Genomic DNA, 72,089 nt, shown 5'->3' with positions numbered 1-72,089 from the left:
AATGCGAACCCTGACAACAGAAGGCGGGTCGAGGGAGATGAACTGTACCCAACGGTCATTTTAGCCAAATTCACAGAGGGAGGAAGTGGAAGGGAAAGGAGACGTGTAGGTTTGGAAATCAAGGAAATTGGGTTCAAATTCAAGATCATTTAAGAAATACATGCTTATCAGGTTGAGCGATTCATTAAGCAATTGTAGAAAATAAACTTCATCTGGCAATCTGAAACCAACTGACAAAATACGGAATGACTCATTAGATTTATTCCATCTCCAAGACAAATTGGCCTCTAGATAGATGCAATGAAGGCCAACTCTGATGGGAGAAGAAAGCAGCAAAATATGTTAGATTATTGGCCTCTTTTTCCTCCAGAGACTCGGATTAAATCCAACAGTTGATACCTCTCTCAGATCTGTTAGATATAGAGCAAAGCTCCCTCTACACTGTCCCATCAAATACTCCCAGGGCAGGTACAGCACGGATTAGATACAGAGTAAAGCTCCCTCAACGCTGTCCCATCAAATACTCCCAGGGCAGGTACAGCACGGATTAGATACAGAGTAAAGCTCCCTCTACACTGTCCCATCAAACACTCCCAGGGCAAGTACAGCATGGGTTAGATACAGGGTAAAGCTCTTCACTGTCCCATCAAACACTCCCAGGGCAGGTACAGCGTGGGTTAGATACAGAGTAAAACTCCCTCTACACTGTCCCATCAAACACTCCCAGGGCAGGTACAGCGTGGGTTAGATACAGAGTAAAGCTCCCTCTACACTGTCCCATCAAACACTCCCAAGGCAGGTACAGCACGGGTTAGATACAGAGTAAAGCTCCCTCTACACTGTCCCAAACAGTGTACCCTAAAAGACCGCCCCCTACTGCACCAGCGTGACATTTTCCTATTCTCATACTTGCTAATTTGTGGTCTCCCTGAGTGAGTCAGATTGCCAATCTAATGCCAGTGGGCCAATATTGTAGTCCTTTATTGTCATGTTATAGCCTAGAAATGGCTGTTGGTGATATTGGTACTCAAACGCTGAACGTGTTGCTTGGACTTCTGTCATTATTTGACGGTGAAGTGGACCTTTTTATTTTACGGAAACCAATGTCTCTGCTCCAAAATCAGACAGTTGAATGTCGACCGAGCACATTCACCATCAACTACGATTATTACCAACAGCTACTTCTTTTAATAGGTCTAAATTGATTAAAGCTTAAAGATTTACCATTTATAACGATCGTGAAGTTACTTAGTACAAGTGCAGGACTTTTCTGGCTCTAAGCTTCTTTATTAGCTGCCGGGAACTGCCCCTAGTGTTTGGTTGGTTTTCACAGAACCTTAGATGAACTGAGTGACCAATTTGCCTGCTGGAATGAACCCATTGCACTGTGTATCCTGTTTCCTGTTTGGAACATAGTCAACATTCTGTTGTCCAGTAACTCTGAGCAGCTGCACACATAGCCCCTGTCTACCTCAAATAGCGACATGTAATGCTTAGTGTAGCCCGGCTGGAAGATAGCTCTTAAGAGCCCTCCACTAAAGAAAGAAAAACTTTCATTTATATAGCGCCTTTAACAACCTCAGGACATCCCAAAGTGCTATACTGCCAATTAAATACATTTTTTGACGTGTAGTCACTGTTGTAATGTAGGAAATGTGGCAGCCAGTTTGCACAGCAAGATCACACAAACAGTAAGGTGATAATGACCAGATCATCTGTTTTTAGGTGCTGGTTGAGGGATAACTTTTGGCCAAGACACGGGGAGAACTCACCTGCTCTTATTTTACGTCCACCTGAGAGAGTAGATGGGGCCTCGATTTAATGTCTCATCCGAAAGACGGCACCTCTGACAGTGCAGCGCTCCCTCAGTGCTGCACTGGAGGGTCAGTCTGGATTATGTGCTCAGTCCCTAGAGTGGCACTTGAGCCCGCAACCTTCTGACTCAGAGGCGAGAGTGCTACCATCTGAACCACGGCTGACAAGTTTAAACCCTTATGTGTCTCTCTTTTTGTGACTAATAGTATGCCAACAAAAGCTCTATCCCAGAAATCACCTTGCTAAGTCACGCGTTCTCATGGTTTTGTGGTTAATCATGAAGAAAAGCATTCTCTCAGTTTTCATTGAAAGAGGAATTTCAGGCTCTGATGGCTGGGACAACGCCAAGGCATTTTTCCCAATGGGGCGGGTTCCTGTAACAGGTCGGCACCTGTGCTCAAATAGTTACTTGCGATCGCACCAAGTCCTGTTCACCCATCACTCCTGTGCTCGCTGAACTACGTTGGCTCCTGGTCTGGCAACACCTCGCTTTTAAAATTCTCATCCTTGTTTTCAAATCCCTCTATGGCCTCACCCCCTCCCTATCTCTGTAACCTCCTCTAGCCCTACCACCCTCCAAGATCTCTGCCCTCCTCCAATTCTGGCCTCTTGCACATCCCCGATTTCCATCGCTCCACTATTGGCGGCCATGCCTTCAGCTGCCTCGGCCCTAAGCTATGGAATTCCATCCCCAAAACTCTTCACCTCTCCACCTCTTTCTCCTCCTTTGAGATGTTCCTTAAAACCTACGTCTTTGACCAAGCTTTTGGCCACCTGTCCTAATATCTCCTTATGTGGCTCGGTGACAAATTTTGTTTGATAACGCTCTTGTGAAGTGCCTTAGGATGTTTTACTACGTTGAAGGTGTTATATAAATGTTGTTGTTGTGTTTAAAAAAACGTGCTGAGAATTTTAGTACGAGTGCGTTAAATGCTCATAAGGCAAAGCGCACCAGTGAAAAACCAACCAGGTTATTTCCCAAGGTTAATGAATTGAAAGAAAGCCAAGTGTTGAAGTGTGAACCTTGATGTGGAGCTGTATCATATCAGGTGGTTCACCAAATATAATTAATCCTTGAGGTACAGGCCTGTTGGTGCTGAATCTCAGATAAGGAATGAGCTTATGGTCCCCACAGAGCTAAGAGTAAGCGTCTATCATCCAGATGCCCATTTTCTGCTTGGTGCCTACAGTGCTCTGGTGGGCGTTTTATTTAGATAAGGAGCGGGTTTCAGAAGCTGCCACCTGCCATCTGTGCTCTGCTTTAAGTCACATCGTGGTCACAAAGCAGCTCAAAGTGTGTTTCGGAGCCCCATGACAACCTACAGTTCTGGAGTGCTCCTCGCACACACACAGAAAGACATCCCACAGCACTTTCCAGGATTGACCTGGATTCTCCAGGAATTAAAGATTCATCTCCTGGGCACTACTGCGAGCAACACCCAGGAGTAATGTCAAAGGAGCATTAAACAAAATTTGTGTGTTCTTTTCATTTTCATTGAACATTTTTGTTGATTAGTTATAAAAATATTGGAGATGGGAAAAAACGGCTGTTTGACTGGGCGGGGCAGTTGGAGGCAGGAAGCAATGTGATGAAACCTCTGGGAATAAGAGGAATGAATGGAGACCCTATTTCAACAACAAAAGCAACAGCTTGCATTTATGTACCGCCTTTAACGTAATAAAAACATCCCAACTAGCTTCACTGAAGCGTTATCAGTCAAAATTTGACACCGAGCCATATAAAGAGATATTAGGACAAGTGACCTAAAGTTTGGTTGTTAAGAAGCGCCTTAAAGGAGGAGAGAGAGGTAGAGAGGTTTAGGGAGGGAATTCCAGAGTTTAGAGCCCAGGCAGCTGAAGGCACGGCCGCCAATGGAGGGGTGATGAAAATCGAGGATGTGCAAGAGGCCAGAATTGGAGGAGCGCAGAGATCTCGGAGGATTGTTGGGCTGTAGGAGATTACAGAGATAGGGAAGGATGAGGCCATGGATGGATTTGAACACAAGGATGAAAATGTTAAAATCTTCTAAAAAATAATATTTCCGATTTGAGGGAAAGACAGCGACGGTTTGGGAAGAAAACAGAAATGCTAGGGGGCTGGGCAGAGAGCGCAGATAAAGAGAAGGGTTTTGAGGAGGCTTCTCAAAAACAGGAGAGGTGCTGGTGAGGTGGAAGATGTTGTGGGGGAGGGGCAGTGAAGGCTGAAACAGGGCATGGTGGCAGAATGGGGAATGAGGAGGAAATCAGAGTCAGAGAGCAGAGGGTGCGTGTGGAGGCAAGGACCACTGAGGAGCGGTAAAGGACAAGGATCTTAAAGTCTACTTATTGCCCCACGGGGACTTGGCGAGGATGCGGGCAATGGGAGAACATGACGTTGTGTGCGCGTGAGGACACGGCCTGCAGCGTTCTGAATGAGCTGAAATCTGTGAAGGGTTTTGGGGGTGGGATTTATCCTCAAGGTAATAAAGTTGTGGATTAGGGTTTTGGCAGCAGTGGTGGGCGAGGTGGGGAGGCTGGTGTTCTCAGGCTGAAAGAAGGTGGTCTTGGCAATGGAAAAGACATGGGGAGGAAGCAGAGCTCGGGGTCGGGCAGTGCGCCCGGGCTCCGCACCATTGGGCATGCTGAAGTTTCAGATGACCGAGTTCTTTGTGTCGATCAGGCAGTTGGAGAGTGTAGCAACAGTCATGATGGAGATGCAAAGCTGGCTCCACGTAAATTGACCCTGTACCTCCAGATGGCATTGCCTGAAGTGCATATAAATGAGGAAGGAGCCCAGGGGTAAACCAGAGCTAACCACATGCGCACAGGAGGATATACCAGTGTAAGAATAATATGAGCTGTTTCCTGCATCGAACGGTCCCAGTGAGGAACGACACATGTAGGGAGCTCTGGGCGAGAGTCACAGGCTCACATCAGTCGAACTAATGGACAGCAAAATCAGGGGCTCTGGGCCAGCAACATCCCACCTCGTGCTTCCTGTGGCTTGTTCCCCTACCTGCGGCCTGTGTCCTTCTTGTGTGGACCTCCTACGGGGAGCACCAGTGAATCTGCCCAATGGAATTAAATGCATTACAGGGAAAATGAAACTATATCTAAAATGCTGACCAAAGTATCTAATAGTCCCTAAATCTGCACAATGGATGTCTTGATGAAAGCTGATTTTTCAGAAATGTTTCAGGTCCTCTTGGGTTGACATGAATTGTTGAGTGACTCAGTCAGGCTGTGCGATAAAGAGTCGTAGATTAGCCACTTTTATCTCCAGTTAATAGAGCTCCTGATCCAAGTGAAACAGCTCTTGGCAGAGTCCTGTTAGTTTATCCAGGTCCAGCTGTCAGCCACATCACAAAAATATTTTTAGAAGCAATAGTAATCAGTGCTAATTCAGCATCGGCACTTAGGGCAGTGAAAGTGTCACACTAGTGCACTAGGTTGGTTTCAGAGGCAACCAGTTCCAATTTTTGTTACTGTTTAACCTTGAAGTGACCATGTTTTGCACTGCTGAGGATTGGCTAGGAAGTGAGTTAGACCCCAGCCTTTCATCCATGGGACCTGGGTTTCAATCCAACCAAGACTGAAGGGATGCAAGTTTGCTCTTCTGTTACTCCCATGTGAAATGGGTTTTTGGCATCCAGTTCCATTTGAGCATTGGTCCTCAGCAAAAAACTACCCTGATTCAGTACTAATTGGTAATCTTATTTAAAAAGGCCAAGGGGTGATTAGTGTAGAAAATGGAAAATTGGCTCATTGCTATACTGGGGGAAGCTAAAACTAAGTCGTGGGGAGAAACTTACTGGATTTAATATAAGTAAATAAAATGGTAATGGAGAAAGTAATGGGACTTAAGATAGACAAATCTCCAGGACCTGATGGTTTCCACACCAGGGTATTAAACGAAATAGGTGAGGAAATTGCAGATGCATTAGTCATAATTTTCTAAAGCTCCCTTGATTCGGGAATTGTGCCGTTGGATTGGATAATTGCAAATGTCACTCCATTATTTAAGGAAGGTGGGAAAGAGGAACCAGGTAAGTACAGAGCTGTCAGTTTAATTCAAGTTGTCAGGCAGTTACTGGAATCTGTCATTAGGTACAGAGTAACTGAGCATTTGGATTGTATGAGCTGATCAGAGAGTGTCAGCATGGATTAGTGGAGGGTAGGTCATGTCTGACGAATTTATTGAATTTTTTGAGGAGGTCCCTAACATGGTGGACAGGGGAGTGTCTATGGATGTTGTCTGTACGGACTTCCAAAAGATATTTGATTAGGTTCCGCACAAGAGACTATTAGCAAAAATTAAAGTGCATGGAATTGGAGGCAACCTTGTGACACGTACAATAGGCTTACACTGTGTGAGGAACCACTTAGACCCTGTCAGATTTGTTTAATTTACCTACTTCCCCTGACTTAGCTTATTTCCCCAATTTCTCTGTTTCGCAGTCACAGTCTTTCAATTGCTACACGTTTGACTCACGGAACTCTCCTCAAACCCCCAGCCCCACACTCTCTACCTCACTCCTACCTCCCCTTGAAAAGCCTGCTTCAAAACAGCTGTCTGTTGCTCCTTGCCCCTCCCTCTTGTTTCTCCTTTTCCTCCTTGTCAGGTGCTCTGTGATGTTTTGTTACATGAGATTGTTAAACATGTGTAACCTGTTGAAACTCAAAGCCAACTCTGAAAACCCTAAGGTAGGTGGCCATCTAGTAATTACTCATGTGTACAAGCATCTTGACAAGGAAGTTGCTGCTTTTAGTCACATGTACAAATAGTTACACTCAGGCAACCTTATCAGTGTGTTAAGGAAATAACTCGCCACTTTTTTGCAGCTGAACGTTTCCTTCAACTGCAGTAAACAATCCACAAAACAAAGCTGCTGTCAGCCCCTCCCCCTCTTTCCCCTTCCCCCTCCTTCTCCCCTCCTCCGCTTCTCCCTCTTTCTTCGCCTCCACCTCTTTTTCCGCTCCCCCTCTTCCCCTCTTTCCTCTTCCCCTCTCTTTCTCCCCCTCCCCATCTTCTCCTCCTCCTCTTTCTCCCCCTCTTTCTCCCCCTCCCCCTCTTCCCTCTCTCCCCCTCTGGCCAAGTCGAGGACTGTCCAATGGAGAAGGAGGATGCAGGGGCGTGAGCTGATGTGTCGAGTTGGAGTGTTGGGAGGCTGGATGAAAGAAAAAACGGGCATTTCTATAGCACCTTTCATGACCTCAGGACGTCCCAAGGTGCATTACAGCCAATAAAGTACTTTTGAAGTGTAGTCACTGTTGTAATGTAAGATACATGGCAGCCAATTTGCACACAGCAAGGTCCCACAAACAGCAATGAGATAATGACCAGATAATCTTTTTTTTTGGTTGAGTGGTAAATAGTGGCCCAGGACACTGGGGAGAACTCTCCTGCTCATCTTCGAAATTGTGCCATGGGAGCTTTTACATCCACCTGAGAGGGCAGACGGGGCCTTGGTTTAACGTCTCATCCGAAAGAGGAGAGTGATTTGGTGTTGTTTTATCAAAAGGCTTAGCTCATGTTGGAATTGGCAATAACCTGTCATCAAGCAGGTGAAACCATAAGTTGAACAAACTGTACCTGGGCCATTACTCTGACACAACACACAGGGGGCTCATGATATACAGCATAATGTATTGTGAGATTCTCAGTTCCAGTCTCTGTTCCGTAGGTTATACAGTGACACTGTCCTTTCAAGACATCCCTGCATTGTGTCATTGTACTATTATATCCTCCCCCACCCCCCCATAGGTTACAGTGAAAAGTTATTTGAATGATTGCAGGCTCCACCTCAAGTAGGTTCTCCAGGAAGGAATAATTCTTCCTGTGATCATTGTACATGTGACTGACTGAACATGGAGCCAGCTGGGCATTCCAGTAAAGCAATCTGACTCAGCAACCATTGCAATGACATAAACAGATCTCTCATTCAGCCGGTGGATGTGATGGAGGATGTAACTGGACCAAGGCCAGACCTAGATATTATGAAACTCCTATTAACTGCTTCACTGGCCCATTGTGTCTTCTAGAAAGCTCTAATGTATTTCCTGTTTTATTCTTACTCCTTGCCAATCTGGGAATTATGGGCTGGAAAGTATCCCTAATACCTCCCCTTCCCAAATTACAACTAACGGAGACTAACCACAGGGTACTTACGAACGAGGAAGGCCATTCAGCTCTTCTTATTTCATCCATCCAGACCAAACCTCATTGTTGTACCTGATTGTTTCGTAAACGTTCCAGGGGTTTTATCCCCACCGCTCTGCGTGGAGTCTATTCCAAGTGTTGATCACTCTCTGCATGAAGAAGAAACCCTCCAGGTCAGCCCCGAAGACTGCAGTGTTTCTCGCAAGACGTGAGGCCAAGTGAATTCTGTTACATTTCACCAAACAGTTGAGGCAAATAAGATCTAAAACTACTCGGTCTTTCCCTGTAAAATGTAGAGCTCTCTCAGCCTCTCTACTTCTCTCTCCTCCTTTGAAGATGCTGCTTCTAACCAAGCTCTGACCAAGCATTTGGTCACCTGTCTTAATATCTCCTTCTTCGGCTCAGTGTCAATTTCTGTCTGATAATTGCTCCTGTGAAGCGCCTTGGGATGTTTTACCTCGTTAAAGGCGCTATATAAATGCAAGTTGTTGTCATTGTTTGATGTCAAATGGCCTTAAATCCACTCAATGTATTCATAAAAACACATAAGAGATTAAAAAGCTGCTTTAATTCACCAGCATGTCGCAGGCACACAACCTTCTGACTTTTCAGTACAAGACAATAATAGGCTAGAAATGACTGATGGTGATAATAGTGGATTGACACTTATCACACTTGCATCAAATTCCACTGCCTGCTATGTTAGTGTCAGCCATGGCTCAGTGGTAGCAGTCTTGCCTCTGAGTTAGATGATTATGGGCTCAAACCATGATTATGGGGGGGAGGAGATTCTGATTACTACCCAGTGACCTGCTGCTTGAGTGGATTTTGGAGGAGGTTGAGGCCAGACTTGTGATGCCCTTCATGGTTGATTAGCCTGCAGGCACTCACTATCTAGGCTCATACTCGAAAAATGGCTGGTTTGGTGAGGTACTGGAAGAGATGCTGGCCCGTGGAACAGTACATCGGTATGAGTCGGCACCATCAGGAGGGGAGGGACAAGAACTGAGGGTGAAAAAAGAATGAATGAGGTGACATTTGTGCACAGCAGCCTGGTGTTTATTAAGGCAGCTCAGCTGACTAGAACCTTGTTTCTGTTCCTCCCTCATTGAATGACCTATCTCGCCCTCAGATCATTTTTAAAAGGACCTTGTCGCGGAACTAATAGACGTTTCCTTAATTTGAAGCATTTTACAAGTGATTCACTCACCTCTAATGCGCTTGAGTAATTTGCAAGCTGTTACAATCATCTGCATTCCCACAGGAAGTACGTGGGCAGCAACCTTAAAGGGTCAGATTTGCAGCCAAACAATACAACCCTGTTCCAGACCACAGACGAGCCACAAGCAACAAGTAAGAACTCGCATTTATATTGTGCTTTTCATGACCTCAGGACGTCCCAAAGTGTTTCACATCCAATAAAGTACATCTGAAGTGTAATCACTATCGTAAATGTAGGAAACGTGGCAGCCAATTTGCGCACAGCGCAGTCCCACTAACAGCAACGAGATAATTGGCCAGATAATCTGTTTTAATGATGTTGGTTGAAGGATAAGTATTGGCTAGGATACAGGGAAGATCCACACAAAAAGACAAACGCACAACAAAGGAACTGTAAATCTGACCTAGTGTCATTGAGTCTTAAAGTTTCAACCAGTGTTTCTGATCCCAGGGCTTCCTTTGACTCAGTTGCACCACATATTCATTCCAGATTCCAGACGCCCACCAACGATGAGACAATTCTTCAAAGGAAAGTGGGTGGAAATTAAATATTGTTCAGCTTGTCCCACTTGACCCTGGCTGCCCAATCATGGTGTAGTGCATAACTGTCTAAGGTGGCCCTTACCAGATAAGGAACAAAGGCTAAAGAGTTTGGTTCTGCTTCACCAGTTGTGGCACCTGGTGATGGTGAGTGCACCTGGAAATCAGATTGCTTCCAAATGATCCGTCCAATAAAGTGACTTACCTGCAGTTATCTAACAAATTGCAAAGTAATGCAGCTTTGCATGAAACTATCACCTTCTCACTGGCTAGAACTAGTCTAAGAACCGGGCCCAATCACACCATGCTCTGAAATTAAACAAATATTTGCCGATTCGGAAGGAGTTAAGGACGCCCTGTCCAGGGAAATGAGCAACATTCAAATTGGAGGGAGTTAAACCTTTTATTGACAGGCAATAAAAACACACACGTAAAGTGCCAATCAGAGATATAAGATTTTAAGAGGGAATAAGGAAAGCAGGTAGTGATGTGAGCTTTAGAAAGACGGAAATACTTGCATTTGTATAGCGCCTTTCACGATCTCAATATGTCCCAAAGTGCTTAACAGCCTTTTGAACAGTACTTTTGAAATATCGATATTGAAACGCAGCAGCCAATTTGCACACAGCAAGGTCCCACAAACAGCAATGTGATAATGACCAGATAATCTGTTTTAGTGATGTTGGTTGAGGAATAAATATTGGACACCGGAGTGAATTCCCCTGCTCTTCTTTGAAATTGTGCATTGGAATCTTTTGCACCCACCTGAGAGTGCAGACGGGCCTTGGTTTAACGTCTCATCCAAAAGACGGCACCTCCGACAGTGCAGCACGCCCTCAGTACTGCACTGGAGTCGTGCCTACAGCAGGTCTCGAGTTCTGGGTCTGCTGAGAATACAAACTCTGGGTCCGGGTGTCAGATGGTGGGTTCTTTTCAGCGTCGCTATAAATGGCATCTTTATAGATACTGTTTTATCTTTAGGAACTTCTAGCAGTGATGCAGCCTCCGACCTAGTATAAGTCAATGGGGAGCTCATTACTACAGCCTGACTTCTGAGTGAAGGCCCTCACTTCTTCCCCTTGGGGTTGTCTCCAACTGACTGATTCAAACCGCCTGAACACCTCAAGTGGAGGTCACTGCACAGCCCAGGGCCTGGGGAGATCCCAGTGTAAACCCAATGGTTTCTGGTCAGAAATGACTGCTTACTTTCAGTATCAATCTCGGTGTATAGAATCATAGAATCATAGAAGTTACAACATGGAAACAGGCCCTTCGGCCCAACATGTCCATGTCGCCCAGTTTATACCACTAAGCTAGTCCCAATTGCCTGCACTTGGCCCATATCCCTCGATACCCATCTTCCCCATGTAACTGTCCAAATGCTTTTTAAAAGACAAAATTGTACCCGCCTCTACTACTGCCTCTGGCAGCTCGTTCCAGACACTCACCACCCTTTGAGTGAAAAAATTGCCCCTCTGGATCCTTTTGTATCTCTCCCCTCTCACCTTAAATCTGTGCCCCCTCGTTATAGACTCCCCTACCTTTGGGAAAAGATTTTGACTATCGACCTTATCTATGCCCCTCATTATTTTATAGACTTCTATAAGATCACCCCTTAACCTCCTACTCTCCAGGGAATAAAGTCCCAGTCTGTCTAACCTCTCCCTGTAAGTCAAACCATCAAGTCCCGGTAGCATCCTAGTAAATCTTTTCTGCACTCTTTCTAGTTTAATAATATCCTTTCTATAATAGGGTGACCAGAACTGTACACAGTACTCCAAGTGTGGCCTCACCAATGCCCTGTACAACTTCAACAAGACATCCCAACTCCTGCATTCAATGTTCTGACCAATGAAACCAAGCATGCTGAATGCCTTCTTCACCACCCTATCCACCTGTGACTCCACTTTCAAGGAGCTATGAATCTGTACTCCTAGATCTCTTTGTTCGATAACTCTCCCCAACGCCCTACCATTAACGGAGTAGGTCCTGGCCCGATTCGATCTACCAAAATGCATCACCTCACATTTATCTAAATTAAACTCCATCTGCCATTCATCGGCCCACTGGCCCAATTTATCAAGATCCCGTTGCAATCCTAGATAACCTTCTTCACTGTCCACAATGCCACCAATCTTGGTGTCATCTGCAAACTTACTAACCATGCCTCCTAAATTCTCATCCAAATCATTAATATAAATAACAAATAACAGCGGACCCAGCACCGATCCCTGAGGCACACCGCTGGACACAGGCATCCAGTTTGAAAAACAACCCTCGACAACCACCCTCTGTCTTCTGTCGTCAAGCCAATTTTGTATCCAATTGGCTACCTCACCTTGGATCCCATGAGATTTAACCTTATGTAACAACCTACCATGCGGTACCTTGTCAAATGCTTTGCTGAAGTCCATGTAGACCACGTCTACTGCACAGCCCTCATCTATCTTCTTGGTTACCCCTTCAAAAAACTCAATCAAATTCGTGAGACATGATTTTCCTCTCACAAAACCATGCTGACTGTTCCTAATGAGTCCCTGCCTCTCCAAATGCCTGTAGATCCTGTCCCTCAGAATACCCTCTAACAACTTACCCACTACAGATGTCAGGCTCACTGGTCTGTAGTTCCCAGGCTTTTCCCTGCCGCCCTTCTTAAACAAAGGCACAACATTTGCTACCCTCCAATCTTCAGGCACCTCACCTGTAGCGGTGGATGATTCAAATATCTCTGCTAGGGGACCCGCAATTTCCTCCCTAACCTCCCATAACGTCCTGGGATACATTTCATCAGGTCCCGGAGATTTATCTACCTTGATGCGCGTTAAGACTTCCAGCACCTCCCTCTCTGTAATATGTACACTCCTCAAGACATCACTATTTATTTCCCCAAGTTCCCTAACATCCATGCCTTTCTCAACCGTAAATACCGATGTGAAATATTCATTCAGGATCTCACCCATCTCTTGTGGTTCCGCACATAGATGACTATAGGAGATTCTGAATGGACACCTAGCTTCCAAATCCTGCCTTTACCATGTACCATGCGCCATATGCTTCCTGTAATAAGACTTGATGTTGCCTTGAGGTTCTTAGTCTTTGGTGTTTAAGCTGGGAGCTGCCCAAGTCATGAACATTCAGGGCGGTGAAATTCTGATGAGTGTATCTTTAATGCCCTGGTTAACATACTCATGTGAAATTCCTCTGGGTTCATCCAATGTAGTCAAAGGTTAATTATTTTGTTAAATGGTGCACTTATGAATTTTACACGAGTGTGCTAACCAATGCATTAAAAATAGGTTCTTCTTTTCCCAGAGAGTAGTGAGCCTCTGGAATGTGTTGCCGGCTGTTGTGGTGGGTGCCGACTCTCTGCCTTCAAGAGGGAGCTGGACCAGTTCCTGACTGGGGCAGAAGGTAATTGGATTAACAGATAATGAGTGCTTGGTCCATGTGATATCCTGGACTAGTTTTGGTTGCCGGAGGGTAAAGCTCCCTCTACACTGTCCCATCAAACACTCCCATGGAAGGTACAGCACGGGTTAGATATAGAGTAAAGCTCCTTCTATACTGTCCCATCAAACATCCCCAGGGAAGGTACAGCACAGGTTAGATACAGTGTAAAGCTCCCTCTACACTGTCCCATCAAACACTCCAGGGGAAGGTACAGCACGGGTTAGATACAGAGTAAAGCTCCCTCTACACTGTCCCATCAAACACTCCAGGGGAAGGTACAGCACGGGTTAGATACAGAGTAAAGCTCCCTCTACACTGTCCCATCAAACACTCCCGGGGAAGGTACAGCACGGGTTAGATACAGTGTAAAGCTCCCTCTACACTGTCCCATCAAACACTCCCGGGGAAGGTACAGCACGGGTTAGATACAGAGTAAAGCTCCCTCTACACTGTCCCATCAAACACTCCCGGGGAAGGTACAGCAGGGGTTAGATTCAGAGTAAAGTTCCATCGACACTGTCCCAGCGCAACCAAAATTAGCTAGCTAGGTAGAAAATTTTCTCGGCAATAGAAGGCAGAATGTGACAATTCATAAGTTTCTGCCTGGGGAATAGACACTGATGTTCTGGTCAAACTTGGGTCCTTTACTGTTTACACTATTCAGGTGGGCAATACTGTACTTTATTTCTCATCCCTAATTGCCCTAAACCAAGTAGCTTGCTAGACTACCAGAAGGCATTAAGAGCAAACCAGTACTTTTTTTCGGAGGGGGGGGGCGGTTTAATCAGCTTTGTGACCCCACGTCCACTATAAACTGGGCTAAGAATGTCCAATCTCATCTCACATAGAACCCTGCAAACCAATTGGGAGAGGAGCCTTTCATGTTAATCAGCTGGGGCTAGATTTGAACCCATGTCTCCGAGGTGAGAAGCCTAACTGACTGTGCCACCCTTCATTCCTTTTTTAGACCGAGCCAAGTCAAGTTTTGGCTCCGGGCGAGGAGCCAAGTCTAGCTGGGTTGGTTTTGATGGAGCAAAGATCGTCTCAGTCAATGCGTTCCAGCGAGTAGACAAATGCCTATTGTACTGTTTTCAGGCATTCCTGTCTGATTATCTAATTTTAAAAAAGAACGGGAAAGAAAACCATTAATTGCTCGATGTCTGAGTAAGGAGCTGTTCTTAACTGAAGTCGTACAATTATTATGAAACTTTCTGGGAAGGGTGTGTTTGATCACAGCTGCGCGGAAGATTTTGCAACACAAGATATGTCAAATTACCCATCAGACCTTCGGACTTCCTCTTCAGCTCAGCCCATATGTTCACTGTTACATAATAATTAGAGTTCTTTTTTTAAAGAGTTCACAAGGTCGTGACGTTCTGACATCTCTCCAATGAAAACACCAGCCAAAGGCACAGCTTCATTCTATTGGTTTAAGGTGGTGACGCAAAGATCAATTTATAGAGCGTTTCCAGCTGCTGATGTTAAATTCTCGTTCTCTTCTTTTAAGTGTCCACAGACGATCTCATTTTTAAGCAGTGTCTCCAGTTGGCCCCACAGCCCAGCAAAATCAGACATTGAGGTACTTTACCTTTTTGGAATTGCCTCTCTCCCCTCTCCCCTCTCCCTCCTCTCCCCTCTCCCCACTCCCTTCTCCCTCCACTCCCCACTTCCCTCTCTCCCCTTTCTCCTCCTCTCCTACCTCTCCTCTCTCTCTCCCCTTCCCCCTTCTCCGCTCCCACTCCCCTCTCTCCCCACTCCCCTCTCTTCCCCCACTCTCCTCTCTTCCCCCTCTCCCCCACACCTCTCCCCTCTCTCTACCCTGACCCCACTCTCCTCTCTCCTTCCTCTCCCCTCTCCCCTCACCCTCCACTCCCCACTCCCTTCTCCCTCCACTCCCCACTTCCCTCTCTCCCCTTTCTCCTCCCTCTCGTTTCTCTCCCCTTTCTCCTCCCTCTCGTTTCTCTCCCCTTCCCCCTTCTCTGCTTCCACTCTGCTCTCTCCCCACTCCCCTCTCTACTCCCACTCTCATCTCTTCCCCCTCTCCCCTCCCCCTCTCCCCTCTCTCTACCCTGTCCCCACTACCCTCTCCCCTCTCCCTCCTCCCCCTCTCCCATCTTGCTCCTCTCCTTACTCCCTTCTCCCTCCAATCCCCACTTCCTTCTCTCCCCTTTCTCCTCCCTCTCCTCTCTCTCCCCTTCCCCCTTCTCCCCCCCATTCTCCTCTCTCCCCTCTCCCTCCTCTCCCCACTCCCTTCTCCTTCCACTCCCCAATTCCCTCTCTCTCCCCTTTCTCCTCCTCTCCTCCCTCTCCTCTCTCCCCTTCCCCCTTCTCCGCTCCCACTCTCCTCTCTCCCCACTCCCCTCTCTACCCCCACTCCCCTCTCATCCCACTCTCCCCCCCACCTCTCCCCTCTCTCTACCCTGACTCCACTCCCCTCTCCCCTCTCCCTCCTCCCCCCTCTCCCCTCTCTCTCCTTCCCCCTCTCCCATCTCCCTCCTCTCCCATCTCCCTCCTCTCCCCACTCCCTTCTCCCTCCAATCCCCACTTCCTTCTCTCCCCTTTCTCCTCCTCTCCTCCCTCTCCTCTCTCTCTCCCCTTCCCCCTCCTCTCTCCCCTCTCCCTCCTCTCCCCACTCCCTTCTCCCTTCACTCCCCACTTCCCTCTCTCCCCTTTCTCCTCGTCTCATCCCTCTCCTCTCTCTTCCCATCCCCTTTTCCCCCTTTCCCCCCCAATCTCCTCTCTTCCCCCTCCCACTCCCCTCTCTTCCCCCTCCCATTCCCCTCCCTTCCCCCCTGCCCCCCATCTCTCCCCTCTCTCTACCCTGACCCCACTCCCCTCTCCCCTCACCCCCTCTCCCCACCACCAAGACTCGAATGACCTGGGAGAAAAAGTCAGGCTGAACGAGCCCAGTGATCTGAGAAACCCAACGCATTAACACAGCCGAAGTGATGCATTTGCATCTTTGCGCTGGGGTACAGATGTTCTGAAACTGTTCCAGGTGTTTAGCCATGGTCAGGGGGAGGAGGAGTTAAGTCCCCGTTCTGATGGTACGTGGGGAGAGACAAAAAAAACTCCATATCACACACCACACACTATAAAAATAAGAAGGTTTTGAGCTAGGTGGGATGCTAGTCTATTAGTGACTCACTTGGAATATATTCCTTCTATCTCTTGTAAACATGCCTCTGTGGGGTTAGATAGTGAATTTGACTCCTTAAGGTTTGCTCCCTTGGAATCTGATTCCAGTTGAACCCCTGTGATAAGAATATTCCCAGGTGGGAGTAACACTCAATGCAACAATTATTGAGGCCTGGGGTTGTTTGCAAGCCCCTGAAGATTTGACGCTCCCTGTGCCCCTGGGCCCCCTCCACTCCTGGCCTGACTTACTACAGGATGTTGATTGAACTGGGATTCAATGCCATTCCCTTTCTTTCTTTTGCTCTCCGGAGAATGTTCCAAGGATTATCCCAGATGCCACACAGCAGGTGAGAGATTCCGATTAAAATAGAACTAACGGGCCGGGGTTTTTTCTGTTCCTTCCGGGGATCTGGCTGCCCTCCAATTGGCGACCGCCAGTGTCCTGAAAACTCACCACAGGACAAGTCCCATCACTTTCTAGTGCAGCTCGGGTTGCCAACTCTGAATGGACTTATTCCTGGAGGTTTCATCACATGACCTCCTGCTCCCACCCCGCCCCCCACACTCCCACCATTGGTCACTTGACATGTCCATCCTCGGGGTGCCCCGCCTCCCAGTGCCAACTGGAAAATGAACAGTCTCCTCATTACCCAATTGGATGATTCTTGACTGTCAGTTAAACAGCCTTTCTCCCCCCCTGTCCCCCCGTCTCCAATATTTTTATAACTAATAAATGAAAGTGTTCAATGATAATGGAGCACTGAGCTGAAGATTAATCTTCAATTCCTGGAGACTCCAGGACAATCCTGGAGGATTGGCAACCCTAAGTGCAACTAGGATTGTAACATTCCCAAGAGTGGCCCTTGACAAAAGGTTAGCGAGTGAAAATGAGCTAAAGAATTCACTGACAAGGATTAGAGGTTTTATTACAGGGGTGTCTAATCTTTTTGCCTTTGTGACTTGCCTAGATGTAGAGACTGGAGCCTTATGGGCCCATTGAAAGTTTAAATAAAAGTTCACATGAACTTGCATACATAAGAACATAGGAACATAAGAAATAGGAGCAGGAGTAGGCCAATCGGCCCCTCGAGCCTGCTCCGCCATTCAATAAGATCATGGCTGATTTGATCCTAACCTCAAATCTAAATTCATGTCCAATTTCCTGCCTGCTCCCCGTAACCCCTAATTCCCTTTACTTCTAGGAAACTGTCTATTTCTGTTTTAAATTTATTTAATGATGTAGCTTCCACAGCTTCCTGGGGCAGCAAATTCCACAGACCTACTACCCTCTGAGCGAAGAAGTTTCTCCTCATCTCAGTTTTGAAAGAGCAGCCCCTTATTCTAAGATTATGTGCCTAGTTCTAGTTTCACCCATCCTTGGGAACATCCTTACCGCATCCACCCGATCAAGCCCCTTCACAATCTTATATGTTTCAATACATCGCATGATGTGAACACTAAGATCTTGGTGTTCTGAATTAGGATTTTTTTTAATGTTCATTTTCGGGATGTGGGCATCACTGGTAAGGCCGTCATTTATCGCCCATCCCTAGTTGCCCTTGAGGAGCTGGTGGGTGAGCTGCGATCTTGAACCGCTGCAGTCCCGTGTGGTGAAGGGGCTCCCACAGTGTTGTTAGGTAGGGAGTTCCAGGATTGTAACCCAGTGACGGTGAAGAACGGCGATACATGTCCAAGTCGGGATGAGGTGTGTCAGTTGGAGGGGAACTTGGAGGTGATGGTATTCCTATGTGCCTTCTGACCTTGACCTTCTAGCTGGTGTAGGTCGCGGGTTTGGGAGGTGCCGTCAAAGAAGCCTTGGCGAGTTTCTGCAGTGCTTCCTGTAGATGGTACACATTGCAGCCACCAGTGAGGCTACACTGCTACAAGCAACTCTTTCCAAACCTCCAGATCCACCAAATTCAAACCAGGTAACCCAGCGAGTAAGAAACCTGAGCGCAAATTGGGCTGAGGTTCCTCTGGTCCATGGGCTGGGTTGGCAGGTTACGTGACCTGTGCATGGTCCAGGGGCTGTACTTTGGATACCCCCCGCCCCCAACTAAGCTTCAGGAGAAAGAGAACGAGGGAGGGGGTGTTGACACGCAGCTGAATTTCCTGCTTCGCTCTGTCCTGCCGTATCTTGAAGAAATTTCCACCAGCTTTTCCTCCCTTGTGAAATTCCTGCCAAAGATGGGGCTGAGACCAAGTTTTGTTTTCCAGATCTGCTCATTGACAGGCAGCCTGCAGCTGCAGGTTTGATTTCTACACAAATTAGAAGCTAACCACATTGCAGTCTTTTGCAATCAAATTAATTTGCATCAGCATTTCTAATAAAGCACACTGTATGACCCATCTAATACCACACTAAACCACACCCTGCATTTTACTGGAACTACTCTGTATGAGAGAGTTATTCCAACAGAGTGTTTTTTGTTCCCTGATGGCCTAGTGGGTATGAATCAGAAGCTGCCTGATTTGATTCCTAGTCTGTTCTGAGTTAACGAGTGGGTCAGTACATTGGCCCTCAGTACCTCCTTAGCTAGAAAGGAGGGTGGTGGAAATATTTATCCAGGGGTCTTGCTCCTGAAAGAAAAAGAAAGACTTGCATTTATATAGCGCCTTTCATGACCTCAGGACGTCCCAAAGTGCTTCACAGCCAATGAAGTACTTTTTGAAGATACAAGATTATGAGGGGGCTTGACAGGATAGATGCTGAGAGGTTGTTTCCCTTGGCTGGAGAGTCTAGAATTAGGGGGCAGAATCTCAGGATAGGGGGTCGGACATTTAACACAGATGAGGAGGAATTTCTTCACTCAGAGGGTTGTGAATCTTTGGAATTCTCTGCCCCAGAGGGCTGCGGATGTTGAGTCATTGAAAAATTCAAGGCTGAGATGGATAGATTTTTGGACTCTAGGGAAGTTAAGGGATATGAGGATTGGGCGGGAAAGTGGAGTTGAGGTCAAAGATCAGCCATGATCTTATTGAATGGCGGAACAGGCTCGAGGGGCCGTATGGCGTACTCCTGCTCCTATTTCTTATGTTCTTATGTTTCTTATGTTCTTATTTAAATGTAATCACTGTTGTAATGTAAGAAACGTGGCAGCCAATTTGCACACAGCAAGGTCCCACAAACAGCAATGTGGTATTGACTGCAATATTTTAAATTGGTCTGTTAAGTTTCATTGTCGTTGCTGTTTCCACTTACAAAATTTATCAAGATCATTCTTTCTGGTCCCTGCTTGGCCACATTCAACAGTTGCCCCCTCCTCCTCTATCTCTCTCCCCCTCCCCCCACTCCCCCTCTTCCCTTGCCCCCATCTCCCTCACCCATCACCTCCCTTCTACCTCTCCCCTCACCCCTCTCCCCCTCCCCTTGTCCCCCTGTCCCACCCCTACCCCCTTCCCTCTCTCCCCCTCCCCTTCCCTTCTCCCCATCCCCCCTCTCCACCCCTCCCCTCTCCCTCTCTATCCAACCCCCTTTCCCTCCCCCCTCGCCCCCATTTGATATCTGTGAATTTAACCACTTTGTTTTGAGTTTCTCAATCCAAGTTACTGTCAATTAGATACTGCAGGGGTCCCAACACTAACCCCCGGGACCCTGCACTCAGCAATACTTCCCCACCCCGCGATCACGCTCCCAACTCTACTTTCTACCCTGCAGCCAATTTGTGGTCCATTCCCAGGTTCACCTTGAATTGGCAGCATTTTAAACTTTGGAGGTCCAGGTACACCATGTTAGGGGGCTCCATGGGCCCATTGCAACTCCAGAGAAAGTCAAGGAGTTGCAGACGTCTCTTCATCAGAGAGCTATTTTCTGCAGACAAGCAAAAGGGACTAAAATGCGCCTTCATCAAAGAACTGAAACGGCCGGGGCTCTTTTCTCTAGAAAAGAGAAGGCTGAGGGGTGACCTGATAGAGCTCTTTAAAATTATGAAGGAGCTCAATAGGGCAGACATCGAGAAGATGTTTCCACTTGTAAGGGGAGTCCAAAACCAGGGTCCATAAATATACGAGTCACCGATAAATCCAATAAGGAATTCAGGAGAAACTTCTTTACCCAGAGAGTGGTTAGAATGTGGAACTCGCTACCACAAGGAGTAGTTGAGGCGAATAACATAGATACATTTAAGGGGAAGCTAGATAAGTACATGAAAGAGAAAGTAAAAGAATGATATGTTGTTCGGGTGAGAGGAAACTCATGTGGAGCATAAATACTGGCATAGACTTGTTGGGCCAAATGGCCTGTTTCTGTGCTGTAAGTACTATGTAATACTCTTAATAGTGAGAGCTGTGCATCTCATGATGCCTCAATAAAAGCTCTTACTGATGTGTCATGGCTCCATCTAGTGTTGTCCTATTGAACTCTGGGATCTAACGATTGCTGTGGAGGCCCCTTAATATTGACCCTCACTTCAAATTATAACATTTCACTTAATTTCACCAGTGCAAACACTTTAGCACACTTTAACACACAAAGCAAGAGAAAGGAATAAGGAAGGAACTGAGGGAGGAAGAAAAATTATGAAAAACGCCTTTCATGAAAAAAGGAAGTCTTGCATTTATTCAAAAGGAAGCCTCACCTTTCATGGCCTCAGGACATCCTCAAGCACTTTACAGCCAATGAATTAATTTTGAAGTGTAGTCACTGTTGTAATGTAGGAAACATAGAAACCAATTTGTGAACAGTAAGGTCCCACAAACAGCAACGCGATAATGACCAAATAATCTGCTACGGGATCTTTTACATCTACCTGATAGGGTACACACTGCCTTGGTTTAACATCTCATGGTATCTCTAACACTCCCTCAGTACTGCACTGATAGTGCCAGCCTTCTGTACTTAATCTCTGAGACTGGGGCTTGAACCCACAACCTTCTGACTCAGAAGGCAAGCATGCTACCCACTGAGCCAAGGCTGTAGGTCTGTCACTAGGGTTGCTAACCCTCCAGGATTGTCCTGGAGCCTTCAGGAATTAAGGGTCAATCTCCTGGGCACTGCTGCGAGCAACCCAGGAGAAAAATCCTAAGGCATTAAAAAAAATGTTTAAAAAAAATTTTCTTTGAACGCTTTTCTTTAGTCGTTATAAAAATATTGGAGATGGATTTGACTGGGCGAGGCGGTGGGAGGTCATGTGATGAAATCTCTACGAATACATCCAAGCAGAGTTGGCGACCCTATCTGTCACTCATATTAAATTGAAACAAAAAAGAAGTACAATATTCAAATAGGTGTTTTTAGAATGAGGAATGGGATATCTTTTGATCCTTTTAAAGTCAGGGTATGAAGGAATTGGTTTAAAAGCACATCATTGACTATATCATTCAACATGGCTTCAGGCCCTTCACTAGGCCCCAGTGCACATGAATAGTAGAATGTTTGACATCATCAGTTCTTTGATAAACCTAAGTTAATGGTAAAAGCCCAAAGGCCCACCAAGATTTACAAGAAGAGATGAGATGAATCAGGAAGTAGTGGTTAGGTGAGACCAAGCTTGGATTTCAAGGGAGTGATATGAGAATGATACATAAAGGGGAAAAGTGAGAGTAAAGAAGTTATATTTGCAGCCACTTTGGGAAGTGGGGATGTTTGTAAGTAGGCGAGGTGGCAGTGGGATTAACAATCCACTTGTTTAACTCACAATGACGGGTGGGGTGTGAGAGATCTCCCCTCCCCACCAATATTTCTGCTAAATGGGTTCAGCTCCAAATACAAGAGGAGCTTGGCCTTGGCGACTGGTCATTTGAACAATGGATGGATGTTGGTGAGAAAGGCTTGGGTTGCGTCCAATACTCTGCTGATACTCATTGTCTAGACTCACATCAGGTTCTGGGGCCAATGAAAGTCCTAGGCAAAGACAAAATAAACTGTACGGCCTAGGGTCTCTGAGCATTACTCTAAAACCGCCAGTAACAATCAAATGAGGCCCACACCAGCATTAAAATAGCACCAGTCAGAATAGCTGGGCTCACACCCCAGACTGCACTCACGGTCCACGCCTATCCTTCAGTCACAGTTACACACAGTGTGAAAGTTCACGGAGAGCCCTGTAGTTACTGAGCCATTAACTGATAGCAGGGGTAAAAGATCCCATGGCACTATTCGAAGAAGAGCAGAGGAGTCCTGGACAATATTTATCCCTCAACCAACACAACTAAAACGGATTATCTGGTCATTATCACATTGCTGTTTGTGGGATCTTGCTGTGCGCAAATTGGCTGCTGCGTTTCCTACATCACAACAGTGACTGCACTTCAAAAGTAGTTAATTGGCTGTAAAACACTTTGGGGCATCCTGAGGCTGTGAGAGGCGCTATATAAATGCAAGTCTTTTGTCTTTTTTTTGGAGGCCAACTGTAGCACTCCAACTGGTGCCCCCAGCTAATTTAGCACAGGCTGAAGATCTAATCTGGGGCCTAGTTTGTGTTGGGTTCAGAACCACACCAGCAATCCCAGGTTTATTGAAAATCACCTACAGCGAGGGAGGATTAGTGGGAAAACTGGGCCTAGTTACATCCTTCAAAGCAACAACCGTCCCTGCAACTTTGACTTCTGGTTCTCTTATTACATGGCACTCATTTACAGCTCCATAATTAGCAAGGATTAAAAATGAATAATTTATTAATGAAAATGTAAATGGATCTGTAGTGACCCAGCTGTCCTTGCAGATTTAAATGAATTAATTGTGTGTCGTGGGAAATATTAATGAACGTGTTGGTTGTTTCTTCAGATAAAGAATGTTATGTGCTAGAAGGTTCTAGAGAGTTCTGAGAATGTTAAGAAATTAAAAGAAAATCCATGAATGGTTAAATAGGAGTGATTGGTCTGTGTCACATGACAAGTTGACTTGCTTGGTGCTTTTTTCATCTCTGGGCCAGAAGTTCCTGGGTTCAAGGCCCACTCCAGGACTTGAGCCCATAATCTAGACTGACACTTCAGCGCAGTACTGAGGGAGTGCTGTACTGTCGGAGGTGCTGTCCTTTCAGATGAGACGTTAAACTGAGGCCCCGTCTGTCTGTTCAGATGGATATTAAAGATCCCATGACACTAATCGAAGAAGAGCTGGTGAGTTCTCCCCCAGTGTCGTAAGAAATAGGAGCAGGAGTATGTCATACGGCCTGTTCAATAAGATCATGTCTGATCTTCTACCTCAAATCCATTTTCCCGCCCTATCTCCATATCCCTTGATTCCCTTAGTGTCCAAAAATCTATCGATTTCAGTGTTGAATATACTCAATGACTGAGCATCCACAGCCCTCGGGGAGAGAACTCCAAAGATTCACAACCCTCTGAGTGAAGATATTTTTCCTCATCTTGCTCCTAAATGGCCGACCCCTTATCTTGAGACTATGCCCCTTAGTTCTAGACTCTCCAGCCAGGGGAAACAGCCTCTCAGTATCTACCCTGTCAAGCCCTCTAAGAATTTTATACATTTCAATGAGATCACCTCTCATTCTTCTAAACTCCAGAGACTATAGGCCCATTCTACTCAATCTCTCCTGGCCAATTTCCTCCTTCAATCACAGGCAGATGAATTGGTCATTTACAGGTTTTCTACATCCACCTAGTGAGGGAACATCTGTGCCGCTCTTTTGGAGTTATTGTGACCTTGTGCGATAGCGTAAGACGGGCGATAGTGAGCCGACAGCCTGTTTCACATCTCTCCCTGTGTTTATTTCCATTGAAGTCAAGAGGGCGAGCTGTAATACAGGCTGCCGATTCACTATCACCTGTTTTACACTATCGCTCAGTCAAAACTACCCCTAGTAACTTTAATATAGAGTAATTGCTGCTACTTTACACCATCGTAGCAAGAATCTGACAAAGATACTGGAAAGTTGGACAGGCTGAAAACCAGAATTAACTCAGAGTCGTGGGGGGGGGGTTTGTTTTGAAAGGAAATTTAGTTTCATATGAGAAGAGCCATCAATTGACATTTAGTTACATAACGAACAGCAGTGTGTGTTATGTAAGGCATGATTCATGAAGCTGAACTCTGACTGAGGACACACTCGCACATTAACACTCACTGGGCTTGTTTTATACAGAAATACAAGCTCAATCCAGCTATAGGCTTCACACTGAAGGGACAGTCAGCCAGGGGTCCTTGTCTCTGGTCACTAATTGCCCATGGATGGATGTTGGTGAGAAAGGCTTGGGTTGTGTCCAATACTCTGCTGATACTCATTGTCTAGACTCACATCAGGAATGGTCAGGTACCAGCAGAGTCACACACTGTACATTGGCTCTGAGCTTATACACACACACTCACACTCACACTCTCACACCCACAAACTCAACCTGCTTGAACACACTCATTCTCACACACTCATATACACACTCACACACACGCTCACACTCTCACACTCATACACACTCTCACACACTCACACCCACATACTCACGCCCACATGCACACACTCATTCTCTCACACTCACTCTCACACTCAAACACACTCACACTCTCACTCTCACACACTCATATTCACATTCTCACGCTCACATACACACACTCACACCCACATACTCACGCCCACATGCACACACTCATTCTCTCACACTCATACACACACTCACACTCTCACACTCATTCACACTCTCACACTCTGTCACACTCACATACTCACACTCACACCCACATACTCACGCCCACATGCACACACTCATTCTCTCACACTCATACACACATTCACACTCTCACACTTATACCCTCACACTCACACTCACGCACTACCCTCCCCGAACACTAGTAAAGCTAACTCCTGCGAGGCAAATGGCCAGGTTAAAAAGCCCGTGCCTGATTTCATGGAGAATTCTGGGAAACTGGTGCTCAAACGAGCTGCAGGAAACCACGGTTACCTGTCACGCATCACTGGACTCGCTAAAACTAAGCCCCACATACTCCAATATACTGCAGTGTGCTCCTCCCCCCCCCCCGCCCCCCGGGACTTGTCTTTTCTGTAGTGTCCCCACACGCCCCCAAACCCCTCAGTAACCCTTGACTGCAGGATGTTTAATGCAGTCACACTCAAACTCTAGACAATGATACCTAACCCACGCTGTCCTTGATTTGTGAGCCTGGACTGTGAGATATTCAACCATGGGGGCATTGCAGTCAAGTTCGATCACCTGGCGTCCAGCTGAAGTGACCAATTAATGACCAAGAGCGGGAACCCCGGTGGATTTTATTGCTCCTCTCTAAACAAGGGGCACTAAAGTATATATTAGCTCCCCCGTAAAGCTCCCTAATTCAGGGGCCTTGCCTGTAAACGAGTCGTTTACCCACTGAGAGCATAAAAGCCAGTAAACCAGCATTCCTCTGCCCTGTAAACAAAATAAATATTCACCGTCACACCCAAAGTAAAGGCTTGGAATTTATCACTCCTTCCCTTTGTTTAATTGTGTCAGTTGTGATTCTAATTCTGACTCTCTCTGGGTGTCAGCAGGAGAGCACTGCCTGCTTATCTTTTCAGGAATATCTCTTGTGAATTTTCTCTTAGCTCTCTCATCTATGACAGCCCTGCCCACCCGCCAGGCCTATGCCCTCAATTAGATGAGTCCTTGTCGTCGAGGGGCTTAATCCCAACACCCATCCCCTCTCCGAGAGCATCTTCACCTTCTCACCATCACTCGCTCGTTGCTAGTTTCCTGCTTTGCCATTTTGAAGGAGCTGGGGTTACAATAAGAACAACAGCTTGCTTTTATATAGTGTATTTAACGTAGTAAAACGCCCCAAGGCTCTTCATAGGGGCGATTATCGAACAAAATTTGACACCGAGCCACATAAGGTGATATTAGGACAGGTGGTCAAAGAGGTAGGTTTTAAGGAGCGTCTTAAAGGAGAGGGAGGTAGAGAGGCAGAGAGGTTTAGGGAGGGAATTCCAGAGCTTAGGGCCGAGGCAGCTGAAGGTCCCCTCTGCTCCCTCACCCAAGTGGCCATTCTTTGTGTGAGCCTAGGCACTGAGTATTGGTAGGTTATTTGACTGTGGAGGGCTTCACAGCCAAGCCCTTGCCCGACTTGCATTTTTCCAGCAGGAGCCACCGGATCAGGAGTGAGGAATCTGATTTTCGATCTTCCCTCCCAGCCCCCCTCTTCCTAGTCCAGGTCACTGAGTCCAGTTGTAACCCCTCACCACTGAGAGTGTGGCTCAGGGGGTAGCACTCTTACCTCTGTGTCAGAAGGTCATGGGTTCAAGTCCCACTCGAAGGACTTGGGCATGTTCTCCAGGCTGATCACTCCTAGCGCAGTACTGAGGGAGTGCTGCACTGTCAGATGTACTGTCTTTGGAATGAGATGTTAAACTGAGGCCCCCTCTACCCTCTCAGGTGAACGTAAAAAATCCCATGGCACTATTTCAAAGAAGAACAGGGGAGTTCTCCCTGGTGTCCTGGCCAATATTTATCCCTCAACCAACATCACTAAACAGATGATTTGGACATTATCACATTGCTGTTTGTGGGATCTTGCTGTGCGCAAATTGGCTGCCGTGTTTCGTACATTACGACAGTGACTACACTTCGAAAGTACTTCATTGGCTGTGAAGCTCTTTGGGACATCCTGAGGTTGTGAAAGGTGCTATATAAATGCAAGGCTTTCTTTCTTTCACCGCTGCCTTGGCCGAGATCGGATAACTCAGCACAGGACTGAGTTTGAACCTAGAGCTTTCTAGTCTATTTTTACAGCTAAGCAGCATTCTGATCCCAGTTGCCCTGCTGGCAAACTGAACGCAGTGACCAATGAGGTTGTAATTCAGCCGCCCAGCACTTCAAGAGCCAGCCCCATATGTTAGGAGTTAAAGAAAAATAACTAAAGAAAGAATTAAACACGCAAGGTTGGTGAATGTTGAAAGCTATTCTGTTCCGCCCGGCCAGGTTCATTATTTTATCGGGTATTTGCTTACACTGACCAGCCCTAACTGCACCCGGACTGTGCAAACACAAACACACCCTGACACTGCTCCGACAGGTCTGATGGGAAATGAGTGCGAGAACTGATTGACCTGCCTTGTCACCGTGCCAAATGGGAACATGCAGTAACGCACACACACACACACCAAACAAAACCTGCTCTCACAGCCTCTCACTCGCAGGCTCTCCTTAGACCAAAGCCGGTCTGTATCAGCAAAGAGGTTACTGTAGAACCAGGGAACCCCTCGATACATCAGCCAGAATATTCTTCCTGATCCCCACCCTTCACCAAACAGGGTCCCACGGCAGGAGGGAGGGGGAGGGGAGCAATCTGAATCCTTATCCCCCCCCCTCTCCCATTTCTTCTTTTCTCCCTTCCTCTCTTGCACTTGCTGGGCGGTCCTCTGATACCTCACTCAAGTGTCCCGTCCTTCACCCCTGAACTTAATGAGTGCTGGCAGGCTATTCCACCATGGGAGGCATTGCAGCCCAATTCTCCTCACCTGGTGTCCACACACATGCATTTTCCAGTGGTGGTCACTGGTTAGTGACCAGGAGGGAGGACCCATGTTCTCTCCTCACACCTCCTGGCCAGACACTGTCCACATTCAATCCTCACACCCCATGCCCAGAACCGATGATACATGAAAACTGCAGGATTTTTATATTTGTAAAACCCTATGAAGACGGGCTGTGGTGATATCTGGTCTTTGTAAATTGTAAATATTAAAACCTCTGTGTTTTGAGCCCTGGATACGATCTAATGATGTTTGGATTGAAACGAGCAGCCTCCTGATTGGACCAAGTGATTCCTGGGAGTATGCTCCTCCTTAACAACATTGCAATCAAAATATTTGTATATTAAGAATACTTTTTGTTCCATCACAGTTTCTATAAATGTCTTATCTCTACAGCCAGTACGCTGGTTTTAGATTACTGCATAACTCCCACACTGGGTGTGATGTTTTAAAACTAAACTAAGAGACGCAGTAAAGGAAACAAAGAAGCCACAGACAAAATATCCGCACAGCACTGGGCAATCAAAATAAATGGGTTCAAATCGTGGACAAGGGAACCATTTGCGCACAGCAAGATCCCACAAACAGCAATGTGACAATGACCAGATAATCTGTTTTTAGTGATGTTGGTTGAGGGATAAATATTGGCCAGGACACCAGGGAGAACTCCCCCTGCTCTTCTTCGAATAGTGCCATGGGATCTGAGAGGGCAAATGGGGCCTCGGTTTAATGTCTCACCCAAGAGGCGGACTGAAGAGTTGAGTTTGCAGGTCCTGGTGTAGGCCAAAAGCCGTGCTTCACGTCTCGCGGTCAGTGCAGGACTCCTGGTTACAACGGTCAAAAGGGCAGCGACATCAGAGTCAGACTAGTGGACGTGAGGAGGAGAGGTGAAGGACTCGTTCATTGATAAACCATATGCGGCAACTTTATCCTATGGGCCAAATTACAGCTCATTCCCTCGCTCGTCTCTTCCCCCCCTCCCACCTTCCCTCCCGGGGAGAAGCTGACAAGGGAGGACCAGCTGCCAGAACACTGCTCCAATCTGCGTTTCTGACACTGTATTGAGCTGTTGGGTTATTTTGATCCCATGTAGGAACTGCTTGAACGTACTGACTGCACTTCTGCTAATGAAAAGCTGCCGGATATACAGATCTGACCTGGCTACGTGACAGTTGCTGCTCTTATCTGACAGGGCTGGTTATTTTTTGTTTCTTTGCCACTCAAGCAGGACGTGAGGAATGGCATAACTTTACAAAGTAAACCATTCCACTGAGTTCAATCAACGTCGCCCTGAACCCAGTGACTTTGGGATGGGGACATACCTGAGTAATGAATGCATATCAGTACCTGTGCACAGCTGACAAACCAAGGCTAGGCCTGGAAACAAGGTCAAACTTATTTAAAGCGCACTCGATTCCTTTCTGCAAATGCACACACAGATTTTATTGCCACAGGCCTTTCTTGCTCAAAACCAATTACAAACGTTGTATTTGACCTGGGAGTGTTTGATGGGACAGTGTAGAGGGAGCTTTACTCTGTATCTAACCCATGTTGTACCTGTCCTGGGAGTGTTTGATGGGACAGTGTAGAGGGAGCTTTACTCAGTATCTAACCCATGCTGTACCTGTCCTGGGAGTGTTTGATGGGACAGTGTAGAGGGAGCTTTACTCAGTATCTAACCCATGCTGTACCTGTCCTGGGAGTGTTTGATGGGACAGTGTAGATGGAGCTTTACTCTGTATCTAACCCATGCTGTACCTGTCCTGGGAGTGTTTGATGGGACAGTGTAGAGGGAGCTTTACTCAGTATCTAACCCATGCTGTACCTGTCCTGGGAGTGTTTGATGGGACAGTGTAGAGGGAGCTTTACTCTGTATCTAACCTGTGCTGTACTTGCTCTGGGAGTGTTTGATGGGACAATGTAGAGGGAGCTTTACTCTGTATCTAACCTGTGCTGTACTTGCTCTGGGAGTGTTTGATGGGACATTGTAGATGGAGCTTTACTCTGTATCTAACCCGTGCTGTAGCTGCCCTGGGAGTGTTTGATGGGACAGTGTAGCGGGAGCTTTAATGTGGACCTAGCTGGGAGCTGCCTGTCGTCACTGAGGGATAGAGAGGATCGCTCATTCACCACACACACCAGCCCTCAAATTAATGAAGGAAATATTCTCCATGGCAGATGATTAAGAGGATTAACAGGATTCCCTGGCAGGAGGCCAGAAAATAGCATGGATACAGACTTGTAATTTTTCATAATACACTGGCCAATTAATATTATATTATATAGGGCTCCCAGATAGAACATAGTTAATGTTTGGAGGTTTGAATATTAACTCTGATCTGATGAGTTCATTTGCATTTTTATAATTATCCATTTTCTTTTCTCCTTCAGCCTGCACCAAACTCCTTCATCATAAAGGTCAGGGCATTTCGACCAGAGACAAAAGCTGCTGACCAGCAGTAGTACAGGTAACCAGCAGAGGGAGCTCATTAAGAGTCTGAGGAACGAGGGACTGAACAGGACCCAATGGGTCCATCCGATGGGTTCCAGCGTAGAATATAAATCGTCCGCCTTCCTCCTCCTGTCCCACTCTGATTTCTTGGCCTCGATATTAACGGGGAGGGGGGGGAGGGTGAGGAGGGGGTGCCCGGTAGCGGGCGATGAACCTGGCAACGCCGGGGCTGTTAAGATCGGTCGGGCCTCATTTAAATAAAAGTATGTGCAAAGTCCCACACAAACACCCGGACACATTGACTATCTGGCCTGGGGGCAGCAGTGTGATTGGAGGGGGTAACTGACTCTCGTTATTTTAACTACCTCACCACCCCCACACCTGGCTTCCGCCAGGCGGGGACAGTTGATATTGGGGGCTAGGTGTCTCTCAATCGTTTTGTTTAGCAGTCACCTCCTGAATCGGCTGGCACAGTCTGCCCCTACTGAATGGCCACCCTCCTCCCTCTCCCGAGATAAAGTACGTTGCCCGGGCTAATGGAACTCACCCGACTGTGGTACGAGCTGCAGTAACAGGCAGCAGTGCCTGTTATATTTACTGTTTGTTGCTTGTGACTTGAGCGAGCAAATGTGAACCTAGTCCGCTGTGCTGAGCTGGGGCCGCAGTCGTGACCTCAAAGTCCTGGGGCTACTGGAGGGGGAAAGAAACCCGACAGGAATTCTGCTCCTGATGGTTGTCCTGTGACCACCCTTAATACTCAATCGAGAAAGACTTGGATTCATTAAGGATTAGTAAAAGGCAAGTCGAGTGTGACAATTGTTAATAGAATTCTTTAGGGAGATAACAGTGTTTTGATAAAAGAAATGCAGCGGATGGTGTGTATATGGATTTTCAAAAGGCCTTTGATAAGATGCTACATGGAAAGCTCGTTGATAAAATGATGGCACGCTATGTTAAAGGGAATGTGGCAGCACGGACAGGAACAACAACAACTTGCATTTATATAGCACCTTTAACATAGTAAAACTAAGGCACTTCACAGGAGCGATTATCAAACAAAATTTGACACCGAGCCAATGAAGGAGATATTAGGACAGGTTGGTCAAAGACGTAGGTTTTAAGGAGCATCTTAAAATTGGAGAGAGAGGTGAAGCGGTTTAGGGAGGGAATTCCAGAGCTTAGGGCCTAGGCGGCTGAAGGCACGGCTGCCAATGGTGGAGCAATGAAAATCGGGGATGGACAAGAGGCCAGAATTGGAGGAACACAAAGTTCTCAGACGGTTTGTGGGGCTGGAGGAGGTCACAGAGATAGGGAAGGACGAGGCCATGGAGGGATTTGAATACGAGGATGTGAATTTTAAAATCGAGACATTGCCGGAGCCAATGTAGATCAGCGAGCACAGCGGTGATGGGTGAACGGGATTTGGTGCAAGTTAGGATACGAAGTTAGAAAGTTGGAAAAAGGACAGAAAACAGAGCAGGGATTAATGGATGTTCTGACTGGAGGGCTATAAGTTGGCACTGGAGGTTGGCTCAGACATTCTTAACAGTGGGCCCTGTTGCCACAGGGACGGCCGTGCTCACAGGTCCTGGGCCTCTGCTTAGGCCTCGTTCTCTCATTTGCCTGACAGCAACATTCAAACGGCATCAGCTACATCTCCCATTCATGGTCCCAGACTGCACCAACCCCTGGAATTCTCTCCCTGTACAATGCTGCCCCCTGGTGTTAGACATGGTTTCTCCACTACCTCGGCCTCATGTGGTAGACAGGCATGATGAAAACGAGATTCTCTCTGTTTTTTTTCCAGTTTTCTCCTTTCTTCTCCTTGACCAAAGGTGACCCAGGAAATGACTCCATCATAGTCGACCTCAATCCCACATCCCCTCCTGTTCCCAGCAGGAGGCCACTGGATAGCAATTGGGAGCAGGGACCATGAGATGAATTTCTTCTCTCTAGTCCAGGGCACTGAGGCTAATTGTAGCAGCTCCACCTGCAATCAGCACAGAGAAGGACTCAAACCTGGGACAGTCCAGACCTGTTTAGCTCAGAGCTCCCACCCACTGAGCCATGGGGGCAGGGGAGGGGATGTTGCACTCCCTTTCTGAAGAAATCTATATCTTCTCTCCTCCTTTCTTGATCTTTCTACATAATTACAACAACAACTTGCATTTATAACGTAGTAAAACGTCCCAAGACACTTCACAGGGGCGATTGTCAGACAAGAGAATTGACACCGACCCACCTAAGGAGTTATTAGGACAGGCGATCAAAAGCTTGGTCAAAGAGATAGGTTTGAAGGCATCTCTTAAAGGAGGAGAGAGAAGTGGAGAGGTTTAGTGAGGGAATTCCAGAGCTTAGGGCCTAGACGGCTGAAGGCACGGCCGCCACTGGTGGAAAGAAGGAAATCCAGTAGGCTAAGGTTTGAAGAGGATCAGTAAAACATCGCTCAATCCATTCGGTCCAAACAGTAGCATTCCTTCACACATGACCCCCCAAGCCGCCATTTTGACTATGGGATTCTCAGTGTTGAACAATGACCCCAAAGTATCTTTAAATCACTACTTCTGGTCCCCGGCTGTTACGTTTTAACCGCCAGTGAGATCCTGTGGTTTTGTGGGAGAGGCGAAGCTGACAGGATTGACGAGCTTGTGGTTACGATTAAGTCCAGACAATAAATTATTACTTCCACTTAAAAGCAAAACCAGGCCTTCGAGCAACTTTGACCTGATTTTCCCCACCCTCCTGCTGACTCTCACTGGGTACAGTTCCCAGTACCTCAGCCCTCTGGTCACTGTGTGCCAGGTCAGGAGACTGTTACAAGCAATGAGGTTGAGTCCCATCCTGTCCAGGGCTGACAGCCACTTTCCAGCAGGGGGACACTGTTTAGCCAACAGGAATGTGCCCGATGTCTTCCCCTCCTAACCCAGCAGTGCTGAGGCCAGGTCTTACCCAGACTGCTGCCCTCCCCGCCCTCTGCTCCCTTACCCGGCGTTCCATCCCAGTCGGCCTCTGAAGCAGGTTAATGTTCCTGAACGGTGCCCCTTTGTCAGGTCTCAGGCAACCTCTCTCTGTGGGAGGCTGACCGACTTGGCAGTCAGTTCCTTGCCAGTGTTGCTCGTTTGTGGTTTGGCTGCAGTACCGCTACCTGCCTGCCGAGGGTGCCAAGGAGAACAGGAATGGGCACTGACTCAGCAGCACCACCAGCTGGGAATTATTGTTACTGCAACTACCGGGAAAGTGGAAAATTACAGACCAGGAAGATATGTGTTGAATTACATAGAAATTACAGCACAGAAACAGGCCATTCAGCCCAACTGATCGATACCGGTGTTTATGCTCCACTTGAACCTCCTCCCACCACTCTTCATCTAACCCTATCAGCATAACATTCCATTTTCTCCCTCATACTTATCTAGCTTCCCCTTAAATGCATCTATGCTATTCACCTCGACTACTCCTTGTGGTTTTGAGTTCCACTGGGTAAAGAGGTTTCTCCTGAATTCCCTATTGGATTTATTAGTGACTATATTATATTTACGACCCCTAGTTTTGGCTTCCCCACAAGTGGAAACATCTTCTCTACGTCCACCCTATCAAACCCTCAGCCTTTTCTTTTCTAGTGAAAAGACCCCCAGCCTGTTCAGTCTTTCCGGATAGGTATAACCTCTCAGTTCTGCTATCATCCTCTTGGATCTTCTCTGCACTTTCTCCAGTGAGGAGCAACACACTGGGGTCATGCAGCCGGTTACTACAGCTTGAAACAAATCTGCCTCAATCACCGGTAGCTCAGAGAGCTTCGAAGATTGCTGGCAGGGGCAATGCAGCTCAGTGCTTTGGATGTGGTTTAGGAGATGTTTGAGCTTGATGGGGACAGATATTAATCGTCACTGCCTGAATTTCAGTCCATTAATCTCAATGGAATGTACATCAGGCAGCTTCTATAAAAAGCGGACAGTCCGCCTGACACATGGCTGCCCAGTTGGTGAAGATAGTGCCACAAGCACTATCCTTTGGTTGGGTTACTGTTCGTGTGTCGTTAGCCTCAGTGTAACAGATGAGGATGTGTGTTTGCGAAGGGTTTTAGTACAAACACAGTTTCAACACTGGGCTCATCCAAAACTCCACTGCCCGTATCCTAACTCACACCAAGTCCTGTTCACCCATCACCCCTATGCTCACTCACCTTCACTGGTTCCCGGTCCGGCAATGCCTCGATTGTAAAATTCTCATCCTTGTTTTCAAATCTCTCCATGGCCTCGCCCCTCCCTATCTCTGTAACCTCCTCCAGCCCTACAACCCTCCGAGATCTCTGCGTTCCTTCAACTCTTGCTTCTTGCCCATCCCTCACTTCCTTCGCTCCACCATTGGCGGCCGTGCCTTCAGCTGTCTAGGCCCTAAGCTCTGGAATTCCCTCCCTAAACCTCCCCGCCTCTCTATCTCTCTCTCCTCCTTTAAGATGCTCCTACCTCTTTGACCAAGATTTTGGTCAGATTTCTTAATATCTCCTTCTTTGGCTTGGTGTCAACTTCTGTCTCTTTACGCTCCCATAAAGCACCGTGGATCATTTTCCTACGTTAAAGGCACGATATAAATGCAAGTTGTTGTTGTTGCCTTGACGTTAGGTTGGAGTCTGGGCAGAGCTGTGTGTTTTTGCTCTTCCCTTAACCCCTACCTCAGCTTCCTTCCCCAGTCTGTGCTGAGCTGGCTGATCCCAGCTGGAATAGGGAGGTGGGGTGGGGGGGGAAGAGTCAGCGAGAGTTCTGGCTCCTGATCACTGTCCGGGATCCATGCGAGATGAGGACAGGATAGGCCCCTTGCCCCGGCTGGTACATGAAGGATGGGCAGTGGGAGGAGTCACCTCGGGAGTGACTCCGGGGCTGTAGGTCCCTGTGGAACTGAACCCCAGCAAGAGAGAGCGCCTTCAGGGGAGGAGGGGGAAGAAAGCTCCATGTCACCACGGAGATTATAGGAACAGAAAGAGGCCATTCAGCCCCTCGAGCCTGTTAGAATCATGGAAAGGTTACAGCACGGAGGGAGGCCATTAGGCCCATTGAGTCCATGCCGGCTCTATGCAAGAGCAATCTAGCTAGTCCCGCTCCCCCGCCCTATCCCCGTAGCCCTGCAAATCTTTTCCTTTCATTTACTTATCCAGTTCCCTTTTGAAGGCCATGATTGAATCTGCCTCCACCACCCCCTCGGGCAGTGAATTCCAGATCATAACCACTCGCTGCGTAAAAAAGTTTTTCCCCATTTCACCTTTGGTTCTTTTGCCAATCACCATAATTCCGCCATTCAATTAGATCATGGCTGATCTGTACCTCAACTCCAATTACCTGCCTTTGCTCCATATCCCTTGATATCCTTACCCAACAAAAATCTATCGATCTCACTCTTGAAAGTCTTTTCATTGCAGTCGCGATTCAGCCCATTCCATATTGGGCCACAAGAGGGCAGCAGTGTCCAAAGGACCACAAACAATCCCAGCAATCACCATTTCTGCATCCCCTTCCCTGCTGGGACCCAGTTACCGATTTAACCAGCATTCACTTCCTAATTTGTTCCATTAAAGCATTTGATAAATGTGAGCTCTGGCTCAGCCGTGTCTGAGTCGGGGATTCGTGGGTTCGAGCCCCACTGCCGTGTCTAAGATCACAACCCAATGACAACAACAACTTGCATTTATATAGCGCCTTTAACATGGTAAAACGTCCCAAGGCGCTTCACAGGAGCGATTATCAAACAAAATTTGACACCAAGCCACATAATGAGGTATTAGACAGATGACCAAAAGCTTGGTCAAAGAGGTAGGTTTTAAGGAGCATCTTAAAGGAGGAAAGATAGAGAGACGTCCCCCTGGTCAGCCCACCCCCCTCCACACCCCACCCAGAATCAGCGAACTTAGCTGATATTTCATTTCAGCGTTCATCCTGTCATCTGAAATCGGCAGAAAGGAGCCAGTGCAATTGATGGCTTGAGAAGTAAGATTAGAAACCAGGTTTCAAACAGACCAGTTCCACGAGTCAGACTGACACAGCTGGTATTGTACAAGCATTAACATCTGGACCATCAAAGCATCACTTCAGTGAAAACAAGACACGAGGAAATTTCTTTTTACTGAATTGGATACTGAAGGGAAAACATTTGCAGGGCTAAGGGGAATGAACAGGGGAGTTGGACTAATTGGATAGCTCTAGCAAAGAGCCAACATGGGCACGATGGGCCGAATGGCCTCCTTCTGTGCTGTATGATTCTATGATTCTAAGGCGACTCCCGCACTCCCAACATCTGGAACCGACAAAAAAATTTTTTTCTTTAAGTGTGTCTCTTTATCCATAATTAAAAGGAGTCTCATACTTTATTTATTTTATTTTACAAATATCTATACAGATTATCATTCCAGGTAGTAAACTATTCCTCCTTCTGCATTTCCCCCTTTCCTCCCTTGAAGGTGTGGACTCTCGCTGGGGCATGGGTTCCACATTCTGTTCCTTCACTCCCAGACTGTGAGTGTCGGCAAGCTAATCCATCATGGGGGGCATCACAGCCAAGTCTGCCTCACCCAATGGCTGCACAGGTCACCAAGGCTCCTGCTCCTGAACCCTATCAAGTGATCTCCATTGGAAAGTGCGTAAGGTCAGGGCAGGACAAGATGGGGCTCTAATGTGAGGTCTCCCCTTATGTAGAATGTGTGTCAACTCTCAGTGTCAAGCTTTGCGTCAGTACTTGTGGGGCCATGCACCAGCCTGAGTCAGCAGCTCTAGAAGGGGGAGGAAACATAGGGACAGGAGGAGGCCATTCAGCCCCTCGGGCCTGCTCCGCCATTCAATGAGATCAAGGCTGATCTGTACCTCAACTCCATTTACCCATCTTAGCCCCATATCCCTTGATACCCTTACCTGACAAACTTCTATTGTTCATCGTCTTGAAAGCTCCAGCGTCCACAGCCTTCTGGGGGAGAGAGTTCCACATTTCCATTACTCATTGTGTGAAAAAGGGTTTCCTGGTTTCACTCCTAAACGGCCTGGCTCTAATTGTAAGATTATGTCCCATCATTCTTGATTCCTTCACCAAAGGAAATAATTTTTACCCTAGCGAATCCTTTTAACATTTTAAACACTTAAAGTAAATGACAGTTTGGACTGTACATGGACATCCTGATATGGGCAGTAGTGTTGGGGTTGAGATGCATAAATATCGAGATGAAAATCCACTGCAAACATTAGCAATCTCATCCAGCAACAGAATAGTAACCCCACCCCCGTACCCCACCCCCACCCCGGGCTGGCCAGCATTATTTGCGACACTGCAATTCCTCAGCCAAGTTTGCTTCTCCTTCCTGCAGTGCCTGCTGACTCAGAAGTGAGCAGGTCTCTCTGTAACCTAGTACTGTGTGAGATTACTGTTACAAAGTATAGACATGACACGAAAGCCACCAACTCGAATAGGATATTCTCCCCGGACAAAATCAGGCCACCAGACGAAATATAATTTTCTCACCATGCACTGCAGGAAGAAGTGTCGGAATTCTTTAGAGGGAGGGGGAAATACTACAACTGTGTTTCTCTATATGAAAACATGATTTGTTGAAAGACTTGTGTCACAGAAGAGTCAGCGAGGAAAAATGAAGTTCACTTTCTTCAAGAACAGTGCAAAAGGATTAAATCCGTACATTTTATTTCAGCTTAACCACCAGGGCCGAAATACAAAATAATCACCCTGAACTCCCATCTTAATAGGGACAAGAATTCATTGCTCCTTTTTAATCTATTTACATCGTACTCTCTTTGAATTGGAGCTATAAGCTGGCGCTATTTACAATGAGCTGCAAACTGATTCGGGCAAATTTTTCACGATGGCAAAAGGTTGAAATCCCAAGGGAACATAGGAACAGGAGTAGGCCATTCAGCCCCTCAAGCCTGTTCCGCCATTCAATGAGGTCATGGCTGATCTGTATCCTAACTCCATCCTCCAGCTTTGGCTCACTAACATTGAATTTCAATATCGATAAGTGTGAGGCGGTGTATTTTGGTAGGAAGAATAAGGAGGCCACATACTGCTTGGATAATAAGAGTCTAAATGGGGTAGAGGTGCAGAGGAATCTAGGGGTACAGATACAGAAATCACTAAAAATAGCAACGCAGGTTAATAGGACCATAAAAAAGGCAAATTAAGCACAAGGGTTCATTTCTAGAGGGATAGAATTGAATAGTATGAAGTTATGTTAAACTTGTATAGAACATTGGTTAGTCACACTTGGAGTATTGTGCACAGTTCTGGTCTCCATGTTATAGAAAGGATATAGAGGCATTGGAGAGGGTTCAAAAAAGATTCACAAGGATGATACCAGAATTGAGAGGATATACTTATCAGGAAAGGCTGAACAGGATGGGGCTCTTTTCTCTAGAAAAGAGAAGGCTGAGGGGTGACCTGATAGAGGTCTTTAAGATTATGATAGGGTAGACGTAGGGAAAATGTTTCCATTTGTGGGGGGGGGGAGTCCAAAACCAGAGGTCATAAATATAAAATAATCGCTAATAAATCCAATAGAGAATTCAGGAGAAACTTCTTTACCCAAAGAGTTGTAAGAATGTGGAATGCTCTACCATAAGGTGCAGTTGAGGTGAATAGCATAGATTCATTTTAGGGGAAGCTGGATAAGCACGACGGGTATTCTGATGGGGTTAGATAAGTAGGGAGGGAAAATGTTCGTGTAGAGCATAAACGCTGGCATAGGCCAGTTGGGCTGAATGGCCTGTTTCTGGGTTGTAGTTTCAATGTGACTCGATGTAATCAAGAGCAAGAAAGGAAATCAGGCCCAACTATTTCACTGAAGGAGTCACTGAGATGTGGAGTAAATCACCAGGGAAGGCAGTGATGTGGATAACATACATGGGATCAAGCGGGAATTGGATGTGTTTCCGGTGAAAGGGCAGAGGGATATGGTGAGAAGGCAAGTAAATGGAGGATATGAGAAGGAGGGTAGGGGAGGTTGGGGGGATATGGGGAGAAGGTGGGTAGATGGGTTGAAGGAAATAGTTAGAGGGTAGGTAAAAGTGGTTGGGGATTATGGTTAAAAGGCTTGTTGGCCTAACGACCTTTTCCTTAAGAAAATATATTCTAAGCTTTCTAATATATCCGGAGGGGACATCGGGGAGCTTGGGTAAAGATTAACTACGTGGCCTCATCTCAAACCCTTCCCCTCCTTTATCCCCGAGCTCCACTTTCCCAGTGTTCCTGTCCCTGGTAGATGTGACACCAATGGTTTGGCCGCAGGGGACCATCTGTCGGCCAAAGAACACGGAGATGACAAGGTCAATGACGGTGATGTAAGTCTAGGGATGGCACAGCAAAGTAAATCCTTCGGCTAATGGCGTTACTCTCTCTGCTCCGACAACAAACGGCTCACTCATTCACTGAAACCTAATAATCAAAAGATCAACATCTGCTCCTCTTCAATGGGTGGCCCGTTCCTTCCATCTGCCTGGAAGGCGCTCCCCTCGCTCTGGTACGAGTTCCGAGGCAGCTCTCCAGAATCTTGGCCAAGTGGCCATGTGTGACCCTAGACAATGAGTCAACATGTGGGCCAGTATGGTCAGGCTGACCCAGCCCTTGATATATATAATACACATAGACACACTTTCCGGCAGGGTTCATCGCCCAGCGAGCAGATGCATGACCCCCTGCCCCATTGATTTCCCCCTCCCCTTCGCCCAGGAGTACAGAGGCCAGCTGAAGCCCCCAATTGTCAGTCAGCCAAGTCTGGCCTGCTTAGCACAGACCAGCTCCTGAGATTTGTGATCTGTGCTGGGGGTTTCACTGGTAATGGAAGCCCTCTGGTACTTCACGGTAGGAGGGTGGGGGGTGGGGGGGCATAGCGAGCATTGCCAGGCTGCTTAGTCATGGGTATCGCCACTGCCGGGCTCCAGCGGAGCCTTTGCCCGGCTGCCATGCCGCACACTTCCAGCAAGGGACGCTGGTTACAGTGGCTGGTTTCTCCAACGAGACCAGTACAGAGGTCGACCTGTCCCCCACAATTAATGGCACAGCCGAGATTCAACACGGGCCGGGGATCAATCACCAATCCTCCCTTGTGTGTGTGGGTGTGCGGTTGGAACGCTGCCATGATCCCAGTTTATTTACAGAGCTATTGTTTGTAGGTTTAAGGGTGTAGATGTTCAGTGTTTTGATAAGCGACCCGTCACTTGTCAGAGGTAAGTGAACACTGCTGTTTACCATTAAAAATACACAAAACACCCCAGCTCTGGCACCGAATCACGGACGATTGCTAACGATGGGTAGAATGAGTTCTGTCAAACACTGAAGAGATGGAGAAGTCCGATAGCTTCTAGGAGGAGGTCACCACGCTTTAGTCACTGAAAGGTGAGGACCCCTCGCTTTCCCCATCACACAACGTAAACACAACAGGCCCTCAGGCCCGCTAATGGCCAACACCGGGGCCCAGGTGGTCATTTGCTGGAAGAGGCCCTGTTTTGGAAGCGGCTGCAGTCTGTGGCCTTCCACCACTGGGCAGTGATCCGTCCTCCATCGATGGTGGCGGGCAACGGGATGGTTCGAACGCCACACCGGGCAGAGTCAACGCAAAGTCTATGAGAAGATGTCGAGATAACAGCCAGGGATGAGGAGCTGCAGACATCGCACCCTGGACACCTGTGCTGGTGCCCTGGGCTCCGTGTCAGATAACTAAAAAGCACAGCTGAATTTGTTTTAATATAAAAGGAATATCTTGCTTACACCGAGTTTTCCACACAACCTCCTCCCTGTTTGCTTCCTCTTTTCTCCCCCCTCCTTCGGTCAGTCCCTCGTACACAACCAGGCACCAACGATCCCCTCCTCTCAGCGGGAGGTGGGTCCAACTGCTGTCTCGGTCATGCGGTCGTTCAGGGGGTTATTCGTAGGCAGTGCGTCCAGGCCTGGGGAGGGGGGAGGGTTTACATGTGCCTCTTCATGTGAAGAGCCAGGTGGTCAGATCTGGAGAAAGCCCGTTCGCAGAGGTGGCACTGGAACGGGCGGTGACCCGTGTGTTTGCGATAATGGCGGGTGAGTTCGTCAGAACGGGCAAACTTCCAGCCACAGCCTTCCCAGGTACAATGATACGGCTTCTCACCTGCAACGGAAAACGTACAGGTTGTGGTAACGGAAATTAGACGATTTATATGCGACCCTGTCCCCTTATCCCTCCCCTCCTATGAGTAACTACAGTGTTGGGGGGGGGGTGGGGGGGGGGGGGGAAGTGGGCCTGGGTTATGCAGTCCCCGAGAGGGTCCCCAGTTTGATCCCCGTCTGTGCGGAATGGGCTGCTCGTAGCCTGGGCTGCCAGCTGCTTGCTACAAGCTGGCCCTCACTGTCCCCGAGAAATCAGCCAGGGTTCCCCGGTCCTGATCAATGAGTCTGCCCGAAAAGGGACCATGTGTGAATGTCAGGTGAAAACAGGATCAGCTGATGACTTGCGCAGTTGAATAGCCTGCCGCCACTCTGAGTACGGTCACACATGAAGAGCGACCCCCTCGAGTGAGGTAGCAGAGGACGGCCAGTGCCCACTGAACCACAAGCTGCGTTTAGGCGAGTTCAAACCAGTGAGGAGATTCGAAGATCGATTCGTGGGCAGGAGCATTGCCTAAAAACATTAGGAATAAACCCAGTGGCCACATGGAGTATCTGCTCCCATCTCCCATCATATTCAGTGTACACACCGAGTATCTGCTCCCATCTCCCATCATAGTCAGTGTACACATCGAGTATCTGCTCCCATCTCCCATCATATTCAGTGAGCACACGGAGTATCTGCTCCCATCATATTTAGTGTACACATCGAGTATCTGCTCCCATCTCCCATCATATTTAGTGTACACATCGAGTATCTACCCCCATCTCCCCTCATATTCAGTGTACACACCGAGTATCTGCTCCCATCTCCCATCATATTCAGTGTACACACCGAGCATCTATTCCCATCATATTCAGTGTACACACCAAATATCTACTCCGATCATACACAGCTGAGTATTTGCTCCCATCTCCCATCATGTTCAGTGTACACACCGAGTATCTGCTCCCATCATATTCAGTGGCCACACGGTGTATCTGCTCCTATCTCCCATTAGATTCAGTGTACACACTGAGTATCTGCCCCCATCTCCCATCATATTCAATGTTCACACCGAGTATCTACTCCCATCATATTCAGTGTACACACTTAATACGATGGGAGATGGGACCAGATACTAAGTGTACATACCAAGTATCTGCTCCTAACTCCCATTTTGAATGCTTGCTACCATCTCTAATGGTGCAGTAGACTGGCTGTTCATATCTCTTGCATATCAATGTTTATATCCAATCTTCTACATATGTATTGTAAACCCACCACAGTGGTGGGGGTGGGGAGGCCTGATATTCAAGGGCAGGTGGGATATGCTAGTGACGGGAAAGCTGAGATTCATTTTCTCAAGGAATTCTCTCCCACAAAAGGCTGTAGATGCTGGGGGACAATTGGAGCTTTCAAGACCGAGATCAATAAGATTTTTGTTGGGTAAGGGGATCAAGGGATAGGTAGCGAAGGCGGGAAAATGGAGTTGAGGTACAGATCAGCCATGATCTGATTGAATGGCGGAGCAAGCACCAACCTTGGCTCAGTGGGTAACCTTTGTGTCAGAAGGTCATGGGTTCAAGTCCCACTCCAGAGACTTAAGTACATAATCCAGGCCGACACTTCGGTACGGTACTGAGGGAGTGCTGCATTGTCGGAGGTGCCATCTTTCAGATAAGACGTTTACCTGAGAGGTCAGACCTGGGCTGAGTTTGATGTAAAAGATCCCACAGTTCTATTCGGAGAAGAGCAGGGGAGTTCTCCTTGATGTCCTGGCCAATATTTATCCCTCAACTAACATCACTGAAACAGATGATCTGGTTATTATCACATTGCTGTTTGTGGGATCTTGCTGTGCGTCAATTGGCTGCCATGTTGCCTATATCACAACAGTGACTACACTTCAAAAGTACTTCATTGGCTGTAAAGCACTTTGGGACATCCTGAGGTTGTGAAAGGCACTATATAAATGTAAGTTCTTTCTTTGATCAGGAGAATGTGATTATCCAGAGTTCCCTGCCGTTGCCCCATTTATATGTGGGTTCTGCCTCCCGAGAGAAGGCGGTGCTGTTATGTAAGTGGGCTCCCATCTCCCATCACATGGACAATACTCATGTCTTTTTACGACATTTGGGTTCTGTGGCAACGTGAGGTCGGTGCTGTTACATCGGCTGTTTAGAACAACATTGTACCTTCATTGAAAGAGGGACACTGAAATCCAGAGCTCACTTGATGGGCTGGCCCGAATAACTTGACTTATAATTGGGTAGACTTTAACCATTTAGTGCTCGTGATGCAGAACCTCACCCGACAGGGGGAGATACTGAGAATTCAGGCACTGAGGTAACCTTAATGGACAGTAAACTGTGTGCAACGTCTGATATTCACTCCAGTCATACAAAGCTCTGCACCCGGGATACTGATTTGTAAAGTCATCATGTGGAGCACAAATGTTATTAGCCTCAGCGCTCCCCCTAATGGCTTAGTGATATCCACTACTCCCAGTGTTGTCCTGAGCCATGCAGAGCAGAAGGCTGGGGTTCCGTTGCTGCTCTGGGTGGAGTTAGGTGGGCAGAAGATGAGGAGCTGTAATTGGGCTCAGTGTCTCTCCACTAGGGAAGAGAGAAACCAACAGGGTGGGTTCGCTCTGCAATGACCCTCTCCGCTGGGAAACGGGCGTCGGGTGAGAACAGGGTCGGCCTCAGTCAGGATGGACTTCAAGGTGCAAAGCCAACACTCACAATCCAGCCTTGCAAATGGCCTGGGGTCCCAGCACCGACAGGAGAGGGGAAAATCATAAAATAAAATTAATTAAAATGTTTACGCTCCATGTCTGGGACACTGATGAGCGAAAGTGGAAGGGAAATTAAAAGAGGCAGGTTCTACCTTATCTAGCAACTGACTTCAGTGTGGCAGCTTGGCTCAGTTGGTGCCACTCTACACTCTGAGTCAGAAGGTCGTGGGTTCAGGTCCTGCTGCAGGATTTGAGCACATAATCTAGGTTAGTTCTGCAGTTCGGTACTGAGGGAGTATGGGAGTACTGCACTGTCGGAGATGCCGTCTTTTGGATGAGACGATGTTAAGAATACAGTGGCACTGTTTGCAGCAGGGCAGGGAGTTCTCCTGGTGTCTGAACAACAAAAATAACTTGCATTTATATAGCACCTTTAACGTAGTAAAACATCGCTTCACAGGAGTGTTATTATAAAAAATTTGACACCGAGCCACGTAAGGAGATATTAGGACAGGGAAAGAGGTAGGTTTTAAGGAGCTTCGTAAGGGAAAGAGGGGTTTAGGGAGGGAATTCCAGAGCTTGGGGCCTAGGCAGCTGAAGGCACAGCCGCCAATGGTGAAGCGATGAAAATCGGGGATGTGCAAGAGGCCAGAATTGGAGGAGCGCAGAGATCTCGGGGGGGTTGTAGAGGAGGTTACAGAGATAGGGAGGGGCGAGGCCATGGAGGGATTTGACAACAAGGATGAGAAATTTAAAATCGAGGGCTTGCCGAACTGGGAGCTGACCTACAGCGAGCACATGGGGTGAAGGGTGAACGGGACTTGGTGCGAGTCAGGATACGGGCAGCAGAGTTTTGGACGAGTTGAAGTTTATGGCCTGCATTCTCCCTCAACCAACATTACCAAGAACAGATTAACCAATTGTCATTCATCCAATTGCTTTTTGTGGGATTTCGCAGTGTGCAGATTGGCTGCTGTGTTTGCCTATATCACGTCCAGGATGTTTTCGAGAGATGTGATCATTGGTTATATGAAAGCAAATTCCCTCCTCTTATCTACCACAGTTGGATCCAGGCTAACGCTTTGTGAATGATATTACCTGTGTGGGTGCGAAGATGGGCCTTTAAATGGGAACTCTTGGTGTAGACTTTGCCACAGCCAGGGTAGTCGCAGTTGTGGGTGGCTGTACGCTTCCGCACCCAGGTCTTGCGACTTCTCTTGAGTTTGGCCTCTTCCGGCACTGTGGTAGGCGGTATCAAGCCCACCAGAGGAGAGGAGGGGGGAGACAGGACCGTGCCATGTGCAGAGTGGGTAGCTTTGAGGTTGGACGTATAGAAGTGAATCTGCCCCTGGTACTGGTTAGGTGGCTGGTGGGGGTAGTAAGTTGGGTATCTGGTGAGTACATGGTAATTGAGGTGAGGCTGCTGCTGAAGATGGCGGTATCGATAATGCTGTGGAATTTGGAACTGATGCATCTGTTGATTCCTTGGCTGGTTCCTCGGGTCACCCTGAGCTGGCTCCATCTGTGTTTGAGGATGATAGAACTGCCTGCCAAGGGGTGCTTGCATATGGTTCCTTGGTATTAAAATGGGCTTCTCATCCACCAATTGATCGGCAGAGGAGGAAGCGGAGGCTACACAGCCCTGCTTCTGAAACCCATGTTCAGCGTTCCCTGTTGGCACATGGGAGTGGCCTACCAACTTCTCCAGCAGTGCAGCTGAAACACCATGGTCCACAGACCCTAAATCGGTGTATATTTTGCTGCGAGGGTCAACACAATTGGCCTGATTGCTGGGTCCCATTTGGCTTGTTTGAACATCTGAAGACAACAGTTCAGCCACAAGACTGGTGCCTGGGGCTTCAGAACTATTCCAGTCTGGGCCACGTTGGGTTTCCCTCTTAAATTTACCATTGTAGTTCTCTGGCGTGTCTGCCAACGGGTATCCAGGTGGCACGGGTACATTGGCACCGTTTTCCGAACTGGAAAGGTCCGACAGCAGGAAGTCCAGGTCCAAGTATGAGCTGAAGTCGTCTTCTTCTCGTTTGATCTGGTCAGGCGCAAGAAGGGGTGTAGCACCTTCCTGAGTGGAGCTCTTGCTGGTCATTGAGTTCAGCTTTGTTGAACTTTCATCTACTTCCCACCACTACAAAACACAAATCAGACACTGTGTTATTTTAAAAGTTGAATTACAGTCTTAAAGTTGTCCTAACTTGCACGCAAGTCCTGTTCATCCATCACCCCCTGTGATCGCTGACTTACATTGGCTCCAGGTCCACCAATACCTCAGATTTAAAATTCTCATCCTCGTGTTCAAATCCCTCCAGGGCCTCGCCCCTCCTTACCTCTAACCTCCTCCAGCCCTACAACCCTCAGAGATCTTTGCATTCCTCCAATTCTGGCCTTGTGCATACCCGATTTCCTTCACCACCATTGGCGGCCATGCCTTCAGCTGCCTGGGCCCCGAGCTCTGGAATTCCCTTCCTAAACCTCTCCATCTCTCTCTCCGCCTTTAAGACATTCCTGAAAACCTACCTCTTTGACCAAGCATTTGCTCACCTGTCCGAATATCTCCTATGTGGCTCGGTGTCAAATTTTGTTTGATAATTGCTCCTTGGAGCACCTTGGGACGTTTTACCAGGTTAAAGGCGCTATATAAATGCAAGTTGTTGTTGTTGTTGTCCATAAACTACCATTTACTTCAAATGAAAGAGTGAACAAAAGCCCAAGTGCGAGTGCCGTGTAGAGCTGGGATTATAACTTGGACCTCCAGGATGGATGACCACATCTTTAGCATTGTGGGTGTCAGGCCCTTTCATTCCAGAATGATCTATTTTTAAAATTGATAAAATAGGGTAAAGGGCCAAGCAAGATCCATCGTACAAGATACCACCATTGGTGAAAGGAGTGGAGATAAATCAGGACAATGTGATTAAATGGCAACAACAACTTGCATTTATATAGCACCTTTAATGTAGTAAAACGTCCCAAGGCGCTTCACAGGAGCGTTATCAGATAAAATCTAACACCGAACCAAAGATTTAAACATTAGGACAGGAGACCAAAAACTTGGTCAAAGCGGTAAGTTTTAAAGGAGCGTCTTAATGGAGGAGAGAGAGGAGGAGGTTAATGGAGGGAATTCCAAAGTTTGTGTTTTATAATCCTGCGGATCAGAAGAGAAAGGGAAGACTGAGGAATCCCACATTATATTGGTCCTGGGAAACAATGAGAAAGACCAGGAGATGGTGCATTAAGTCTTGGATTTCAAGGCAGCGTAGATGCAGAGAGGAGGAAAAACGTGTCGAATAGTTTATTTGAAACTTAAGGGAAATGAGGGAAGAAAGTTCAGAGCAGCAAATGCCACAGTAGTGTAAATAAAATGGAGAAAGGCAAGAAGGTCTGCAGTGGAGAGTAGGGGCTGGAGGCTAGAGAGAAAAAAATCAGCCATCGGATGAGAAGCTTTTTCTTCTCAAGGTGTTAGCCGTGGCTCAGTGGGAGAACTCTTGCCTTGAAGTCAGAAGGTTGTGGGTTCAGAGACTTGACCAGATAATCCAGGCTGACATTTCACTACTAGTACTGAGGGAGTGCTGCACAGTCAGAGGTACCGTCTCTTAGGTGAGAGATTAAACTGAGGCCCTCTAATGGTGGACATAAAAGATCTCATGGAATTATTTCGAAGAAGAGCAGGGGAGTTTATCACTAAAACAGTTAATCTGGTCATTTATCTCATTGCTGTGTTTCCTACACTTCAAAAAGTACTTCATTGGTTGTAAAGTGCTTTGGGACATCTTGAAGTCATGAAAGGTGCTATATAAATGCAAGTTTATTTTCTTTCCTTCTTGTACCCTGTCCTGGTAACCACTAGAAGTTGCTTAACACACACGAACCCCACCATCCAAATGTGGGTTGGCACCGACAAGTTTCTTAAAACTGTGCTCCGAAAAGACACTTGATCCAAGATCTCCCAGGCAAATGAATAGATGGCACTGGTAGAACGTGAGTAAAATATATAAGTTCCTTTTCTCTCTAAAAGGACTCTGTATTACACATCACCGAGCCAAGAAAACTGGTTTTATTGTGAGTCACCCAAAATCCAGTTTGATTCCTATCTTCTCTTTGTAAACTTTGTTCCCTGTTGTAAACTATTATTAGCCCATGCAGGTTTCCTGTTTCATTGCTTTAAACAGACGAGAGGCAGAGCTGAGCAGGCCCTTATCAGACTTATATATTCAAATAAAGTTAACTAAGGCCCAGCATTTGGATAAGCTGCAAAAAACTCATGCTGGTGACCAAACAATTTCAGCAGAGCTGTCAATCCCTTGGTGTGAGGTTCCCAACTGCTCACCTGAGGCACCGCCCTGTGCTAAAAACCATGAGTAATATTGACTAGTTGCATGGGTCCCACAGGGCAACGCAGTGACATTCGTACACTTGTCTGCTCTGCTCTCTCTCTCTCTCGCCCAAATTCTCGGACTTTTTTCCTCTTCCTCACTTCACAGCCTTCATCTTAGTCAGAAGGTTGTGGGTTAGAGTCCCCGCTCCATAGGCTTGAGCAATAAATCTAGGCTGAAGGAGTGCTGCATTGTCGGTAATTCATGTTTTGGATGAGACATTAGGGCAGATGGGGCCTCAGTTTCTCAGGCGGACATAAAAGATCCCACGGCACTATTTGAAGAAGAGCAGGGGAGTTCTCCGATGTCCTGGCCTATATTTATCCCTCAACAACACCTAAAAAACAGATTATCTGATCATTATCACATTGCTGTTTGTGGGATCTTGCTGTGTGCAAATTGGCTGCCGCGTTTCCTACATTACAACAGTGACTACATTTCAAAAAGCACTTCATTGGCTGTAAAATGTTTTGAGACATCGTGAAAGGCGCTATATAAATGCAAGTCTTTCTTACTATCTGACTGTGAGCTTGAGTGCCTTTTCTCTTCCATTCTTTGGTGAGTGAAAGGAAGCATGAGATTCATCAGGAATTACCAGCACTCCGCGAGCACCGTCCCGAGGCTGGGGATCACGATCTTTCCCACCAAATGCAGGAGTTGGCTTGGGGCACTGGTGTTCAGAAGAGACTTCTTAAAACTGAGGCCCTCTCTGGATGTTCCACTGGATGTTCTGGATCCCATCTTGCTTTAAGAAGAGCAGGGAATTCTCCCAGTGTCCAGGCCAACATTCCACCCTCATCCAACATCACCAAAAGCAGATCAACTGCTCATTTGTTGCGTTGTCATTTGTGGGGTCTTGCTGTGCGCTGCCGCTGCATTTCGAAGTCACTCACTGCACGGATGCACTCTAACATGTTTCTGAGATGTGATAAGAATTGCAAGTTCTTTCTTACAGGCCTTCTGTCGTGAGAAAGGCCTTTAAATCTCACTCCCATTCCTGGTAGGGGTTTATCTTTGTGTGTTGTAAAGGAGTTTCCCACACTACCACAGTGCTGCCTTTATGTTCCCTGTATATTTATTCAGAAACCTCAACAAACTCCCGAGCTTAAAAATGAATAATTTTATCGCTTAATTAGCCAATAATTGAAAAATGTATGTTTATTCTGTAGATTAATGTGTCATTGTGTACGTTTGTTGGCACAAGCTCAGAGCTGAGATGGAGGCTCCAGGCGTGTTGCAATGTCAGCTAACAGATTCCAATCCATGTTCAGACTTGTCCATGGATCATACGTGTACTATGCGCCTTGGCACCATCAGGGAGGCTGTACTTTAAGCCAATACTGAGGAGGAAGCACTGCCAGAGGGAAGGATTAGCTGTGTTGGTGGTGGGGAATCTGCTGCTGGATGTTTGCAAATGTCTTGGTCAAAAGCCACATAAACTGACTTAGCTGGTCTCAGATGGGTAGGGCCTTGAAATGCCTTCAAGGCCACCACACCCCACCCTCCCCCTTCATGGGGTTGGAAGGTTGGAAATCAGATGGGTTTAGGTGTAGGGCCGTAGCCCAGTGGTGGCACTCTGAGTCAGAAGGTCGTGGGTTCAAGCCCTGCCTCACTTCAGCACATAATTTAGGCCGACACTCCAGTGCAGTATTGCGGGGGTGTTGCATTGTCGGAGGTGCCATCTTTCAGATAAGACATAAAACCGAGGCCCCGTCTGCCCTCTCAGGTGGAGGTAAAAGATCTCATGGCATTATTTCGAAGTAGAGCAGGCGAGTTCTCCCGGGTGTCCTGGCCAATATTTATCCCACAACCAGCATCACTAAAACAGATCATCTGTGTTTACAACAGTGACTACACCTTCCTGATCTGATTAGTTCAGTAGCAAAGCAGATGGTGCACAGACACTTCATGGGCCTTTGAACCCATGTGTAACTGTCTTGCAATGTCACTTGTGGTTTTTCTAATTAGAAAGAAGGAAAGATTTAAATTTACATAGTGCCTTTCATGACCTCAGTACGTCCCAAAGTGCTTCACAGCCAATGAAGTACTTTTGAAGTGTTGTAATGTACGAAACGCGGCAGCCAATTTGCGCACAGCAAGATCCCACAAACAGCAAGGAGATAATGGCCAGATCACTTGTTTTTAGGTGTTGGTTGAGGAATGAATATTGGCAGGACACCAGGGAGAACTTCTTTGAAATAGTGCCTTGGGATCTTTTACTTCCACCCAAGAGGGCAGTCGGGGACCTCTGTTTAACATCTCACCTGAAAGACGGCGCCTCCGACAGTGCAGCACTCCCTCAGCATTGGACTGGGAGTGTCAGCCTAGATTATGTGCTCAAATCCCTGGAATGGGACTTGAACCCACAATCGTCTGACTCGGAGGAGAGAGTGCTACCAACTAAGCCACAGCTGATACCGTGTTAATTAATTATGTTTAATTAACATGTTAGTTAATTATGTACATCCCGCTTGCTTGTGTGGTTGTTCTCTTTGTAATAGGTATTGAGGTGTACTGGAACTAGGGAACATCCTGAAAGTAGTCGTTACACTGTGATCCCAGATAGGCACTGAAGCTCTGCTTGAACAGGGAAGTTCCAGCAATGACTCAAACTACCTAACCCCACTTCTACCCAACAGGTTAGGCAGCATTGTATTCATGTATTTCAGAACATCAGCGCATTGCACATGTTGTTAGCTGGCATTCTTAGAAACAGGATGCAAAAGGTGAATTATCTGCGCAGAGGAGCTGTGATAGAACTCGAGCCCCGCCTCCCACCCCATTTATATCGGAGAATCACCTGCCTCCAAAAGTGCCAAATTCACCTGAATTCAGAGACTGGCCGGACATGCAGGAAAAGTAAAATACTGCAGCTGCTGCAAATCTGACAAGAAAACCAGAGAAAGCTGGAATTTCTCAACACTTCAGGCAACAGTGGCTCAGTGGGCTATATGGTCCCACTCCCGAGACTTGAGCCCCATAATCCAGGCTGACGCTCCCAGTGCAGTACTGAGGGAGTGCTGCACTGTCCGAGGTGCCGTCTTTCGGATGAGGCGTTAAATCGAGGCTCCGTCTGCCCTCCCAGGTGGACGTAAAAGGTCCCACGGCATTATTTCAAAGAAAAGCAGGGGAGTTCTCCCAGGTCGATAACTATCCCCCAATCAATGTCACTAAAACAAATGTTCTGGTCTTTTATCTCATTGCTGTTTATGGGACCTTGCTGTGATCAAATTAGCTGTCGTGTTGTTTACAATACAACAGTAACTACACTTCAAAAGTACTTCATTGGCTGTGAAGCACTTTGGGACATCTTGAGGCCATGAAAGGCGCCATATAAATGCAAGTTCTTTCTACCTGTGGAGAAATACAAGTCAGTCAGTCGACGGTTCAATTGGCTACAGGACTAAGGGAGGGTCTCAGGCTTAAAACAGCGAGTGACTGACTTGTGTTTCTCCACAGACGCTGCCCGACCGGCTGAGGGTTTCCAGCCTTTGTTCCCGGGTTTGTGCTCACGCACATTACATCCCATAGGTGCAATGCAGCATGAGAGCAGACTCACAACCTCACCGTTCCAGCCCCAAGCCTTCTGCCAACATTTTCCTGTCCGGGGTCAGGTGAGGAACGAAGGAGGGCTCGCTCGGAATAAAATGGAGGCTTTGACCCCAGGCACCAGCCGCTTATCCTGGCAGCCAAGCTTTGTTTCTGGAGGCAGGGAGGGGGCGGGTGAAACCACCCTGGCATGCTGGCATTTCCTGTGCCCAGAGGCACATGTGCCGTCTCATTTATGTTATATAGTTGGAGGCAGGGGTGTGATACAAACTGCCATGGAAGTGCATTAATTGCAGGGGAGATGGCCTCACCACACAGAAGTCTCCAGTCATGATGTTATGCAAATTAGAGTGAGTAATAGTACCACTGAAGCTCCCGCTCGACCATCCAGCCTGTTTGTAAAACATGCCATTGTGCAGATATCAGACCATAATCCTTCGCCCGGCTCAGTAGCTGTAGCAGCAGGGAGATGTTTCCTGCAGCACTCTACCTGGGTCAGGTGTGGTTTGCTGAATAAAGATATTTATGCCACCCCCCCCCCTTCCCCCTTTGGTTCTCTGCATTCTGCCATCTGCATTTATCTGGGAAGGTGGGACATGCTGGGCTCTTATTAACCATTCCACTCCATAATGACCAAGATGAGCAGGTATATTTTTAAGAGCAGGTATATTTTTTAAGATGTATAAAAAAATCAACACAAACATACCCATTATAGATTGGTACTAATATACACATATATGTATACAAATACACACAAACATACATATGATATAAAATGTATATAGTAAAAGAGTGATAATATAACGGGATATATTATCCATAGTATTATATCCTCTGTACAATATATAGAATGCACTATATGTTACAGAGATATAACACTCCAGTGTACAATATATAGAACAGGAACATAAGATGTGGAGATGCCGGTGATGGACTGGGGTGGACAAATGTAAAGAGTCTTACAACACCAGGTTATATTGAAGGAGGAAAGCTCCGAAAGCTTGTGATTTCAAATAAATCTGTTGGACTATAACCTGGTGTTGTAAGACTAGGAACATAAGAGGCATAGGAACAGGAGTAGGCCATTCAGCTCCTTCAGCCTGTTCCGCCATTCAATGAGATCATGGCTGATCTATATCCTAACTCCATCCGCCCGCTTTGCTCTGTAACCCTTAATACCCTTGGCTAGCAAAAATCTGTCGATCTCAGATTTAAAATCATTGAGCGAGCATCTACTGTTCTTTGTGGGAGGGTGTTCCACACTTCTACCACCTCTTGTGTTAAGAAGTGTTTCCCAACTTCTCTCCTGAATGGCCGGGCTCTGATTTTAAGGTTATATCCCCTTGTCCTAGACTCTCCCACGAGCAAAAAAAGTTTCTCTTTATCTACCCTATCAATTCCTTTCAAAATCCTTAGCCTTCTGTATTCCAGGGAATACAAGCTTAGGTTATGTAATCTCTCCTCATAGTTTAACACATGGTTGGCACTATAGGTTAGAGATATAACAGTCCTGTGTACAATATATAGACTACACGATATGTTGTGTGCGATATACAGAAGATACTGGGGTAGATTTTAAACTTGCTAAGAACATAAGAAATAGGAGCATGAGTAGGCCATACGGCCCCTCGAGCCTGCTCCGCTATTCAATAAGATCATGGCTGATTGAGGTTTTACTCCGGGTGTTGCAAATCAGCTGCCTGTTATAGAGACTCCCCGATTTTCATTTGCAAGTTGAAAATCGACCCCAGTGTGTTGGATGTTATTGTTGGTGAAGTTCTCGCTCCTTTTTACTTTAAACTGTAGGAGAAATGAGCGGAGAGAACGAGGAAGAGAAGAGGGTCATATCCTTATCGGGTGGTAAGTTAACCTGTAAAAGCAAATGGGCAGGAGGCGTAGAGTGCAGTGTGACATTCGCAGCAGTGTATAGTTTCATTTGTACTTTAGTGACACTATAACTGAGACAAACTTTAGTTGAATTTTTTTGTATAGTAAATTCACAGTAGAGACTCACATAGATAACTAAATATTTCACTCCTATTTATTCTGAAAGATATTTGCTTTCCGAGGTTGCGGGACTGGGATCTGTACTGATCCCCCAGTGGGGGGGGGGTCGTCTTCATTCACTCTGTCCCCTTTTAAATTACTGAGCTGAATCCGCTGGAAGCTGGCTGAATAACTGGTGTTAGTTGTGGTGAATGTGCCTCGTTTGCCTCGCCCCTCCCTATCTCTGTAACCTCCTCCAGCCCTACAACTCTCCGCGATCTCTGCGCTCCTTCAATTCCGGCCTCTTGCACATCCCCGATTTTCGTCGCTCCACTATTGGCAGCTGTGCCTTCAGCTGCCTAGGCCCAAAGCTCTGGAATTGCCTCCCTAAACCTCTCCGCCTCTCCACCCCTTTCTCCTCGTTTAAGTCGCTCTGTAAAACCTACCTCTTTGACCAAGTTTTTGGTCACCTGTCCTAATATCTCCTTATGTGGCTCGGTGTCAAATTTTGTTTGATAATCGCTCCGGTGACCATTTTACTACGTTAAAGGTGCTATATAAATGCCAGTTGTTGTTGTTGATACTATAGGCCAGATTCAGTAACTATGTGCTTGCATGTGATTTGCCTACGTATAGTTCCCCGCCAAGTTGCTAACATGACTGTAAAAGACTGCACATTTACAAATTTCGGCAGTTAACCTGCCCCTCAGCAACGTGCGGGAAGCTGACAACTCAGGTGGCCCCAAAATGGCAGATTAATGAGTTGTTTACATTTGCCAAGACGGACAGTTTGGATCAGAGGTTTTGGGTCAAAATCCCATTCCTGGAGGATTTCAATGCCTCCAACAAACAGCAAGGGCATTGGGATTGTTTATATTGGCGGCCTTGCCATCAGAGACATGGTGGTGTGTTTTCTTATTGAGAAGCCTGGGTGAAAAGCCAAGGCTCCTAATGTTGGGTGCCGTCAAAGGTTAAAAAAGAGAAGACAAGGTAAAATTTTTTTAAAGTAATGATTAGGTGATGTTTGACTTGAGTTTTAAAAGTCTGAAGATTGCAGGAAGAGACTGAGGAATGTGAGGAGTTCCATCGTTTTAAGGTTTTGGGAGAGAAAGAGTTTGAGTAGCAGATAGTGTGATGAATCTTGATTTAAACACAGTGAGGATGTAGAGGGGGAGGGAGGAAGAGTGTGTAAGGCATTGTATTTGGAGCTTAGAAAGAACAAGAGAGAAGAGAGAAAAGTTCAAAGTAGCATTGACCAGAGTAGGATTGATAAATAGAGAAGGATAAGAAAGTTTCACTGGAGAGAGAGAGGTCGGAGGCTTGAGGCGAGAAAGAACTGCCTATCAGATGACAAGCTTTGCTTCTCTCGTATCCAGGAGTAAGAGAGGTGCAGATGAACCCTACCAGATACGGGAGCCGCGTTCAAGTCTTGGGTCAACTTGGTTAGTCTGAAGACTTAAGGTTTACTGAGAGGAATAAAAATATTTGGCACAAAAGAGGAAAGAGCTTCTTGGAGGCAGCAGTAGTCATAAAGAAGAGGTGTGAGTTCAGTCTGAGGTCAGTAAGGCCAAGAATGTCAATGAATTAAGGATTAGAGGGGAGCTGGGGTTGGACTTGCGAGAGGTGTGAAGAAACTGTGCGTTTGAGGAATTGTAACAGTGCCGTCTACAACAGGTTTCATAAATTGTTAATCGGGTATTGTTTATTTCCTAGTAATCCTCTATTGGGCAAACATTCTCAGAATTCTATAGCAGCTGTACAGTATTTTCTTTGCTTTTCCAGTGTATCAGTACTAACGAACTACAGGAAAATTCTCACCGATAAAGCAATAGAGTTTAACGCTGTGTGATACACTTCTCGTGTAAAGCTCTTAATTCAACACCTCAAGTTGTTCTTCCCACCAATGGCCAACTTCATCATAATGTTACACAACAACTACTTCCATTAATATAGGGCCTGTCACGTTACAAAATGTCCTGAGGGGATTATATGGGTAACATGGTGAACACCAGACCAGCAGGACAGAAGTTAGGAGAGGGAATCTAAGAGGTAGGTTTTATGGAAGTTTTTGAAGGTATGAAGATAGGTGTCAGTGTGGGGGGGGGAGGGAGGGTTTAGGAAGAGCATTCCAGAGTGAAGCGTCACGACGGCTAAAGGCTTTGGCACCAATAGGCAGGGTGTCTCACAGTCACCCAAAGTCGGAAGAGTGCACGTTGGGTATGAGGCTGAAGAAGATTGCAGAAGCCGCATGGAATGAGGTCATGGGAGGACTTGAAGACAAAGATTTTGAAATCTATTTGTTGGGGGACAGGGATCCAGTGGTGGTCAGTGAGGACAGGATGAGGTCTCCAGACACAACCCAGTAGTGGCAAAGTCAATACTAATTATACAGCTGTGGGATTTCAGAGTGTAATGGGAAGAATATGAACATTTCACACGGTCACCCTCGCCCATTACTTTTCATTTGGTTTTGGGATGTGAGCGACACTGGCAAGGCCGGCAATTGTTGCCCATCCTTAGTTACCCTGAGAAGGTGGTCGTGGGCCTTCTCCGTACGGTGATGCAGCTTCCAAGATGGTGGGTGGTAGGGAATTCCAGGATATTGACATAGCAACGAGCAAGGAGCATCGATATGCGTCCCAGGTCAGGACATATGGTGCTGAAAAACTAATAGCAATTCTTATATTAAAAAAAAGACTTGCATTTATATGGGGCCTTTCACGACCTCAGAATGTCCCAAAGTACTTCACAACCAATTAAGTAGTTTTGGAGTTTAGTCACTGTTGTAATGTAGGAAACGTGGCAGCCAATTTGTGCACAGCAAGGTCCCACAAACAGCAATGTGATAATGACCCAGATAATCATTTTTTTTAAGTGACGTTGAGGGATAACCATTGGCCAGGACATAGAACACCCCTGCTCTTCTTTGAAATAGTGACCGTGGGATCTTTTACATCCACCTGAGAGGGCAAACGGGGCCTTGGCTTAACGTCTCATCCGAAAGACGACACTTCCACCTTCTGACTCATGAATTTAAAAACGATATCAAGTCTTGCATCAGATACCACAATTCCAAGTACCAAAGGAATAAGAGAAAGAGAAAGAGAAACAAAGACAGCTATTTTTTGCTGGTTTCTTCTGACCTGGTACCAGAAATTTACAAGCACCTGCCAATCTGAAAACTTCTCTCACACAACAACAACTTGCATTTATATAGCGCCTTTAACGTATTAAAACATCCCAAGGCGCTTCACAGGAACGTAATCAAACAAAATTTGACACCGAACCACAAAAGGAGATATAAGGACAGGTGACCAAAAGTTTGGTCAAAGAGGTAGGTTTTAAGGACATCTTAAAAAGGAGGAGAGAGAAAGAGGTGGAGAGGTTTGGGGAGGGAATTCCAGAGCTTAGTGCCAGGGCAGTTGAAGGCACGGCCGCCAATGGTGGAGCAATGAAAGATGCGCAAGAGGCCAGAATTGGAGAAGCGCAGTGATCGCGGAAGTTTGTACGGCTGGAGGAGGTTACAGAGATGGGGAAGGCCGAGGACATGGAGGGATTTGAACACAAGGATGAGAATTTTAAAATTTAAGTGCTGCCGAACTTGATGTCAATGTAGTCAGCGAGCACAGGGGTGAAGCACTTTCCTTGTAACTCATTAGCAGTCATCTATTATCCAATGACTATTTAAAAAAAAAAACAATCTCGATTCACAATGAAACACAAGTAAATGAAAACAATAGTGAATTGAACCTGGGGTGGTCTGAAGGACAAGTGCCCTGTGTAACATTAAATAGTCTTTCCTGAAATTTCTACTTTAAATATGACCCAAAAATGAGCTCGGAAAATGCTGGTAATACACATCTGGAAAAAGACAGTTTGGGTTTTAGGTGTAGGCCCATTGTCAGACTCTTGGCTGGCACAGGATGCCTGGTATATTTACCTGTCATTTTAACCCTTTACAAATGCTGACAGGCCTGTTGCACATTTCCAGTTCTTGTAACTTGTTAATACTGCTAATCAGACCAAACTATAATCATTGTCCTAATGCCTTTCCTCAAGTCTAGTCCTGTCTTCATGACCCCCTCGTTCCTCTCTAAAGTGCCCCTCCGAGACCCTCCTCCAGAGTTGAATCTGATTTTCCCCCCCCCACCCCACTACAAACTCTAAACTCCCACTCGATTCTTTAAATGCAAAACTCCTCAGCAATTCCAGTGCTTCTTCCAATATTCCGAGATGTAGTCACTGGTTCGTTTATCCTACGCGATCCTGTCTATAAATCACAAAAGCAAGTTACAGAAGCTGCATTTGCTATTCTAATCTTTTCTTCTTGTGCAGGGTTTTCCTGAACTGTGCGTTGGAACATTGTGTGAATTTAGACTCACAAATAAATTTATTTCTCACTCCATAATTACTCCTAGATTACATTCCTCAGAATTTCTTTTTAAAATTCTGGTGAAGGAATTCATGCTGAATGTTTGGGGAGTGGAGGTTGGGTGGCTTACTGAGATTCCCTGAGTCATCTGATGCCCTCTGAAATTTTGTAATCCCAAATTCAAGTCATGATAGAGTAGATTCTTTAATAATAAAAAAAATATCTTATCAAATGCACACCTACTTTACACAACATTCCAAATTCCTTCCAGGTTAAATTCTAAATTCCTGACTTAAGCTGCTTTTATTTTTTTTTTGATAACGCCCCTGTGAAGCGTCTTGGGACTCTTTGCTACCTTAAAGGCTGGAAAGGAGTCCAAGTTGTTGTTGTATATCTGTGGCTGAGTGGGTGGCACTCTTGCCTCGGAGTTACAATGGTTGTGGGTTCACACTCCCACTCCAGAGACTTTGAGCACACACTCCAGTGCAGTACTGAGGGCGTGCTGCACTGTCGGAGGTGCCGTCTTGCGGATGAGATGTTAAACCGAGGGCCCATCTGCCCTCTCAGATGCATGTAAAAAATCCCATGGCACTATTCACAGAAGAGTAGGGGAGTTCTCCCCTGGGTCCTGGCCAATATTTATCCCTCAACCTACATCATTAAACCAGATTATCTGATCATTATCACATTGTTGTTTATAGGACTTTGTTGTGTGCAAAAATGGCTGCCATGTTTCCCACATTACAACAGTGAATACATTTTAAAAGTACTTAATTGGCTGTTAAGTGCTTTGGGACGTTCTGAGGTAGTGAAAGGTGCTATATAAATGGAAGTCCTTTCTTTCTTATTGCACTTAAAAAGTGCCAGGGCTGTCGTCTCCTATTTATAACTGGGTCCTCCTGGTGGCCGGCACAAGTGAATCTGGGAATGTTCCCATGGGATTGCCGCTAGCTTTGCAAGACCCTCGTGTTGGGAGCCTAGTGGCTCCAGACAACCGCATATCACTATACAAAAGCAGCTAATGGCCATTGCAAAGTGACCTCTCAAATGCACTCCAGTGCAGTACTGAGGGAGTACTGCATTGCCAGAGCTGCCGTCCTATGGATGAGATGTTAAGCAGAGATCCTGTCTGCCTGTTGGGTGCTTCAGATACACATTAAAGATCCCATGGCAACTATTCAACTAACAGGGAGCTCTGCCCGTGCCCTGGACCAACATCCCTCCCTCAACCAACACCACCAAAAAAAAACAGATTAATGGGTTATTCGTGATTGTGGGATCTTGCTGTGCACAAAATGTCAGCCGCGTTTGCCTACATAACGAAAGTCGGCGCACTCCAGAAAGCTTTTCAACATGGTGATATGCTATATAAAAGCGATAACTTCTCTCTTTGGAATCTCAATTGAAATGATTCTAAGAAAAAAATTATCTTTCTCTCAGTGCCAACATGTTGACATGAAGAATTCAGTTGACAATGTCCCAGCTCTGTGTTTCAATCCTACACACACACACACACCCCTGCTCCCCTCCCAAAGATGCTGACTCTCACTGGGCAATGGTTTCACAGGCAGTGGCCCTCTACCCCACCCCAGGACATCACCCAATCCTACTGAAGACTTAACACCTTCCTCAAGCTCTTCTGACCTCAGTAGTCCACACACCCCCAGCTCCCTCCAATCCACACCTGATCTTCCAAACCCCTCAGGACAATTCCCTGAAGTCCCCCATTCCCTTCTTCCCTCAAAAGTTTGACCACCACTATTGTACACACAATCAATAAATTCACCATCTTGTCAAAACGTTTTAATTTGAATGATTAACTCTCATTAGATTAATCGGCACATCCACCTACTAAAAACAGGTTATTTTTCTCTGCAATTAATTTAAGATAGAAATAAATCACATCGTAAGTCACCCCAGGCAGAGATCTACTACATCACCGTGTCCCCCAGAACACAGGGGAGCCTACATTGCAATCGCAGAGCCTTGCGTTCAATGCTGGGCTTGTAGTTTCGGTGTAAAATTACTATTACACATCGAAACTGCAGTCTCCAACGCTGGAATCTGCTACTCGACCATGATACCCTCCAATGAACCGTGCTGGAAATACTACTACTTATGATTCATACTTAATAATAGTGAAGCAGCGCTACTATATCTTAGTACCCCCATACTTTATTCACCCAATTATATCCCGTGAAATAGAATAATGCAATGCAATATTTTAATCGTTCTTACCACTAGAAAAGTTGCTCTGCTCCTATTCCCAACCCTCCCCCAGGTGACTATTGAAGTTTCAGTTTGTAGCCTGCTCAATGCTGCTTTCCTTTTTTGTTTTACCTTGATGATCTCGTCCTGTTTCTCCTGAAAGTTGCTGGGATTGGCAAAAGAGCTGATCGAAGGTAGAACGGTATCTGCTAGAGCCATGGCGAGTCCAGAGGTGGAGTTGGCAGCCTGTCACCGGCCCGGGGGTGGGGGCTGGCTGGTCAGGGTCCCTCTGTTGCTGTACTCTCTCTCTCTCTCTCTGGTCTCTCTCACTCACTAACCTCCCGAGTCGATCTGAAAAGGTTCTCAGTAACAGGTTGGCTCTGTTTTCCCAGATTGTGAGCGGGGGCTGAACTTCTCCCTGATTAATATTCATACACGTGATTTATATTCATACACCTGTTTAATATTAATGACACACTCAACGTATCTGCTACCAAAGGGCGGTGCCTGTGAGTTGCAAACTATGAAATTGACAAGTGTTCAACTTTTTAAAAATCGTTTTAAAAACCGTCCTAACTTTATATAGAAATCCAGCAGTTTATAGTTTTTAGGATTTTTTTTAATGCTTTACAAGATGATCTAAGAAGTTTGTATTTTAAAGGAGCGTTTGTTACATAACTTTTTGTCCCCACGTGGAATCATCGAATCTTACAACACAGAAGCAGGCCATTCGGCCCACAGTGCCTATGCCGGCTCTTTAAAAGAGCTATCCAATTAGGCCTACTCCCCTGCTCTTTTCCCATAGCCCTGCATGGTTGGCTTCGTTTTGCTCACGCTAAGGAGGGGAAAATACAACCAGGGTTTGGACTCCTGACCGCTCCCTAGTGCACATGTGTGCGCATCAGGTATGAACAAAATTGGGATTCCCTACAATAGCCCACATGGGGAATAGCCCCCAACAATCACTGTCCCACCTCACACATAAAGAATAGTCACTTGGATAAGGTACTAGAGAGTTACTGCTTTGAGGAGAACTTGAAACACTAACAGAGCACTGGGTTATGGTAAGTGTAAAAATAACTGTGGAGGGTCTGCCATTTTACTCTGCTGCTCTGCTCTTCAACTGGTCCTCAGGAAGAGAGTCGTACCATCTGAACAGTGACCACCGGTTAACTCCACTGAGATTGGATTCTCAGGATGTGGTGAGGGTTACTCGAGATTGGGGTCTCCATATAGGGTGAAGGTTACTCGAGATTGGGGTCTCGGGATGTGGTGAGGGTTACTCGAGATTGGGGTCTCGGGTTGTGGTGAGGGTTACTGTGCTCACTATACTCAGCAGTATCTAAAGCGTGTTCTTTTATGATTTCGCTAAAAATTGCTGAACAGAGGAAACCCTCGCAAATGCATTAACGCTCCTCCCCGTAGCAAGTGGAGCAATTCTTGGTAATATGTCGGGAATTGTGGGTGAGAAAGAAGAAGAGACCCCTGTGCTAACATTCTGCAGCACAGTGCCTCAGTGTACCTGCATTGCTGTGACAGTGTAGTCACTAATTAACTTGGCTTTTCCTTATGTCTTCAACCTCCATGCTCTGCTTCTAAGGAGCAGTCAAGAGAGTGAAGTCACCTTCCTGCAGTTCTGTACAGAATTTCCTCAAGGAACTCAATCCCTTAATTTAAAAAACCTAGTGTCTAATCCTGTTATTGGTTAGGTTGCTGGGTCAGTAGTCCACATAGACACCCCTCACCTATGAGGGCTGCTCATAGGAACAGGAGTGGGCCATTCAGCCCCTCGAGCCTGTTCCGCCATTCAATTAGATCATGGCTGATCTGTATCTTAACTCCATTTACCCGCCTTGGTTCCGTTACCCTTAATACCCTAATTCTATCAATCTCAGTTTTGACATTTTCAATTGACCACCAGCCTCAATAGCTTTTTGGGGGAGAGAGTCCCAGATTTCCACTCCCCTTTGCGTGGTGCTTTCTGACATCACCCCTGAACAGCCTAGCTCTAATTTTAAGATTATGCCCCCTTGTTCTGGATTCCCCCACCAGAGGAAATAGTTTCTCTCTGTCTACTCTATCAACTACTTTGACCACCTTAAACACATCAATCAGACCACCCCTTAATCTTCTATATTCAAGGGAATACAAGCCTAGTCTATGCAACAGGTCCTCATAATTTAACCCTTTTAGCCCAGGTATCTTTCTGGTGAATCTGCACTGCACCCCCTCCAAGGCCAATATATCCTTCCTGAGGTGCGATGCCCAGAACTGAATGCAGTTCTCCAGATGGGGTCCAGCCAGAGCTCTGTACAGCTGTAACATAACTTCCACCCCTTTGTATTCCAGTTCTCTTGAGATAAGCTCTCTGATTTTGCTTGCAGTGTGGCTCTGGTCTCTATAGAGCCAATAGGGATGCAGTCCTGTGTATATTGGCATTTCAGTGGCAGCCCATAAACATTCACATCCCCTTGTGCAGGCCCCCTCCCCTCTTATTTCTCCCCACTCCCTTCACCATCCCCCATTGGTGACCATGCTGTCATCCATCTAGGCACCACGATCTAGAATTCCTTCCTAAACCCCTCTACCTCTCCTCTCCTTTTAAGGTCCTCCGTAAAACCCACCCCTTTGTCCAAGCTTTCGGTCAGCCCTCCCAACATCTCCTTCTTTGACTCAGCATCCATTTTTGTCTGGTCACACTTCTGTGAAGCGCCTTGAGATGTTTTTTCCTCTGATAATGGTGCTATATGAATGCAAGTTGTTGCTGTTGTCGTTGTAGAATGCCCTCGGAGGGGAGGAGTTCCCCTCCCTTACAATGCGAGGTGCTCTCGACAGTAAGTGCACTATGTGGATGGCTCCAATGGCAAATAAGAAATTGGCCGCTAAGTGTGGCGAATGTGTCAGCGTCAGATGAGGACAGGATCAGACTAGACTGTGATGCCCATTCATTGTCTGATATCTTACCAACATTCAACATGAAGAATGATTACTTGGGTAAGGTATCAGGCAACAGTGTGAAACTGTACCCCAGGCAGAGTCAGAGGAGGACAGATATCTGGTGGCCGGTGGGTGGTTGGAATTAAAAAAGTATCAATTACTCTTTAAAGAGTTAGCACTTTCTGCTTTTGGGCAACCCCAGAAATTTGACATTGCGTTCATGAAAGACGTCTCCTGTGTACCTTTAGGAAGCTCTAAGCAGGCTACTCAGCTATGGCTTGCAATCAGGCCAGCTGAGAGATGGCTTTAAATCCAAGCTCTGTTGCTATCCATCCGAGCCCTGTACTTTTCTGATGTGCTACTCTTTTGAGACTATGGCGTTCTGCCCTCCACTTGGTGAGTGGCTGATACCCCAGATTGAGTACAGCACTTGTGTAAAGCCCACTGGATGAATCTGAGACCTTTAATTGCCTGATGCATTACTTTCAACTTCTTCCAAGTGGGAGGTTGTTAATCTGGCCCACATACGTAATTCATTCTTTACACTTTATGCTTCTTCACAATCAGTGGCAGCATCGAGCGCTGCTAGGGCAGGTAAATCGCATCAGATGAAAATAAAGCTCTCTGTACCCCGCCCTGAGAAAATTAAGTCTGTGTTCTATCCCACCAGCCAGCCAGTTCCTCCTGACAAAGATCAAGATCAAGAACAAGATATTGATTGACACATTAAAACTGTTGTGTGACTGTCTTTCTTCATTCAATATCTCCACAAACTCACCCCTTCTCCATCCAATATCTACACACTCACCTCTTCTCCATTCAATATATCCACACTCACCCCTTCTCCATCCAATATCTCCACCCTCGCCCCTTCTTCATTCAATCTCTCCACACTCACCTCTTCTCCATTCAATATCTCTACACACTCACCCCTTCTCCATCCAATATATCCACACTCACCCCTTCTCCATTCAATATATCCACACTCACCCCTTCTCCATTCAATATCTCCACACTCACCCCTTCTCCATTCAATATATCCACCCTCGCCCCTTCTCCATTCAATATCTCCACACTCACCCCTTCTCCATCCAATATATCCACACTCACCCCTTCTCCATTCAATATCTCCACACTCACCCCTTCTCCATTCAATATCTCCACACTCACCCCTTCTCCATCCAATATATCCACACTCACCCCTTCTCCATTCAATATATCCACCCTCGCCCCTTCTCCATTCAATCTCTCCACCCTCACCCCTTCTTCATTCAATCTCTCCACACTCTATGTCATCGATGGCTTGATCAGTTATCTGCAACGTGAACATTTTTTGGTAGTGGGGGATGAGTGGCACAGTGCGTGGGAGGAGCCAATTACTCTCAGCGATATTCCACAGGATGAATTTCCCCATCTCTGGCATCCATTGGAGGTGGGACCCCAACGTAACGGGAATGCCACCTATTTTGGTGCCCCTTTCTTTCTCCTCTTCTTCCACCCTTTGATGTGTTTTTTATGGCTCACTCACTTTCTTTCTTGTTCAGTCTCTTTCTCTATTTCTTTTTCTTTCTCTCTCAGTTTCTCTCTTGTAGATAAGAGACAATGAATAATGGAGACCTGTGTAAGATAGAAATTTGGACAAAGGACCTCAGCTGAGAGCAGGATTAGGCCTGGTTATGGTGTTCCCCACAGCCTGTCGACACTCACACATGAAGAATGCTCACCCGGCCGAGGTACCAAGTAACAGAGGGTCACAGGTGCCTGTGGAACTGTATCCAGAGAAGCAGGTGCTTCAGCAAGGGGAAAGGAGGAGATTGAGGAGTTAGCTGGTGTGCGAAGGCATTGGTGAATGTTCGTGTGAGCAGGAGCTGTCCGCACACTCACTGGCTCGCTGCTCTGTGCACTTGACGTTAGATGGTGTTTGATGAATAATTGTCAATTGCTTACTGGCCTATTCTCTGTCAGGTAGATATGATATCCAGGATAGCGCTGGCTGGCATATGACCCATGGTACTCATACACCTCAGGGTTTGGATGACGTGGTCACCGAACAGAAAGAGAGTTACCCAAGTTTCATTGTCAATATTGTCCTGGTAACTCTGGGGAGACGGAAAGGGGAAGTGAAGTGGCTGTCATTCTACAACAATAAACTCTAATGACAAGCCAACCCTCATTCAAATCCCCGTTTAGGTACACCTTAACATCTGTGATCTCTGTGAGATAAGTTTTGTGTATCTACCGTAATAATAGTACTACTACTAATACTACCTGAGAGGGTGGTGGAAGTAGATTCATAGTAACTTTCAAAAGGGAATTGGATAAATACTTGAAGGGGAAATAATTGCAGGGCTATGGGGAAAGAGCAGGGGAGTGGTACTAATTGGATAGCTCTCTCAAAGAGCCGACACAGGTATGATGGGCTGAATGGCTTCCTTCTGTGCTGTATGATTCCATAATTTTATATACTAGGCCAACTGAAGGAGGCCAGAACCATTTGCCTCTGGGATTGGGGAGGCATCACCTCTCACGCTGCTCATGGCACAAGTCAACCAACAGTCAATATTAAGGCCGAGTGTGGAGGATCTTCAGGTCTGGATCATTCCAGTCTCCCAAGGAGGATGGGGTGGGCTGTGGGGAATTAGGAAAAAGGCATTTAAATATGCCAAGAAAGGATTTCTGACTTTCACTCAGTCTCCGTTCAGTTATGTGGTCAATCGCACACAGATTCTGACCGCAGTCTCTCTCTGCTTCCAGCTTTTTATACCATGGCTATTTTTTAACTTCCTGTGCAAACCCAACTCCTAATTTTGGATCGAGCTCTGGTAGGCAGCAGTAGGAGGTGGAAACGTTGCGAACTTCCTGGGGAAGCTCACTGTCAGGAGAAATCAGGAGCTCCTTCCTAAACAACCCTGATTTGAAATGTGCGGGTGGCAGAGGGATACAGAAGCAGAGCAGTGCAGGCAATCACCACACTTTTTAAAATTGGAAGCTTTCGGGTTTTGGGAGCCAATGTAGATCAGTAAGGGCAAGGATGATTGGCGAGCGGGACTTAGTGCAGGATGTGAAGGCTTTAGAGAGAGTGCAGAAGAGATTTACTAGGATGGTTCCAGGGATGAGGGACTCCAGTTATGTGGATAGACTGGAGGAGCTGGGGTTGTTCTCCTTACAGCAGCTTTGATAGAGGGTATTTGATAGAGGTATTTAAAATCATGAAGGGTCTAGACAGAGTAGATCGAGAGAAACTGTTTCCATTGGCGGAAGGGTCAAGAACCAGAGAACATAGATTTAAGGAGACTGGCAAAAGAACCAAAGGCGACATGAGGAAAAACTTTTTTTACACCGTGAGTGGTTAAGATCTGGAATGCACTGTCTGAGGGGTGAGTGGAGGCAGATTCAATTGTGGTTTTCAAAAGGGAATTGGATAAGTACTTGAAGGGAAAAAATTTGCAGGGCTACGGGGAAAGGGCGGGGGAGTGGGACTAGCTGGATTGCTCTTGCAGAGAGCCGGCACGGACTTGATGGGCCGAATGGCCTCCCTCCATGCTGTAACCATTCTATGATTCTATGATCCTAGGATAGGATAGGGGCAGCAGAGTTTTGGATAAGCTGAAGTTTATGGAGAGTGGAGGATGGGAGAAACCAGCCAGCAGAGCATTGGAATAGTCGACTTCGGAGGTGACAGTTCGGTTCACCATTGGCTAAACACAGATCCTCCTCCTTTGCACGTGGCCTACACACCTGCACAAGCATTACAGGAACAATAACAGCAGCTCAGGTCAGAATGTGAACAGCATTTTTAAAGCAGCTTTGGCTCTTCAGAATGACTGTTTCTCCATGTGACTCCTGTAAATATTTTAAGCACCTTGGGGTAGATCTTGACTTTGTGCAATGGTGATAGTGAGTCGGCAGCCCGTTTTACATCTTTCCCCATTTTTGTTTCCATTGGAGTCAACCGAGAGAAATGTAAAAGAGGCTGCCGACTCGTTATCACCCGTTTTGCACCATTGTACAATGTCAAGATCTATCCCTCTTATCTTTTTATTGGATGAGATGTTAAACCGAAGCCCCTTCTGCCCTCTCAGGGGGACATAAAAGATCCCATGGCACTATTTAAAGAAGAGCTAGGGAGTTCTGGTGTCCTGGCCAATATTTATAAGAACATAAGAAATAGGAGCAGGAGTAGGCCATAAGGCCCCTCGAGTCTGCTCCGCCATTCAACAAGATCATGGCTGATCTTTGATCTCAACTCCACTTTTCCGCCCGATCCCCATATGCCTTGATTCCCTTAGAATCCAAAAATCTATCGATCTCAGTCTTGAATATACTCAACGACTGAGCATCCACAGTCCTCTGGGATACTAGAGAATTCCAAATATTCACGACCCTCTCAGTGAAGAAATTCCTCCTCATCTCAGTCCTAAATGTCCGACCCCTTATCCTGAGACTATGTCCCCTAGTTCTGGACTCTCCAGCCAGGGGAAACATCCTCTCAGCATCTACCCTAGAATCTTATATGTTTCAATGAGATTACCGCTCATTCTTCTAAACTCCAGAGAGTATAGGCCCACTCTACTCAATCTTTCCTCATAGGACAACCCTCTCATCCCAGGAACCAATCTAGTAAACCTTTGTTGCACCGCCTCCAAGGCAAGTATATCCCTCCTTAGGTAAGGAGACCAAAAATGAACACAGTACTCCAGGTGTAGTCTCACTAAAACCCTGTACAATTGCAGCAAGACTTCCTTATTTTTGTACTCCAACCCCCTTGCAATAAAGGCCAACATACCATTTGCCTTCCTAATTGCTTGCTATACCTGCATGTTAACTTTCTGTATTTCGTGTACAAGGACACCCAAATCCCTCAACCTACATCACCAAAACAGATTATTTGGTCATTATCATATTGCTGTTTGTGGGATCTTGCTGTGTACAAAATGGCAACCGCCTTTCCTTACAATAGTGACTACACTTCAAAAGAACTTAATTGGCTGTGGAGAGCTTTGGGATGTCTTGAGGTCGTGAAAGGTGCAAGTTCGTTCTATCTTTATTTTTAGCACCAAGTGTCCAGTTAGAGGACAGCAGACAAACTGTTGTTAAAGACTGAAACCTTAAAATGCTGGAAATCCACAGCAGATCAATCAGCACCTGAAAAGGCAGGTCAGAGTTCTAGGTGTAATGTGCCTCGTCTTTTTCATTCCATCATTAGTGGCAGTTCTTTCAGCCATCCAGACCTCTCACCCAAAACCCTCTCACATACCTTCTCCCTCCCGCTCTAAATAACTGTCTAAATATTTCTTTTCAACTTGCTTTATCAGCTCGTCCCTTCTGTCTGTTCTGCCAGCTCCTCACCCTCGAGTTTCATTTATCCGATCTGCAAAACCTGCTGCAGGGACTTACTGATACCGATGGGTTGATATAAATGCGAGTCGTTGCTTGTGTAGACCCTTTGTCAGAAAGGGAAGCCCCCTTTAAAAGGGGGCTGAACAATTTGAGGAGGGAGGGGAGAAGAGAGAGACGGTTAAAAGTCGTGAGTCAGCATTGTTGGCTGCTGTGCCGGGGAGGACTTAAAGGGTTAAAGTAGCAGCAAACAACGTTTTGGAAAGCTGGGAAGAGGCAAATAAAAATTCTTTCCCTTCTTATTGCTTCAGGAACTGCTGTTGCCTTGTGGAGAGAGAGTGCAGGGCAATTCTGGAGGCTGTTTTGAACGGTTTTGGTCAAAAATTTGAGTTTTTCTTGATTTAGTTTATATATATATACATTAAAAAAAGATGTACAGAAAGAGTTTAAATTCTTCAAAAAACATCTTTGTCAACTTGGACACGAAACTTCGCTGCCATGTTTGCTAATCTGTATCATTCACACCTTTTGTAAACAGAAATTTTATGTTCATAAATTACAGGCTGGTGCTAATGTGTGGAAGGCAAAGGTCACATGTTTGAATTATGGCTCACTAAATCCCCTTCCAAAGATATACATACAGTACACAGCGGGTAAAAGGGAATGATTCACACCCGTCTGGTACTGTACGGCTTGCTTGTGTCTCAGCGTCAGCTCCTGTACATGTACAGTACACGCTGGGTTAAAGCGAACAATTCACTCCAGTCTGGTTGCTGTATGTCTCGTGTTTGTCTCAGTTTCAGCTCCTGTGCATGTACAATATATACAGGGTTAAAGGGTACGATTCAATCCCATCTGGAGTAAAGATCCCCAGCCTGATCAGTCTTTCCTGCTAGTTGTACCCTCTCAGTTCTGATATCATTCTTGTAAATCTTTATTGCACCTTCTCCAGTGATTTAGGCCCATCACACATTTCCTTTCGTCCCCCTATGGTCTAGAAAAGAGAAGGCTGAGGGGTGACGTAATAGAGGTCTTTAAAATTATGAATGGGTTTAATAGGGTAAACGTAGAGAAGGTGTTTCCACTTGTGGGGAGTCCAAAACTAGGGGTGATATATATAAGATAGTGACTAATAAATCCAATAAGAAATTCAGGAGAAACGTCTTTGCCCAGAGAGTGGTGAGAATGTGGAACTTGCTACTACAAGGAGAAGTTGTGGCAAATAGCATCGATGCCTTTAAGGGGAAGCTGGATAAGTATATGAGGGAGAAAAGAATAGAAGGATATGCTGATAGGGTTAGATGAAGTAGGGTTCGGAGGAGGCTCGTGTTGGACCAGTTGGGCCGAATGGCCTGTTTCTGTGCTGTAAATTCCATGTCAATCAGGAAGATAAGAGTGCAGTGAAGTGAAGACTGCCGTTGCATGTATTCGATCTTCAGAGGAAAGGTCCTTTAGCTCAGGCTCACGGAGTAATTATGAGGCTGCAGTTTGACATGTAGTTATTAGGGGGACGAGCACAAGGCTGTGCTGGAACTATTTATGAATTTTACTATCCACACCAACCCTAAACCAATGAAATCCCATTAGGCTGTATGCTGGGTGTTGTGCCTACAGGGGACAATCTGTGGATAGACTTTTCTTTGGGCTCATTCCAGAACATGATGTGTACCATTCAGCACTTCCAGAGGCAAAAACTGTCTGTCCATAATCATGGTGTGGATGACTTTTTGGCGAGAGGGAGGGAGAGGGAGTAGGGGTTATGATGCTAGAGGTTGGACCTGTGTGTCACACAGACCTGAAGATCCCAGATTCGGCTCCCTTTGATGTCCTGAGTTGGCCGATCTTGGTTCAGGTGCTATAATTGGACTCAGGAAGAAGAAATCAGCCAGGGTTCCTGCTCAATTGCTACGCAATGATTCCTGTTAGAATGAGCGTGTGTGTGGACATAAACAGAACAGGATCAGGCACTGCGGTGACGCCCTACCACAACTGAACCTCCTACTGATGCTCACCGTTTAGCCTTGCACCTGAACAGTGGCCACTAGGGTGTGGTACTGGAGGAGAACCCACGGTGGGGTGACATGAATCAGTGTCTTCAGGAGAGGAGTGGAAAAATTGGAGGGGGGAGAACATCGAAAGAAAGAAAAATAACTTGTATTTATGTAACGCCTTTCATACAGTGCCTTTCATGACCTCAACAACAACTTGCATTTATTTGGCACCTTTAATGTAGTTAAACATCCCAAGGCACTTTACAGGATGGTTATTGGACAAAATTTGACACCGAGCCACATAAGGAGATATTAGGACAGGTGACCAAAAGCTTGGTCAAAGAGGATGGTTTTAAGGAGCATCTTAAAGGAGGAGAGAGAGGTAGAAGGCGGAGAGGTTTAGGCAGGGAATTCCAGAGCTTGGGACCCAAGCAGCTGAAGGCATGGCCGCCAAAGGTGGAGTGATGAAAATTGGGGATGTGCAAGAGGCCAGAAATAGAGGAGCGCAAAGATCTCGGAGGGTTGTAGGGCTGGAGGAGGTTACAGAGATAGGGAGGGATGAGGCCATGGAGGGATTTGAAAACAAGGATAAGAATTTTAAAATCAAGGCTTTGCCGGACCGGGAGCCAATGTAGGTCAGCGAGCACAGGGTTGATGGGTGAATGGGACTCGGTGCGAATTAGGATACAGGCAGCAGTCAGACCTCAGGACACCCCAAAGCCAATGAACTCCTTTTGAAGTTAGTCATTGTTGTTATTTAGGAAAATGTGTCAGCCAATTTACGCACAGCAAGGAATAACCAGATAACCTGTTATTGGTGATGTTGGTTGAGTGTTAAATACTGGCCAGGACACCAGGAGAATTCACCTGCTTTTCTTTCAATAATACCTTGGGAATTTTTATACCCACCTGTCAGAGGTGCTGTCTTTCGGATGAGACGTTAAGCCGAGGCCCCGTCTGCTCTCTCGGGTGGATGTTAAAGAAGCCATGGCACTATTTCGAAGAAGAGCAGAGGAATTCTCCCCCATGTCCTGGTCAACATTTATCCCTCAACCAACACCATAAGAGAAACAGATTATCTGGCCATTATCACATTGCTGTTTGTGGGATCTTGCTGTGCGCAGATTGGCTGCTACGTTTTCTAAACGGTGACTACACTTCAAAAGTACTTCATTGGTTGTAAAGCACTTTGGGTGATGAAATGCACTTTATAAATGCAAGTTCTTTCTTTCTTATTGGTGGTAGCATATTCTCTGAAGTTCTGAAATTTCCCAATACATTGGAATGCCTGTTTGCGTCAGTCTT

At 46.5% G+C, this 72,089-nt stretch overlaps 1 protein-coding gene across 1 annotated transcript; it reads right to left on the bottom strand.

Annotated features, from left to right (window-relative positions):
* Window positions 1-37,817: 37,817 nt before the first annotated feature.
* Window positions 37,818-60,925, bottom strand: LOC137304492 (Krueppel-like factor 2). The gene is made up of 3 exons (XM_067973111.1): window positions 60,652-60,925; window positions 45,115-46,159; window positions 37,818-41,300 (listed from the first exon to the last, which is right to left on the bottom strand). The coding sequence occupies exons 1-3, from the start codon at window positions 60,736-60,738 to the stop codon at window positions 41,125-41,127; spliced, it is 1,308 nt and encodes a 435-aa protein (XP_067829212.1). The 5' UTR covers window positions 60,739-60,925; the 3' UTR covers window positions 37,818-41,124.
* Between the last annotated feature and the right edge of the window lie 11,164 nt (window positions 60,926-72,089).

This window comes from Heptranchias perlo, chromosome 37 (assembly GCF_035084215.1).
Source record: "Heptranchias perlo isolate sHepPer1 chromosome 37, sHepPer1.hap1, whole genome shotgun sequence".
NCBI classification, from domain to species: Eukaryota; Metazoa; Chordata; class Chondrichthyes; order Hexanchiformes; family Hexanchidae; genus Heptranchias; species Heptranchias perlo.
Note: the sequence above shows the minus strand (reverse complement) of the source record. Positions and strands in the feature narration are given on the sequence as shown.

What these genes read in the sequence shown, in the direction of transcription:
- LOC137304492 (XM_067973111.1), bottom strand. Translation starts at nt 60,738, where the DNA reads ATGGCTCTAGCAGATACCGTTCTACCTTCGATCAGCTCTTTTGCCAAT. An exon ending in AACAGGACGAGATCATCAAG is followed by an intron (nt 46,160 to 60,651) that starts GTAAAACAAAAA and finishes TGTGTTTTGTAG; the next exon opens with TGGTGGGAAGTAGATGAAAG. An exon ending in CCATCTTCGCACCCACACAG is followed by an intron (nt 41,301 to 45,114) that starts GTAATATCATTC and finishes TTTCCGTTGCAG; the next exon opens with GTGAGAAGCCGTATCATTGT.